General features: G+C 43.7%; 1 protein-coding gene across 3 annotated transcripts; it reads left to right on the top strand.

Annotated features, from left to right (window-relative positions):
• The first annotated feature begins 16,463 nt into the window (after nucleotides 1-16,463).
• Nucleotides 16,464-70,761, top strand: SEC16B (SEC16 homolog B, endoplasmic reticulum export factor). 3 transcript variants are annotated; one of them, XM_068541302.1, is made up of 26 exons: nucleotides 16,464-16,546; nucleotides 34,189-34,542; nucleotides 35,843-35,955; nucleotides 37,042-37,162; nucleotides 37,922-38,030; nucleotides 39,243-39,387; nucleotides 40,044-40,195; nucleotides 40,590-40,651; nucleotides 42,069-42,204; nucleotides 42,695-42,925; nucleotides 48,347-48,444; nucleotides 50,363-50,444; nucleotides 54,424-54,541; nucleotides 55,762-55,873; nucleotides 57,484-57,589; nucleotides 59,288-59,428; nucleotides 60,595-60,717; nucleotides 61,531-61,603; nucleotides 63,167-63,466; nucleotides 64,300-64,367; nucleotides 66,679-66,831; nucleotides 67,008-67,106; nucleotides 67,508-67,586; nucleotides 67,727-67,806; nucleotides 68,887-68,985; nucleotides 69,635-70,761. In XM_068541302.1, the coding sequence occupies exons 2-26, from the start codon at nucleotides 34,247-34,249 to the stop codon at nucleotides 69,701-69,703; spliced, it is 3,165 nt and encodes a 1,054-aa protein (XP_068397403.1). In that variant the 5' UTR covers nucleotides 16,464-16,546; nucleotides 34,189-34,246; the 3' UTR covers nucleotides 69,704-70,761. The 3 variants fall into 3 exon arrangements, with proteins under 3 accessions (XP_068397403.1, XP_068397402.1, XP_068397401.1); XM_068541301.1 differs by having other exon boundaries at nucleotides 67,478-67,586; XM_068541300.1 differs by having other exon boundaries at nucleotides 67,475-67,586.
• The last annotated feature ends 752 nt before the right edge of the window (nucleotides 70,762-71,513 follow it).

The following is a 71,513-nucleotide window of genomic DNA, read 5'->3' as shown; positions in this document are numbered from 1 at the left end:
AAGGCTAGTGGGGCTGGAGCTTAAGAAATGAAGGCGAGTGTTGTGAGATGAGGCTGGAGGTGGGACCACGTTAGACAGGGCTGGTTGGCCAGTTCTGGGTGTTTTGCCTTTACCCTATGAGCAATGGGATGCCATTGAAGTGTTCTAAGCAGGGGTGGGGTAAGGATGGCACGACCAGAATGGCATAGTCTATAGTGAGGAGGAAGGACTGGAGAGGGAGACCAGTTAGGAGTCCGTGAAAGTCCAAATGAGAGATGACAGTCTTGGGCTCAGGTGGTGATTATGGGGAAGGAGAGAAATGGACAGCACGAGAGCAGTGTGGGAGGTAAAAGTGAAAGGACTTGGTGTTAGATTGGATATAGCAGTGGGGGTAAGGGGAGGGAGAGAGAAACGTCAAGACTCGTAGGTTCCTGGATAGGTATTTGAGAGGAGGAACATCAAAAGAGAACATATTGAGACATCCAAGAGATGTCAAGTATGCAGTTTTACACCTTTCTGGTGCCAGAGTGGAGGTGTGGCCTAGAGATATAGATTTGGGAGTCATTTGCGTGGAGGTGAAAATGATGCCTGTGTTGTGGCTGAGATTGCCCCTGGAGAGCGTGTAGAGAGAATAGGGAAGAGGGTTTAGATTAACCTTAAACATCTTTCCTTTCAATCGAACTATAGAATATTTTGTGACTGTGCTGTGGCCACTGAAATAGACTTAGAGAGAGGTAGTTTGGTGCTTCAATGTAAATCACAAACAAGTGTTTATAAGGAAGGCTATATTGCACAGTGGATAAAACACCATTCTCTTGATGGAAGCCCAGTGACTGGGGCTCTAATTCCAGCTGTATGACTGTGGGTTAGACTCATCTTTTTACTTTTCTCATGTGAAAAATGAGGATAATAATACATTTTTTCTACTGTGCATGGTTCATGTGAGGGTCAAGTGAGATAATTATGTGAAAGTGCTTTGCAAATTGTCATTTTCATAATAGATTACAAGGTTGCCTAGTAGCGGTGTGTCCAAATTCATTTCAGACTTGAAGCAAAAATGTATATTTTTTCATTCAGCCTATGCTGGGCTGACTTGGAGCAAAAGAATTGCTTGATTTTTAAAAGTGTCTCTCAAATATTTCTACATTTGATTTTAGCTGAAGCCATTTGTGCTCTTTTGTGAAGAATAATGGACAAAGTGATGAGGGCCCGATGATCTGATACACCTCAAAGACATACAGAGCCAACCAAGGTCTAGAGAAGGACACCTAAATTGAGCCAGAGGGTCAAGAGAGTCCTTTATGGGGGATGATAGAAGAATTAGGGCTTTTCATTCTGGAAAGACCCAGGCTGAGAGGGGAATATAATTGGAATTTATAAAATAATGAAAATCATAGGATAAAAATATGAACTTATGAAATCCCAGAGCACAAGAACTAGGGACAATTTTATCATTTTAAAGAAATAGTTTTAGGGCAAAGTAAAAATAGCACTTCTTTCCACAGAAATAGTGAGTATATGTAACTTACTACTCTAAAATTTGGTTAGGACCAAGCCAACTATTATAAGAGAAAGGCATATTGTTGGAGGGTAGAATCATAGGAGAGTACAAAATGAAATTAAAACTATTTCGGCAAATCTCCCTAATCTTGGAGGATGACATCATAGAGACTGCCCATTAAGCTTTCCTATCCCTATCTGGCACCTTTATCCAAATCAGGATATGCCAGAGAGGACAGAGGACAGAATTGAGCTCAGAGGGCCTGGCTGCAAGTTCTACCTCTCTGACCTTAGGGACCCACTTCTTTTTTATGTACCTCAGTTTCCTCAACTGTAAAAAAAAGAAAAGAAAAAAAAAGTCATATCAGCATTAAAACCCACCTAACTATTGTGAGAGATTCAAATGAAGGCCTGTTCTGGAAGTGCTTTATAATTGATAAGCAGATATTATCTATATGAACTTAAGAATTTCCACATTTACTGTAACATCTCCAGTTCTATGTCCTCCAGGTGGGTTGACCTTCATCTTGCCCTTCCTGATCCTGGCTGGCCTCCTTGGGAGCAGTATTTCCCAACTCAGAGTGAAGGAAAGGACTGAGGGCAGGGAACAATCCCTCATCCTCTCGGGAGGTGGAGAGAGTTCAGATACCTCTTCTCTCATGCCCTTTTCCTCCCTGGGAAGATGGAGAAATAAAAGCTAAGTAGAAATTTGCAGCATCTCTCTTCTCCTTCATATGTTTTGGGTGGTAAGATGTCACCTAAAAAACTAGTGTGCTGGTCTCTGGGTAACTGTGAGGGTTCTTGTGGATCTTGGGAAAACTAAAAAAGGCCAATATAGGGCCGGATGAGAAAAACCATGGGGAATGGTTTCCTATGGTTTCTCATAGGTTTAGGATTTAAGGGAGAGAAAAAAATAGGACTGAAATTTCCTTTCAAGATGGCCATTGCAGTTCACTGTGGCAGGAAAGCTGATGGAGATCTGGAGGGAGAGAGTGTGTCTTGCCTGGAGGGGCCTCTGAATTGTGTGTGTGAACCTTGGGAATCTGACTTAGGCAAAGCAGCTAAGGCAACAGCCGGAAGACACAACCGATAACCAATACCTTATTTGCTCCACAGCAAACATGGACTGCTTCACTGGCCTTCCAAGCACTCCACCATCCACCCTTCCCTGACATCATTTCCCATGGGGTATTGTGGAAGGGAATGGCCCATGAGCTAGGCAGCCCTGGATTTGAATTTTGACTTCACCACTAATTAGCTCAGTGGGCTCAGTCTCCAATCCATAAAATGGTGATAATAGAAACCCCCCTTATCTTTAAGTTGCAGTGAGGAGCAAGTGAGATTTGTGAAGCACTTACCATAGTGCCTGGCACATTATAGGCCCTAAATAAATGTCAACTTTTGTCACGACCCACCAGTACCCTGGACTCTAAGGAAACTGATCTCTGGACTACAGCTCTGTGAAAGCAGGGACCAGGATGCGCTTTGCTCACCATTGCGTCTGTGGCGCACACACAGTGCCTGAAGAAACAAATCTCTTCACCCCAAGAACCTGTCACTCCCTTTCAGTGCAAATTGTGTCCATTCTGAGCTTGGCTGAAGTCTCGTTTGTTCAGTGAAACCAGCTTGTATTGATCTTGCCCTTCTAGGAACTCTCCTGGCACACAATTCAGCCCTAAGGTTGCCAGGGATTTGCACAGTTGTCTTGTTGCATTGTGTATGGTAGTCTTATCCTTCAGTGATGTTCAACATTTAGGGAACATTTTCTTTTTCTCTAAATTTATTTTATTTATTTATTTTTTATACAGCAGGTTCTTATTAGTTATCTATTTTATACATATTAGTGTATACATGTCAATCCCAATCTCCCAATTTATCCCACCCTCCCCTTTCCCCCCTTGGTGTCCATATGTTTGTTCTCTACATCTGTGTCTCTATTTCTGCCTTGGTTCATCTGTACCATTTTTCTAGATTCCACATATATGCGTTAATATACGATATTCGTTTTTCTCTTTCTGACTTATTTCACTCTGTATGACAGTCTCTAGGTCCATCCACATCTCTACAAATGACCCTATTTCGTTCCTTTTTATGGCTGAGAAATATTCCATTGTATATGTGTACCACATCTTCTTTATCCATTCGTCTGTCGATGGGCATTTAGGTTGCTTCCATGACCTGGCTATTGTAAATAGTGCTGCAATGAACATTGGGGTGCATGTGTCTTTTTGAATTATGGTTTTCTCTGGGTATATGCCCAGTAGTGGGATTGCTGGGTCATATGCTAATTCTATTTTTAGTTTTTTAAAGAACCTCCATACTGTTCTCCATAGTGGCTTTATCCATTTACATTCCCACCAACAGTGCAAGAGGGTTCCCTTTTCTCCACACCCTCTCCAGCATTTGCTGTTTGTAGATTTTTTGATGATGCCCATTCTAACTGGTGTGAGGTGATACCTCATTGTAGTTTTGATTTGCATTTCTCTAATAATTAGTGATGTTGAGCAGCTTTTCATGTGCCTCTTGGCCGTCTGTATGTCTTCTTTGGAGAAATGTCTATTTAAGTCTTCTGCCCATTTTTTGATTGGGTTTTTTTTTTTTTTAATATTGAGCTGCATGAGCTGTTTACATATTTTGGAGATTACCCCTTGGTGCATTGATTCATTTGCAAATATTTTCTCCCATTCTGAGGGTTGTCCTTTTGTCTTGTTTATAGTTTCCTTTGCTGTGCAAAAGCTTTGAAGTTTCATTAGGTCCCATTTGTTTATTTTTGTTTTTATTTCCATTACTCTAGGAGGTGAGTTAAAAAAGATCTTGCTGTGATTTATGTCAAAGAGTGTTCTTCCTATGTCTTCCTCTAAGAGTTTTATAGTGTCTGGTCTTACATTTAGGTCTTTAATCCATTTTGAGTTTATTTTTGTGTATGGTGTTAGGGAGTGTTCTAATTTCATTCTTTTACATGTAGCTGTCCAGTTTTCCCAGCACCACTTGTTGAAGAGACTGTCTTTTCTCCATTGTATATCCTTTCCTCCTTTGTCATAGATTAGTTGACCATAGATGCGTGGGTTTATCTCTGGGCTGTCTATCCTGTTCCATTGATCTGTATTTCTGTTCTTTTGCCAGTATCATATTGTCTTGATTACTGTAGCTTTGTAGTATAGTCAGAAGTCAGGGAGTCTGGTTCCTCTAGCTCCGTTTTTTTCCCTCAAGACTGCTTTGGCTATTCGGGGTCTTTTGTGTGTCCATACAAATTTTAAGATTTTTTGTTCTAGTTCTGTAAAAAATGCCATTGGTAATTTGATAGGGATTGCATTGAATCTGTAGATTGCTTTGGGTAGTGTAGTCATTTTCACAATATTGATTCTTCCAATCCAAGAACATGGTATATCTCTCCATCTGTTTCTGGCATCTTTGATTTCTTTCATCAGTGTCTTATAGTTTTGAGTACAGGTCTTTTACCTCCTTAGGTAGGTTTATTCCTAGGTATTTTATTCTTTTTGTTGCAATGGTGAATGGGATTGTTTCCTTTATTTCTCTTTCTGATCTTTCATTGTTACTGTGTAGGAATGCAGCAGATTTCTGTGCATTAATTTTGTATCCTGCAACTTTACCAAATTCATTGATTACCTCTAATAGTTTTCTGGTGGCATCTTTAGGATTCTCTATGTATAGTATCATGTCATCTGCAAACAATGACAGTTTTACTTCTTTTCCAATTTGTATTCGTTTTATTTCTTTTTCTTCTCTGATTGCCGTGGGTAGGACTTCCAAAACTATGTTGAATAATAGTGGCGAGAGTGGACATCCTTGTCTTGTTCCTGATCTTAGAGCAAATGCTTTCAGTTTCTCACCATTGAGAATGATGTTTTCTGTGGGTTTGATGTATATGGCCTTTATTATGTTGAGGTAGGTTCCCTCTATGCCCACTTTCTGGAGAGTTTTTATCATAAATGGGTGTTGAATTTTGTCAAAAGCTTTTTTTGCATCTATTGAGATGATCATATGATTTTTATTCTTCAATTTGTTAATATGGTGTATCACATTGATTGATTTGTATATTGAAGAATCCTTGCATCCCTGAGATAAATCCCACTTGATCATGGTGTATGATCCTTTTAATGTGTTGTTGGATACTGTTTGCTAGTATTTTGTTGAGGATTTTTGCATCTATATTCATCAGTGATATTGGTCTGTAATTTTCTTTTTTTGTAGTATGTTTGTCTGGTTTTGGCATCAGGGTGATGGTGGCCTTGTAAAATGAATTTTGGAGTGTTCCTTCCTCTGCAGTTTTTTGGAAGAGTCTGAGAAAGATGGGTGTTAGCTTTCTCTAAATGTTTGATAGAATTCACCTGTGAAGCCATCTGGTCCTGGACTTTTGTTTGTTGGAAGATTTTTAATCACAGTTTCAATTTCACTACTTGTGATTGGTCTGTTCATATTTTCTATTTTTTCCTGGTTCAGTCTTGGAAGGTTATACCTTTCTAAGAATTTGTCCATTTCTTCCAGGTTGTCCATTTTATTGGCATAGAGTTGCTTGTAGTAGTCTCTTATGATGCTTTGTATTTCTGCGGGGTCTGTTGTAACTTCTCCTTTTTCATTTCTAATTTTATTGATTTGAGTCCTGTCCCTCTTTTTCTTGATGAGTCTGGCTAAAGGTTTATCAATTTTGTTTATCTTCTCAATGAACCAGCTTTTAGTTTTATTGCTCTTTGCTACTGTTTTCTTTGTTTCTATTTCATTTATTTCTGCTCTGAACATATGAGTTCTTTCCATCTACTCACTTAAGGTTTTTTTTTTCCTTCTTCCTCTAGTTGCTTTAGGTGTAAGGTTAGATTGTTTATTTGAGATTTTTCTTGTTTCTTGAGGTAGGGCTGTATGGCTATAAACTTCCCTCTTAGAACTGCTTTTGCTGCATCCCTTAGGTTTTGGATCATCTTTTTTTCGTTGTCATTTTTCTCTAGGTATTTTTTGATTTCCTCTTTGATTTCTTCAGTGATCTCTTGGTTATTTAGTAACGTATTGTTTAGCCGCCATGTGTTTGTGTTTTTTACGTTTTTTTCCTGTAATTGATTTCGAATCTCATAGCGTTGTGGTTGGAAAAGATGCTTGATATGATTTCAATTTTCTTAAATTTACCGAGGCTTGATTTGTGACCCAAGATGTGATCTATCCTGGAGAATGTTCCATGTGCACTTGAGAAGAAAGTGTAATCTGCTGTTTTTGGATAGATGTCCTATAAATATCAATTAAATCTATCTGGTCTATTGTGTCATTTAAAGCTTCTGTTTCCTTATTAATTTCTGTCTGGATGATCTGTCCATTGGTGTAAGTGAGGTCTTAAAATCCTCCACTATTATTGTGTTACTGTCAGTTCCCTCTTTTATAGCTGTTAGCATTTGCCTTATGTATTGAGGTGCTCCTATGTTGGCTGCATATGTATTTATAATTATTATATCTTCTTCTTGGATTGATCCCTTGATCATTATGCAGTGTCCTTCCTTGTCTCTTGGAACATTCTTTATTTTAAAATCTATTTTATCTGATATGAGTATTGCTACTCCAGCTTTCTTTTGATTTCCATTTGCATGGAATATCTTTTTTCCATCCCCTCACTTTCAGTCTGTATGTGTCGCTAGGTCTGAAGTGGGTCTCTTGTAGACAGCATATATATGGGTCTTGCTTTTATATCCATTCAGCGAGCCTGTGTCTTTTGGTTGGAGCGTTTAATCCATTCACCTTTAAGATAATTATCCATATGTATGTTCCTATGACCATTTTCTTAATTGTTTTGGGTTTGTTTTGTAGGTCCTTTTCTTCTCTTGTGTTTCCCACTTAGAGAAGTTCCTTTAGCATTTGTTGTAGAGCTGGTTTGGTGGTGCTGAATTCTCTTAGCTTTTGCTTGTCTGTAAAGCTTTTGATTTCTCGGTCAAATCTGAATGAGATCCTTGCCGGGTAGAGTAATCTTGGTTGTAGGTTCTTTCCTTCCATCACTTTAATATGTCATGCCACTCCTTTCTGGCTTGTAGCGTTTCTGCTGAGACATCAGCTGTTAACCTTATGGGAGTTCCCTTGTGTGTTATTTGTTGTTTTTCCCTTGTTGCTTTTAATAATTTTTCTTTTTCTTTAATTTTTGTCAATTTGATTACTATGTATCTCAGCATGTTTCTCCTTGGGTTTATCCTGCCTGGGACTCTCTGCACTTCCTTGGACTTGATTGGCTATTTCCTTTCCCATGTTAGGGAAATTTTCGACTATAATCTCTTCAAATATTTTCTCAGGTCCTTTCTCTCTCTCTTCTCCTTCTAGGATCCGTATAATACGAATGTTATTGCATTTAATGTTGTCCCAGAGGTCTCTTAGGCTGTCTTCATTTCTTTTCATTATTTTTTCTTTAGTCTGTTCCGTGGAGTGAATTCCACCAGTCTGTCTTCAAGGTCACTTATCTGTTATTCTGCCTCAGTTATTCTGCTATTGATGCCTTCTAGTGTATTTTTCATTTCCGTTATTTTATTGTTCATCTCTGTTTGTTTGTTCTTTAATTCTTCTAGGTGTTTGTTCTTTATTTCTTCTAGGTCTTCGTTAAACATTTTTTGCATCTTCTCGATCTTTGCTCCATTCCTTTTCTGAGGTCCTGGATCATCTTCACTATCATTATTCTGAATTCTTTTTCTGGATCGTTGCTTATCTCCACTTCATTTAGTTGTTTTTCCTGGGTTTTATCTTGTTCCTTCATCTGGTACATAGTCCTCTGCCTTTTCATTTTTTCTCTCTGTGAATGTTGTTTTCATTCCACAGGCTGCAGGATTGTAGTTCTTCCTGCTTCTAACATTTAGGGAACATTTGCTATGACTGGGGCCCTGGGTTAGTGGCCCAACCAGGGAGTAAACTCCTTAGACTCAGGACCTACCTCTGATACTTTTTCCCCTGCATGGGACCCCAAGGCTGGAAAGTGCCCATCTTGTCACAGTCCTGAGGGAACCCGTCTGTTCTTAGGTGCTGCCTTTGACACATGACACAGTGGGATGCTTTGCAGAAACATCTCACTCTGAGGTCCTGGGAGAAATAGTTTGTGGCATTTAGAGCTTCCTCATTCCTGGTATCTTTGAGTTGATGGGACAGCTGTGCACAGGTGGTTATATTATTGCTGTTTTTTTCTCAAAAAAACACAAAGCAGCACTCAGAATACCTTTCTTATAAGAACAGCATTCATATGTTAATTGGTGCCACTTTCATGTTACTTAGGGCAATGGCTTAAAAGATCCCCCTTCTTTTCTTCTTGTTCTGAAATTGCAAAAGGCAGTGGTAGATGCTGGGAACAAACCTACTGAATTTCTTTCTCCCTTTCTTCTCTGAAGAATGGATCAAGGGCAGTGTGTTTTTAAAGGGAAGGCTGGTGTGGGGAAGTGCACATGCACCCACACCTGCGTGTCTCCTTCCATCAGTTTCTGCTCCAGTCTCAGGTCCACGTTCTGATGTAGATTCCAGGCAACCCTTCTCAGTTCTGATGGAGCTAGGAAGTGCTGTCACCCACCAGGGACCCTCCCTGCAGCTTCCAAGTCAGGGTCAATAACCTAGCTGTTCCTATTGAATAGTTCCCTTTTGACTTGAGCTTGTAACATTTCTTAAATGTTTTTCATTTTTATCCTCTCCTTTTCTTTAAAGGTTATATTTTTAAGTTAAAAATAAGCACAGGGAGACCTTGTGATCCTCTTCTCACTGACCCAGATATTTTAAGAGCTGGAGGACTGACAGCAACATCTCATCTGGGGATACAGGCTGGCTCTCAGGAGCCAACTATCTAAATGTAATAATAAAATATTAATCCAATTTCCCACACATAAAACCCTCTCCTTGTTTTGCCTTATCTATCCAAACCCTATTCATTCTTCAGTGCATTGTAGAAAAAGCTATGGAGTTGAGGATAAAAGACTTGGGTTCAACTCCTGACTTGGAAACTTACAAGCTGTTTGACCTTAGGTGAGTCACTTTATGTCAGTGAACCTTGGTTTCTTCGCCTGTGAAACAGAGATACTGATAATCTCATGGAGTGAGGATTGGGGGTTTAGGGTCCATCCTGGTGACTGGGGTACACAGAACAGACTCCAAAGAAATACTTATCGAACTCCAGAAAGCCCCATTTGATTAATCCTGGAATCATTACTCTCTTCTATTTTTGGATTTCTGTATCATTGAGTCTATCTACACCATACAATTTAGCAATTAACTATACATTGTCTTTAATATGTGGCTCTAGTTTCTTCACATCCCCAACTGATAGATAAGTTCTTTTCAGGGCAGTGCTGTGCATTTTATTTTTCTTGTGTCAATGCTACAATAACAGGCACTTAATCCTTGATAATTGATTGATGGAGTACCTTACTTTTTCAACTAAATTTGAGTTCTTCGCACAACACTGGTTATTTTCTTTGGCTTTATGTCTCCTTCACTGCTTGCTGCTAATGGTGAGGTAGCAGGAAATCTTTGAGGTTTTCATTATCTTGTCACTTTGTAGCTTCTCATCAAATATATGTTCTATGTATATGCAAAGATACTGCTGATCTGCCATGAACACAAAGTTTATTTGAACTGTTTATCCGCTATGAGGATGGGTTTTCCCTGAATCAGCTTTGTTTTCTCACTCAGGCAGGGTTGAGGACAGTCCACTGAGCATATGTGCTTGGTGAGGTTGCCCTTTCCCCTGCCTGGACACTGAGGTCTATAAAGTAGGCCTACTGCTGGCCCTCTTATGCAATGATAGGTGAGCAGCGGATTTAATAGAGACACAAAGAGCCTTTGTTCTTTGGATAAGAACACTCTCCTTGGCTGTCACATCACCTTCGTGAATTGCCTGTTGTGGGTTGAATTGTGTCCCTCTCCTCCCCACAAAGGATATGTTGAAATCCTAGACCTCAGTAGCTGCGAATGTGACCTTATTTGGAAATAGAGTCTACGTAGATGTAATCAAGTTAAGATTGGTCATACTGGATTAGGGTGGGCCCTAATCCAATGACTGGTAGCCTTATAAGTAGAGAGAGACTTGGACACACACAGAGGGAAGACAGCCATATAAAGATGGAGTCAGGGGCCCTGGTGACGCAGTGGTTAAAGAATCTGCCTGCCAATGCAGGGGACATGGGTTCAAGCCCTGGTCCGGGAAGATCCCACATGCCACGGAGCAACTAAGCCCGTGTGCCACAACTACTGAAGCCCTCACTCCTAGATCCTGTTCTCTGCAACAAGAGAAGTCACCATAATGAGAAGCCCGTGCACTGCAACGAAGAGTAGCCTCCGCTTGCCGCAACTAGAGAAAGCTGGAGCACAGCAACAAAGACCCAATACAGCCAAATAAACAAACAAACAAACAACTAAACAAATTATTTAATTAAAAAAAAAAAGATGGAGTCAGAAATTGGAGTGAGGCAGCTATAAGCCAAGGAATGCCACAGATAGCTGGGCATTGTCAGAAGCTAGGAAGAGGCAAAAAGGATTTTCCCCTACAGGTTTCATAGGGAGCATGGTCCTGCCGACACCTTGATTGCAGACTTCCAGCTTCCAGAACTATGAGAAAATAAATTCTTGTTGTATTAAGCCACCAAGTTTGTGGTAATTTGTTACAGCAGCCCTAGGAAATGAATACACTGCCTAAGAGTCTAAATAAAATGCAAAAGAGAGGCTCTAATTAGAATCAAATACCCATCTTCCCCTGGAAGGCCTTGGTACTAATCCATCAGGCCTCCCCTTGTCATTATTTCAATGCAAGACTCCTGGGTCCCCTTTCCCACACAGCTTTGTACATCTCCTTATTTGACTTTATCTCCCACCGTCCTGACTCCCAAACCCTCCCCTATGTCCTCAACCTCTTCTCTGAATGTCCCCCTCATCTTTTTGCTTGAATATCTGGCTCACTTCTGGGGACATGGGGACACCCCTCAAGTGTCCCAGGGCCTAATGATGGGGTAGGTGTCTGCTTTGCTTCTCATGGCCACTCCCAGACCAGCTCCCTCCAGTATCTCTGGCCTTTTCACGCCTCCAATAGGTCACTCTTGTTCCTGCCTCAAGACGTGCAATTACAGTTCACTTTGTTTCCACTCTTTCTCCAGATGATGCCTAGAGCATGCCTCACTGAATTCATCTCACCTTCTCAGGGAAGTATATTTCCTGACTCCTCTACCTAAAGTAGCCTCCCATCTCAGCCCTGACACTCTCTATCCTCCGACTCTTTCTTATTTTCTTTAGGGCAATGACTGCCATCTGTTTATTACATGATGGATTGATTTCTGCTTGCTTGTCTATCTCCCTTCCCAGCATGTAGGCTTCATGTTGGCCATTCCTTTCTGGTCTGCCTAGTTCACGACTAGATCCCCAACACCAGGTACAGAGCCTGGCACACAATAAGCTCTCAGTGAATGAATAAATGAACAAATGAATGAATGAACAAAAAAGGGATCTATGTTGTCTTTTTGTTGTTGTTGTTTGTTTTTTTAATTTTTAAAAATTTTTATTGAGTATAGTTGATTTACAATGTTGTGTTAGTTTCAGGTGTATGGCAAAGTGAATCAGTTATACATATACATATATCCACTCTTTTCTTAGATTCTTTTCCCATGTAGGCTGTTACAGAGTATTGAGTAGAGTTCCCTGTGCTATACAGCAGGTCTTATTAGTTATCTATTTTATATATAGTAGTGTGTATATGTCAATCCCAATCTCCCAATTTATCCCTCCCTACCCCCTTATCCCCTGGCAACCATAAGTTTGTTTTCTACATCTGTGTGTTGTCTGTTTTTGAACTGCTGACTTGAGAGGCAATATAAACAGTGATGAAATATTCATAGCCCTGGATTCAAAGTCTGGGTTATCCTTGCTAGCTGTGGGACTTTGAGCAAATTACTCATTGTCTGCAAGTTTCAGTTTTCTCATTTATAAAGAAAGGGGAGGATCTTCTGGGTTGGTGAACACACAAAGATATGGGGAGAGTGGCATGCTGGGAGAGGATTTGGAAGCTCCTGCTGCCTTCCCACATACCTTGTCCTGTGCGTCTCTCCCATCTGGCTGTTCCTGAATTCACACCCCAAAATAATTCAAGATAGATCATGGACCTAAATGTGAAAGCTGAAACTATAAAGCTTCTAGAAGAAAGACTGGAGCATATATTCATAACCTTGGGGCAGGCAAAGATTTCTTTCATGAGATCCCCAAAGCACTAACTTTAAAAGAAAAAAGAATTGATAAATTGGACTTTATCAAAATTAAAATTTTCTGCTTATTAAAAGGCAGTTAAGAGTGGGGAGAGATAAATTAGGAGTTTGGAGTTTTATGTATATATATATATGTGTATGTATATATATATATGTGTATGTGTATATATATATATATATGTGTATGTATATGTGTGTGTATATATATATATGTATATATATATATATATATATATATATATCTGAGTCACTTTGCTGAACACCAGAAACTAACACAACATTGTAAATCAACTATACTTCAATAATAAAAAAATTTAACAAAAATCGTTAAAAAAAAAAAAAAAGACAGTTAAGAAATGAAAAGGCAAGCCACAGACTGGGAGAAAATATTCCCAATAGATATCTCTGACAAAGGACTCGGATCCAGAATTAAAACTCCTACAAATCATAATAAAAAGAAAAATAAAGCTTAACATGGGCAAAAGAAGAAAAAAAAAGAAAAAAAGAAGAGCGGTAACAAGAGCTACTCCATAAGGCTGCTGTGTGGATTACATAAAATTAATATAAGTGCTTTTTTCTGTAACAGTTCAATTTCTCTTTTTAAACCCCATTTTACAGATAAGAAAACTGAGGCCCAGAGAGATTCAATTACTTACCTGACATCAATGGGGCTAGAGAGTGGCAGAGCCAGGACCTCAGCCTGACAGTGTGGCTTCAGAGCCCACACACATAACCATTGTGGTATACTTCCTCTGCTCAAAAACCTTTTGTGTAATCTCTCCTGGGCAGTTCAAGATGTTTTCCCGTCTCTTGACTTAGTCTTGTGGTGGGTAAACATGAGATTTTTGGTCTGTTATTATAAGTAATTTAGTTTAAGGGATGGAGCTTAAAATTCTTTCAAGAAGCAACATTTGTGCTTGTTGTTTCCTGCTGTGGTTTTGGTTTAGCAAAGTCTGAGTTAATTTCTTGAATCTGCTGATGATACTGCAAAGTATGTGCCTATGCGACCCAAAAGGTATGTACTTGGGAGCATAGCAGTCATTGCATTTTCTCCTTTTTATTTAATTGTTTAGTTACATATAGACAGGTCTATAACTTTCTCAATTTACCTGAGATGTCTGAGCCAAGGAAATTGCAGGTTTATGAAAATCTGGATGTATGCTTTTTGCACATTTTCCTAATGTGTCTCTTTTTAAGTGAGGGAAATGTGTGGAAAATGAGACCGCTAGATGGTCTTCGGATCAGGGTCACAAGTCCCATGTAAACTAAGGCCCAGTATGGTCAATAATAGCCTGAGCAGTAGAAGTGTTCTCGAATAAGAAACCTTGTATTTTGAATATTCTTTCCTATCTTTTTTTGCATTGATTCCTTTTCTCACCACCCTTGAAATTACCTTCAGTTTATCTTCCTCTCCTGATTTCTCGTAGCTGACATCACACATTTGGCATTTATTTACATTCTGCTTTTTATGGATTTCTATTTGTATTCTTCATTTCATCTAGTTGAGTGATTATTAACAAGGTAATGGAGACTAGACTAATCATAAGACAAGATGGTAAATGCAGGTCATATTTAAATATTCTTTGCATAAATCTAAGGAGGTGCTCTTTGCATATAAAGCAAGAATATGATAATTATAAGTGCCTTCTCTAGTTATGACAAGTCAGGTTAGGTAGGATCTATTCTTAATACTTACAGCACAATGTTGTGAGATGATCTCTGAGAGCCAGAGCCCTAAGTTCTACTGTGTGACCTTGGGCAAGTTATTTAACCTCTCTGAATCTCTAATTATTTCTATCTAAAATGATGGGTTGAATTCAAGATCCTTTTAGGATAAAAATTTTTTGCCTTTACTTTGAATTATTTTTGTAGTTTAAAGAAAAAGAACAACATTTATTTTTAAAAAGTTATTTCTAAAACAGTTCTATAATTTAGAAATTTTATCTAAATCAGTTCTTCTTCTCATTTAAGTTTAAAATTGAAAGCTTCACCCATTCCAGAGTAATGAATATATACATATGATATATGCCTTCTGGTTCATACAAATATCTACTTAATTCACAGTCTTTATGGTGATGGAACATCTTGAATTTTCTATGATTGCTCCAATTTAAAAAAACTCTGTGGTGTTTCCATATAAATAATTTTACATCCAAGTACATTCATATACCTCACTTCATTTTAATTCAGAAATTGTGGCCAGTGAATACATAGTGACCTTGCCCATATTTTAATTATGTAAAATGTGTTGGTTATTTGGTCATTGATCAATAAGAGCTTATTTCCCAATTTCTGGCTCTGTTGCTGAAAGCAGGATTGACTGGTTAATTCCAACGCCCTTTTCCTCATTTGGCATTTTCCCAAGTGATTCCTGAGTCACCTCTAGAGGCATAATCTGAGGCAGTATGGATTACAGCCCCGTCGCAACTTCTCTGTGTGTGCAGGTGCCATGGGGCCCTCCCTCTGCACCACACATCACGGGAAAGTGCAAAGCTGTGACCCACCTCTGCCATCCATCTCAAAGGAGAGGAGAGCTGTGTGAGGTCTGGGCTAGAAGAGTGTTTTACATTTCGCTTTGGCATGGCTTGTCTGTTCCAGATAAGCACAAGAACATCTTCAGAATTCTGGAGTGTATTTGGAACACAAAGGAAAAAACCCAAATCTGTTTAAGATTCAGCAGAAGGCCTCAGAAGCATAAGAGCTCAGGCAAGTTACCACTTGTCAATACTTTTTACATAATAGAAATGGCTTTATTGTTTGTTCTGATTAAATAAATAAAACTTTTTCTTTGAAAAAGATTGAAATACACATAAAATTACAGAGAATAAAATAAAAATCATGTGGAAGCCCACCACCATAAGATATCTAATTAACACTTTTGTAAACTTACACATACTTCTCTTTAAGCATACACGCCATTCACATGCAGATAATATTATAGGAATGGGATGTAATAAATGCTGTTTATTGTGAAGCCTTTAAAAAAGTTACTTCCATCCCTAGTAATTGCCCTTGTACATCCTCCCCCTCAAACAAAGGAAGTATTATTAACTGCCAGGTACATATCTTTTGTATACTTTTATCTGTATAGATACATAGTCATATATAACCACAAATAATCATATATATATGCATATATAATAGCATATGGGTTAATATTATACCTTTTCACTCAATAATATGTCATAGAAACCCCCAACAGAATAATATTAATAATAATTAATATTATTATTAATAATAATATTATACCTTTTTTGTCTCATTAATGTTCCATAGACACCCCTTCAAGTTAACTAATATAGCTCTAATTCATTATTTGTCATTAGATATCTGAATATTCCACAACATAAATGTCTCATAATCTATTGAAAAATATTCCTGTTCATGAGAATTCACTTTCAGTTTTCTGCCACTCCAAGCTCATAATTTTTTAATGAACTAAAATCTGTAATGCTGACTACAAGTCTCTAAATTTTACGTTTTCACTTTCTAATCCTGATTTTTTTTTTGGTCAGTTATCAACTTGCTGTCATGATTGTTTAGAAAGTCAACATAATATTTAGGTTCCTTTTGGAATTGTCATTTAGATACATGAAGGGGTATGTGCCTTCTTTCTGTAATTCTGTAATAAAAGAGGTAGTGAGCTCTTTTACTGAGACCTTCTTAATATGGTGGTCAGATCATGTTTCCAGCCTCAGGATCTACACACAAATCATTCCGTTGGGAAACTGTTGCTGAAGCAGAAAGGTTCTGGGCAGCTGACGTGGCATCACGCTTTACAGTGTCTGCCAGTTGTGAGTAACAGCGGGCTGTCATGTTGGGATATAGCCGAAGCAGCAGCAGCAACTCCTGATTTAGGGGCAAAAGATGTAAGTACTTATTTTCACCATTAACCAATTAACCTAAACCAAACTCAAACTGAAGAGGGAATACAATTCCCACTAGAGACCCTTCTACCAGATTCATTTGAGAAACATTTTGTCTTAACCAGAGTAGAAAGTTTCAAGCCAGCACATGGTTTTCAGCAAAACGAAGAAACTCACAGGGTCTTGCTTGAAAAAAAAAAACAAAACTTCAACTGTGGCTAATGCCACTTTCAAGTCCTAACTCCTTGAAGTACCTGCATACTCTGCCAGGGGCTGTCCCCTGTGGGATAGAGTGCATTGCTAATGTGCAAAAGGACATGTGATTTCAACTTATATAAAAATTTTAGGCAGGTTTGGTTATGGGAAGATGATAGGAGGCTTAGCAGTTACAGTGTTTTGGGGGAGAGGAGAGAGCCTGTTAAATATTTTAAGGTGGATTCAAGCTGGTTAAAGCTGACTTAGAGGCAATGGTGGAAACTTCTGTTCTCGAGGTATATAGATGACTAGGGGCATGGTGCCTGCCAACCCAGTGACAAATGAAGCCCTGGCACGGATCCTTAGGTTGAGCTGCTGTTCCCAAGGCTCCCACCCTGGAAATCATGTCTTCAGTGTCTGGTATTTTCAGAGTTTCTAAACCATGTGTTTAGGGGTCAGTGATTTTTTTTTTTTTTCTTTCTGTTGAGACCATTTACTCTGATGCTCAGTTCTTCATAAAACCTCACAAAGACCAACAGTGGTCCACCCTGAGTGTGGTTAACTTACTAACAGATTTTTTTTTTAATTTATTTATTTTATTTTTGGCTGCGTTGGGTCTTTGTTGCTGCAGGCGGGCTTTCTCTAGTTGCGGCGAGCGGGGGCTACTCTTCATTGCGGTGGCTTCTCTTGTTGCGGAGCACGGGCTCCAGAGCGCAGGCTCAGTAGTTGTGGCACACGGGCTTAGTTGCTCTGCGGCATGTGGGATCTTCCCGGACCAGGGATCGAACCCATGTGCCCTGCATTGGCAGGCGGATTCTTAACCGCTGCGCCACCAGGGAAGCCCCTAACAGATATTTTTGATTGTTACCTCTATGCTGGGGACACCTAAGTGAACAAGATGGAAGGGGTCCCTGGCCCAGTGGAGTTTGCTGCCCAGCAGGAAAAACAGATGTTATGAGAGGAAGGATGAACAGCGGATGGGGAGTCAGGAGACCTGGATTCGGGTCCTGGCATTGATCCCATTAACCATATGGCACTCTGGGCTTCAGTTTATGTGCTATAAAATGAATGGGTGGGAAGGATAACCCCATCAGTAATTGATTCCTCATCTAGTGTGAGTTTCTCCCTTGCTGAACAGCTTTTTACATAGCACTGAATTTGCTCCACATCCAATTTGGGAAAGGGTGTTTTATTTATGAAATAGATCTCACATGTCACCCACCAGGCTCTATCAAATGGTGATTTTTCTGTAACAGAAACTTGAAGGATCCTTCTTGGACGGGCCCACATATGATATGATATTAATAGGAGGAAATATTGTATCTGAGAAAGATGTCTTAAAGGTAGCAATTCCACACAGACTCACCTTAAATATCTATTTTCAAATGGTTACCGATTGGAACAGGTACTTTTCCAACTGCTGCTGATTTTTGAGGAGCAAAGACACAAGAGCCTGACACTAAGGAAAATGAAATTTCTTAAAATAAGTGTGACCCACAGGCTACAGCTTGAAAGAAATTAAACTGAGTCAAAAATAAGCCAGACTGTGGTTTCCAATAGAATAGAAAATACAAAAAAAAAAAAAGAAAAGAAAAATAATAGAAAACACCCACCACTGGGGACTGTGTGATACATCCTCAGCTTCCTGAAACCCAGCAAAATCAGCTCAGTCAATTTTAGCTTTGGAAATTGTGGGTGTCTCATTAACATGTTTTAATAGAATGAAGGATAAAGTCAGTTTCTTTAGCATAATTAGTATGTATATTTTTTCTATCAGCCTTGCCTAGCCTAGCTCACAAAATTATCCACATGGGCATTCATACATTCCTTGTTGCCTCCTTCCCTTCTCAATGGCAGAAGTGTACTTTTTGACCCCTGAGTAATCTCTTCTCTTGGGCTATGAGCTCCATCCCCCTTGGCCTTCTCCATTTTTCGTGTGTGTGTGCATTAAAAAATTTTTTTTAAAAATTTGTTTATTTTTCTGGCCACACCACAGGGCATGGCATGCGGGATCTTAGTTCCCCTGACCAGGGATCAAACTCGTGCCCCCTGCAGTGGAAGTGTGGAGTCTTAACCACTGGACCACCAGGGAAGTCCCCGCCCACCACATCCATCACTCGTTTCTCTTATTCTCCCATCTCTTTAGTTTCTCCTCTACACTGTCTTTCCACCATAGGTAAAAACATGTTCGAGTGTCTCCCATTTTATACCAACCAACCAACCAACCAACCAGCCAATGAACAACCACTCATGGTCCCTCCCTACTGTCAAGTTCTTATGTAACTTGATCTCTTACTGTTTTTGTTCTCTTTACTCTTCCTCTGTCTTGACCCCTTGTCTTTCTTGATGCTGTTATGACTCTGCCTTCTTAGTCTTCATGAACTTCTCATTCTCTGCATTTTATCCTTAATTATTATTATTTTTAAAAAATTTTGAAGCCTGTGCTTTCCCTTGCCAATCTCATTCATATCCATGATTTTAATTATGACTTGTGTGCTGATAACATGTAAATCAGAGCACATACAAATCTTCAGGAAAGAAGCAATGTATAAACAAAGGAACACCACCCACCACGTGTGTGTCCCTGCAGACTTTTTTCAGGAGCTCCTGACTCATATTCACTGCCTGAGACACCCTTAAGTATATTGTCCTGCAGACAGCAGTTCAACTTGCTATGGTCCAACCAGAACTTACCTTTCCTCAGAAAATCTGCTTCTTCCAGTAAAATGCACTTCAATCTTGATCAGGGACATCGCCATCTACCATCACAAGGCCAGAGCTGCGTAAATACAGTGAACCTCTAGATCCCATTTATTCTGCTTCCTTGTTTTCTCTTGAATCTGATACCTACCTCCTGCTCACTTTTCCCCTTCCACCAGTGCTTTAGTTTGGTTTGCATTCACTTTAAAAAGGAGGATGATGGTGACCGCCTCTTAAGGCTCACCCTGCCCACAGTCTGGCACTCCCCAAGCTGTTCTCTACATTGTGACTTGTCTGGTTTTCTAAAATTCCAACTTGATGATGTCACTTCTGCTTTGGGTCTTTTAGAAGCCCCTTGAAATCTTCAGCAAAAATCCAAGGCCTTCACCATTCAGCCCCAGTTTGGCCATCTGGCCTCCTTTCTCCCGCTCCCCTGAAAGGGCATTATCTTCCAGACTGATTGAATATGGTGGGTCATCAGAGCTTGTCCAGCTGGGCCTCCCCTCCATGCCTTTGAACTTACTGATTGCTCTTCTGGAACCACCCCCATGCCTCAGTTCACTTGACTAAGTCCTAATTATCTAACAAGGTTTAATGAGCGTTTTCCCCCCTAGGAGGACTTGCTTGAGTTGGCTGCCCTTCTGTGATCATATAATAATCTATGTAACATTTATCACTTTTAACTAAAGTGATTAATTTATTTGCCTTTCCAGTTGATGGTGAAAACCTAAAAAACAGAACTGTGTCCTTCATTTCTGTGTCCCTAATGTCTACAACAGCATGAGGCACATAGTAGTTATTCAAGAAACTATTACTGGGTGAATGAATGGGGGACTGATGGCTGCCTGCAGCTCCAGGTTGATATTCTATCACCTCAGTCAACCCAATGGGAAGCACACTTCGTTCCCAGTAGTTCAAGCATAAGTTCTGGGAACATGCTTCTTGGACATGTCCCTGGACATCTGCTAACTGCCAAATTAATCACTTTGGCCAGGGAGCTGCAGGACTCTCACTGTCAGGTATGAATTTTGCGTCCATTCATAGAACAAGGGATGGGGTCAGTCGCATACATGCTGTATAAACTGAGAGGGGGCAGGGAAGCTCATCAAAGGGAAACTAATGATTTATTACCAGAAGCTGGAGGATAGGATGCAGGGCAGGCAGAAATAGCACATGTTTGCCACACTTTGTGCAAACTGTCTGGGTACTGGGGACAGCTGGGGCTACACTCTGCTCTACTTCCTGGCGGAGGCAGCTAGGACAGTCTCTTCAGTCTCAGCCCTCATCACTTCTGTCTTTATCCATTCAAGCTGCTATGACGTGGTACCATAGACTGGCTGACTTATAAACAACAGAAATTTGTTTCTCACAGTTTTGGAGACTGGCAAGTCTAAGATCAAGGTGCTGGCAGACTGGGTGTCTGGTGAGAGCCTGCTTCCTGGTTCATCTTCTCACTGTGTCCTCACATGGAAGGAGGGGCACGGGATTTCTCTGGGGTCTCTTTTATAAGGGCACTAATCCCATTCATGAGGATTCTGCCCTCATGACCTAATCACCCCCCAAAGTCTCCACAAATACCATCAGATTGGGGATTAGGTTTCAACATGCAAATTTTGGGGGGACACAAATATTCAGTCTATAGTAACTTTTTTTGCATTCTAGCCTCTAGCTACACTGAATATAAAACCCACGGATGATGTGCTGAGTGCACAGGCCCTCCTTCACCTCTGAGCCCTTATCATATCCATCCTCTTGCTGGGATCACCTTCTCTCTTGCTCTCCCTTCCCTCCTTCCAGGCTAATGAACTCACATCCTTCAGGTCTCCTTTGAGACATCTTTCTTTGCTGGAAAGCCTTCTCTGACTAGGTTTGGCACCTCTGCTGTGTGTTTCATCTGTTTCTTACTGCCATCCTCTCTTAGCATGATCACTGGTGTTGCCTGTTACCTTGTCTGCAGTAAACTCCGAGAGGATAAGGAACAATCTCACCTTGGTCATTTCCTGTGGCCTGCACTTAACACCTATGACAATGCTTGGCGCATAGTAGGCACTCAATAAATACATGATGAGTGAAGTACTCAGTTTCTCACCCATTTCTTGGTTATTAAATAGGAACCAAGATTCTTTTGGTTTCCTTCTACGTAGTCCTGGGGCTTAGCAGCTTTTTTTTTTTTTTTTTTTTTTCTTCAAAGAAGAGTGAGTCTTGTAGTATTTCTTTCTTTTTTAAAAAAATATTTATTTAATTAATTAATTTATTTCTATTTGGTTGCGCCGGGTCTTAGTTGTGGCAGGAGGGCTCCTTAGTTGCGGCAGGAGGGCTCCTTAGTTGCGGCATGCATGTGGGATCTAGTTCCCTGACCAGGGATCAAACCCGGTCCCCCTGCATTGGGAGCATGGAGTCTTAACCACTGCACCACCAGGGAAGTCCCCTTAGCAGCTTTTTTAGGGAGACTGTGGAGAGCCAGCTCATACAGGAGAAAATATTCTTATTACAATGATTAATAAATTAATATTTGTCTAAAATATTATTTATTGAATGAAGGAAATAATTAAAAAAAATTCTCCCAGGGGCAAGGCTATATACCCCTGTCAGATTCATTCAGTGACCTCATCCATCCAATGAACGACATTTGGACCAGCACTAAGACATGGTGTCATAGTGTCACGATGTCGTGGAGCATAGAAAGTATCACATCTTTAGTGAAAAAGGAAGTATTCTTAGGAAGCTTGTACAGAAATGTCACAGAAGCAATGTTGGGAAAGGCAGTAAGTATTTACTCAGCATGCAGAGACTCTATAACGTTCATTTATGGGCTGCTCCCAGAAAATAATGAACTTTGGCCATCTCCCTTGTGATGACTGCAGACATTTATGCTTAGAAAAGAAACTTCTCCATCAGCTTGTCGTGCCCTTCAGTGTCCTCCAGAAACTGAAGTCTGAGCTTCGTTTTTTGACATCATAAGTGGCTCCTATGGAAATTGCCCTGATGTGCTAAATTCAGCATTAGAACAGCACTCCTGGGGATCTTGGCTATATCTGCAGTCACTTATTCCAGGCTGAGAGAACAAGAATGTGAGTGCCACTAAAATACGTGTATGCACTCACGCTGTGCACACACGGGCTATTTCTGTACATGGAATATCGGGCAGAGGAGTAGAACCAGCAAAGTGATATGCGCCTTTACTGACTGACAAATGGGACAAGGAGGAAATATAGAAATTAAGCTTTGAGTTTCTGTTTTTATGAATATATATATTCCTATGTATATGTCAAGTTGAATTAACCTATTTACAGTGACTAATAGCTTTGAAGATTATGGAATAGATTTTTAAATAATTGCATTTTTGTATTAAATATATCACATGGCTATTACTAACCAGTATGTTTTTCTGGACAAAGCTTTGACTAGAAGTCCTGTAATTGATTTTCCTCCACTTGGTGACTGATACTGACACTGCCTGAGTTTAGTGAAATCCCTTACCCTTTCTGGTCTCACTTTCATTGCCCTCTAAATGGACAAACTCTGTCGATACCACTGGGTAATGTAGATAAAGAGCCAAGGATGCCCACCACTGGGGAAGACAAGCTATGAATGCAGTGGATTATGATGATGAGAGAGAGGGCAGGAGAAAAATTAAAAACAATAACCTAAGATTAGATTCTAAGTCAATAATAAAGAATAGCTAAGATAAAAGTTAAATATGAACAGCTATGATAAAAGAACATAAGAACATATACCCTGAACAGCCCAGAAGGGAACTCTCCTGCTATGTTCTTTTACACAACAACACTGGCGACAAGCACGTGGTGAACACTTCCTATGTGCAGGCGCTGTGCCACGTGCTTTTCCTAGCTCATGCATTCATCTAGAATCAAATATTCACTGTGCACCTCCTACATGCCATGAACAGTACTTTGTCTCATTTATCCCACAACAACCTTCTGAAGATATCCATTATTATACAATCACTTAACAAATAAGAACACTTAGCCTGAGAGGTTAAGTAACCTGCTTGAAGTCTCACAGCTAGTCAGGGGAGGCTCTGGGACTCAAAGCCAATTTGGACTGCAAAACCTGAGCTCTTAACCCTTATACTGTACCACACTCATGAGCTTTGCCTACAGTTTAGATTGTTACCCGTTTAACAGCAGGTAAGGAACCCAGAAGAGGAAGAGGCAAAGAGATTTATTGCAAACCTCTATTTAACAGGCACTTTGGTGTTTTTCCATGTAACATTTCATTTCATCCACATCACAGCCCTGTGACATACTTTTTAGACTTCATTTGAAAGAGGAGGAGACTGGGGCTCATAGAGACTGAATGATGGTTTTCCAAAGGCACATGGCTGGGAACTGGCGGTGCTAAAACTAAATCCAGGTTTCAATTCCTATTTCCTTTCCCCTGGGCCTTTGCTACTCTTCAAAATGATTGAGGAAAGGAAATTGTACAAGGAAACATAAGCAGGATTGGGACCATGTAACCTGGAGAGGAGAAGGAGGCTGAGTGGCATGACATTTCCCCCTATTCAAAGAGTTTAAATGAGTCTGAGTCATGCATGTGTGTTACCATCAAGGAAGAGTATCTTGACTCTAAAATATTGGGGTGTGTTTCTATTAGGAGTCTGAGAATGTACCTTAACTGGAGAACAAACGCTTCCTGTCCCAGGTAAACTGGGAGAGTCACTGGCCTCCTGGGTACCCTGTAGAATCTTATATAATAGAGGATTTTTATCCAGCAGTGGAGAGCTTGGAGTGCTACAGGTCTGTAAATCAAAGAGCTGTATGCCTTGGCCTGAGTTTCCCTGGCTTAGACACTGCTTCACCTGCAGGGATGGATTCCTTCCAGAGATTTTTTCCAGCTCATCAGTTACATGTCTGAATGTCTGCTCTTGTTCGGAATGTGTCTCTCAAACATTTCCATCAAATGGCAGGGAGTGATTCCTGGGGGTGCAGGGGATGTATATGTGAATGTGTGTGTGTGTGTGTGTGTGTGTGTGTGTGGTGTGTGTGTGTACCTGTCCCGTTGCAAATACAAACATTTTTTGAAGTTTCTCATTGTTGTAAAAATTAATACAAATTTGAATTTTATTCCATAATATTCAATAGTACAATATTTGTGTTTGTTAAAAATTAAAATAATATTTTAAATAGCTTATAAAATAAAATTAGTGCTGATCCTGTGGCATCCTGCACTGTCCCTGGGGCTACAAGTAGTCCAGAGTGAGAAGCATAGGACTGCATTTTCGTGAAGTTTCTAATTCTGATGTTTTTACGTTAACCCATTCTTTTTTGTCGTATGTAGTTATGAGACATAGATTCTCAATTTTCCCTTGATCTCATGGTTCAGTGGGGACACTGGGTTAAATGTGAAGGAGGAGTTGTGGATTTCAGAGCAGTAATGGATAATCAATTAATTCCTGACTGATGACTTGTACAGAACACTTCCTAAGCACTTTATAGCATTTTCAGGGAAATGGTAACAGTTAACATTTATTGAGCATTTACTATATGTCAGGTAGTTTGTAGTTTTTTAACCTAATTTTACTCTTAAACAATAACTCTCTGAGAAAAATTCTATTATTGTCATCCCCATTTTATAGAGGAAGAAAAGGAGATACAGAATAACTTGCTCAACTTCTTGCAGCCAGCAGATAGTGGGGCTGAGTTTCACACTCTGGTAGCCTTATTCTGCTTACCTCCTATTGGCTTTGGGGGCTCGGAGGACACTCCCAGCATTTATAGCCTTTTATTTCGTTTAGCAGGTGCATGAGTCACCTTTGCCTGATGGAGCTTGATGTGGGGTTAAAAGTCACAGCAGCATCCAACTGCCACCGCACTCATCCTGGTTCAGGGGGCATCAATAAAATGGGAGGGGCAAAGAGCAGAGAAAGTGAGGCCCCCTCTGCCAGCCCAGGGCTGATAAGGAAGAATGGAGGCTTTTGTCTTCATGAGTGGTACCCTCCTTCTCTAGCGCCTGGCAGCAGAGGCGGAATCAGGGGGCGCAGGTGTGCAGGCAGCCACAGGGGTGGCATTTAAAGGACCCCTTTTGTCAGGGCTCACATAACAGAGTTCCTTGGTCCTGTAGGAAACCAATAAAGTAACCAAACCTTCACTTCTAGGACTGTGGTGAGAGCAACAGTCCCAGAATTGGCATGAGTAGCTTGTGATGCCTGTGCCGGGCTAGTTGTCTCTGGCCCTTAGACCATGTTTTCCTGGCACTCGTCCTTCCTGATAATGGAACTGCTGACAGGCACATGCTGCTCTGCCTCTCGCCTGCCACCCAGCTTACCGGAAGGAAGGGGCGGAGCCTTGGTGGCCAATCCCTGGCCAAGGCCATGAGCTCCAGATCTCCAAGGCTGGCTTCAGGGTCTGGCTTTGCTGGAGTCAAGAGGCTGCTCAGCACTAAACCTTCCCCAGGTCTCCTTCCTGGAGTCAGAGCTATGAGATGCTGGCTGACTAAAAAGCATCTCAGTGTATCAGATATTTTTGGAAAGGCGGGTATAGGCATTATCCTGTCAGTCCCACTTTAACTAAGGTTTTTTATTTTGCATTGTGATTGAATGTTTTTCTTTCACTGTCCTATTGGAGAGGGCCTCTTAAGTATTTCTAGGGACCTCAGTTTAACAAGGTATGCAGAGAATTTGTGTTTCTGTCTCATTTATGACCCACATGGCATACCTTTAACCACTCTGTGGTCAGTCCTCTTAACTCGCTGCCTCAACATTCCCTTTTACTTTCTCTAGGAACTCCCTGTTAGAGTTTAATTCTATACTCAGGCTGTGGAAACTACTGGATACGATCTGCAGTAAGGCTGTTGCTGCTATAAATTTCAGATGTCCATTCATTTATAAATAAAATCTTTATTGCGCTCTTATCACACACTGGGCACCGTGCTAGGCACTGTGGTCATAGCCTGGACCAAACACAGATGCTCGATGTCCCCATGGAGTTTCAAATCTGTCTAAGGGTCCAATAACAGCTGCGCTTCCTGCCTACTTGTTCCTCTGAGGACATGTTCCTGGTTAAAGCCCACTCCCAGTTTCCACACGGACCAATCGAAACATTCATCACATTTCTCAGGTCTCCCTCTAAATGCTCACCCTGATCTCTAGCAGTCTACTCCACAGAGAGGTCTCAGTATCCAGTCCCTTTTTGTACAAACTTGCCTCCATCCATGCCCATCTTCACCCCCTTTATCTCTTTCTCAGAGGAAGAGATGCCCTTCCTCTTAGCTAGGCTTAACTTTTGCTCCTATACTCTGGGTCCCATGTGATCAGCCTGTTTTGAGATTTATTCCTTCAGTAATTGTATTTGCTTTCTGTATCTCCAATCTCCGTATGAATCAGCATATAACTCTCTTTCATCTTGTCCACCCTAAACTAATTCTTCAATCCCAAGTGCCTCATAGTAGTCCCGGCTATCGTCCCCTTTTCTTCACATCCAGGCTTCTTGAAAGAGTAATTCTACTTGCTTTCTCCTTTTCCTTACTTTCCATTCGCAGTATAAGTGATTTCTGCATCTAATTCCTCACTCCCTTGACCATAGTTCTACTGAGATCGTTCATGTTATGATCATCAAACCTCCTCGGTGGTAAACCCAGTGTGTGGAGAACACTTTCACTGTTGCCTCTCTCAGTATTTCTCCTATTGTCAGTAGTGTTGACCACACGCCCATTTCTGAAGCCATCACCTCTCCCCTGCCTTCTGGGCCACCATCCTCTCCTGGCTTTCTGCCCACCTCCTGGCACTTCACTGTGGTCTTTCACAGGCCCCTCTTCCTGTGTCCAGCTCTTCAATGTTGCTATTCCTCAGAACTTCTTCCTAGGACTTCTCTTGTAACTTCAAGCTTTTCCTAGGCAATACTACCCATACCTGTGGCTTCAGTCACCACGTCTCTCTCCTTAGACCCCTTCCTTAAGCTCTACACTCTTAAAACTGACTTCTCACTGACCACACTTACCTCTGTCCACAGGCCCCTCACAATTAGCATGTTCAGAGCTGAAGTTGTCATCTTCTCCCACCAAACTGGCCCCTCTTCCAAGATGATTATCCCCGAAAGGAGCAGTGTGGTCCTGTCTTTATAGCCTGAAAACTTGAGATTGTCCTTGACTTTTCCTTCTCCTTCATTTTCTACATTCAACAGAGTGTCAATTCATGTTGATTCTACTTTATATTCATATATCTGTTCCTTCTCTTCCAGCCTCATTGCAGTTGCTCTAGTTGAGGTATTCATTGGTCTTGCCTGTTTGTGGGGTAACCTTGAACAGCACATCTCCCTGTTTCTAGTTCTGCACATGCCCCTGTGCTTCCTCCTATTTGAAAAAGTAGTGATTATACCCATTAGAATAATGATTGCATTGCATATTGATTGCATATTTGAATTTCTACTGCTCCACCAGACTGAAAGCTAGGGCAAGGATTATATGCCATTTATCTCAGTATCCCCAGTGCAAGTGACAATGCTGGGCATATAATGGGTGTTCAAAAAACATTTGCTTAGTGAATGAATGACTTCCAGAGTCGTCTTTCCAGAAGAGCAGACTGAGCACAATCGACCAATCTTGGATGCTTTGGGGAGTCACTGCTCCATTTTAGCAACATGAGTGTGTAATTAGTTACTGATATGACAACACCACATTTGGATATAGTATTTTTTTTTTTTTGCTATTTTTCATCCTTTAATTGGCAAATATTAAAAAGAATATCCAGTGTGGATAAGAATGTTCAGAAAGTTCTTCTCACGTAGAGAATAGACTTGAGGACATGGGGAGGGGGAAGGGTAAGCTGGGATGAAGTGAGAGAGTGGCATGGACATATATACTCTACCAAATGTAAAATCGATAGCTAGTAGGAAGCAGCCACATAGCACAGGGAGATCAGCTTGGTGCTTTGTGACCACCTAGAGGGGTGGGAAAAGGAGGGTGGGAGGGAGACTCAAGAGAGAGGGGATATGGGGATTTATGGATACATATAGCTGATTCACTTTGTTATACAGCAGAAACTAATACAACATTGTAAAACAATTATACCCCAATAAAGATGTTAAAAAAAAAACTTAAAAAAGAAAAGAAAGGTCTTCTCATGCATTGCTGGTGTGGGTGTAAATTGCTATAATATTTTTAGAAAGAAATTTATAAAAATTAACAAAAATATAACCTCTGACCTAGGAATCTTGCCTTGGATATAGTATTAATCAAAAATAATGCTAGTTGATTTTGTCTTTTAAAATAATGTAAGTTTATTGTAGAAAAGTTAGAAAATATGTACAAACAAGAAGAGAAAAATAAAATCACCCTCAATCCCATTACCCAGACAAATAATTACTGTTCATCTGTTGACATAGGGCCTCTCAGTTTGTTTCCTAAATTTTTACTTTTAGTAAAGAAATGGGGTCAAGCCTGGGGGATGTCTTAGCTGCTGAGCTCTCCCTTGCAAGGGTCAACAGTCATTAAATCATAGTGCTCACGAATTCGTGGCAAACCTGACCTAGATCTAGGTGAGTGTTCACATCTATCAGCACTATTCTGGTGGGAAGAGATTAGCAACATCATTAGCAGTGATGATGCTTTCGTTAGATAGATGTCAAACTAGGGTAGTTATTCCTGATTGAAGCAAGATCCTCTTAGTGGTCTGACATTTGGAAAGGGTGGCAGGGACTGGGAAAGGTAATTCACAACAATTAGCAACTGGCCAGGGCTCCAATTCCAGTGGATAGTTGGAATGCAGAGTAGGAATCAGGCAAGAGGACAGGACACTTGGGGAAGAGATAATGTGAAGACTATAACTGTTCCAGCATGTGGGAGCCTGTGGGATCATGCCAGGGCACTGCAGCCAGGACTTGAGGTGACAAGACCAACTTTAGCCCAACTCCTGTTGGGGATGAGCTTCTAATGTATTCTCAAACTGAGTGAATTTTCTTAGGAACCAGGAAGACTTGAGTTGCCAGGTTGAAAGACTTAGTAACTGTTGATATATGGGGCTGGGGAAGGCAGGGACTGATAAATCCCAAACCTTTTGGAGTGGTGAGATCCCACACGATCTATTTCATTCCATGACCCATATAACTGTGGTATGCCATATGTCTATATAAAATAATTAAAACTAATTAAAATTAATTTTGGTTGGTGAGTGTTTGAAGAGTTTCATAATAACACTTGAGATAATTAGGGATGCTTTGGGATGTCACAAAGGAGCATTTGGAATAACTGAGCTAGATGTTTAAACCAGAGATGTGCAATGAAGGCTTGTAAAAGAATGACAATTCTGTGGTTGAAAGAACACTGGAATAGGAGTTAGGAGTTGTAATCATTATGCCGATAAACTGATTATCTAAAAACAACAACAACCTGGCTTTGTAGCACTTGCCAATTTCTGTTGTGTAGATACTCTCACTGTGGTGGATTTCAAATTATCAGTGGTTTAACTACTGGCTCACACAATTCCTGAATATTTTGTAATCAGCTCTTGTAAGCCTGATGCAAGGCAGGTCCAGTACATCAGTATAATCTTAACTGAGCTTCTAGTTAGCTTTGCAACGTTGGGTAAATCACTTCATCTCTCTGGATCTTAGTTTTATTACCAACGAAGTGAAGTTGCTAAAATAACCTGTAAGGTATCTTCCAAAGTCAACATTTCAGTAATGTAGCTGGTGTTATAGGGCAGGACTAATGTCATGTTATAAGCCAAAAGAGTTACACCAGATTTTTCTGAATGTTATTGTGAGATATTGGGACAGATAATTTGATATCTGAGTCTGTGTCATAATCAACCATGTTCTGATTCCTGCTGTCAATGTGTGTGTCCTTCTCCAGTACCTCTTCCCAGGAGGATTAAAAATGGCAGTGCAGCCATTAGTGAGCCAAACCTCACCAGTGGGGTAAGAAACCATGACCCAGAGTCAGAGAATTCTACACTCAGTTGTCAGGTCCTAGGAGTCAGTTGTAGGGCCGTGACAAAATCTTATAGCTTCGGTACCTTACCCTATCTGACCATGAGACCAACTGTGGCGGTCTTCCCTGGACTAATAAAAACATGAGAAGTTAATTTGCTCGAAGCTTTTTAGAACCAAGGGCTGTGTCCTTCATGTCTATGTGTGTCAAATCCTGATACATAATAAGGACTCAGTGTTTGTTGAAAGAAAGAATAAACGATTTGAGCCTTTTTAGAGCAAATTCTGAGTTTTATTTATACTTTTCCCCAGCTTTATTTAGATATAATTGACATATAACATATAAGTTTAAGGTGTACAGCATGATGATTTGCTGACTTTTAAAATATTAATTCAAAAGTGGACATGAGCTACTCTGTACTTACCTAAAGAAATGTATTTTTCAAACAAAGAAATTATTTTCTTGTAACAGAAAACTTCTCAGTGCCTTCAGTTCAATATTAGGCACTTAAATTTGCCTTCCATCTAGATAACACAATTGATGCACAACCAGAATCCAATGAAGAGAAACACGAATGAGAAAAACCCAAACTGGGCATTTACTACCCACCAGTGAGTACTCTGCCTGCCTCAACCAGTAGAATTAGCTCATCTCTTTTGAAAGGAAAAGATAATACTTATTTAAAGAGCATACATAATTATATATCATGTGCCACTTTGCCAACATTTACAGGCATACCTTGTTTTATATCACTTCACTTTACTGTGTTTTTTACAAACTGAAGGTTTGTGGCAACCCTGCGTCAAACAAGTCTGTCGGTGCCGTTTTTCCAATAACGCTTGCTTTGTGTCTCTCCGTCACATTTTGGTAATTATTGCAATATTTAAAACTTTTTCATTATTATTACATTTGTTTTGGTGATCTGTGATCAGTGATCTTTGATGTTATTATTGTAATTGTTTTGGCTTTTTTTTTTTGCAATAAAGTATTTTAAAATTAAGGTACATTCTTTTTTAGACATAATGCTATTGCACACTTCAATAGACTACAGTACAGTGTAAACGTAACTTTTATACGCCCTGGGAAACCAACACATTCGTGTGACTCGCTTTGTTGCAGTGGTCCGGAACCGAACTGGCAATATCTCTGAGGTCTGCCTGTACTCCTCATGATGACGCTCATAAGCTAAGTACTGTTATTCCCCTTTTAGAGGAGAAGCTGAGAGGTTGAGCGATAGAGCCACTCGTGGCCGAGCCAGGAGTTCACAACCCATAGGCGATGCTCTTCTCTCCAGGTCAGGCTGCCTCAGGGCTTTCTGCACTTCCTCTCCCTCGGGTCTCTGCTCCTTGTTTGCTGTGGGGGTCTGGATGCTTTGTCACATGTCACATGTGAGTGAACCTGGCTCAGCCCACGACCAGGCAAACAGAAGCAGCAGCCTCTGACAGGGTTGTGAGCAAATACTCCAAGCCGGGTCTGGCCGACTGGGGGAGCTGCGCTGTACTTTGCCCTCGTGGATCGGCTCCATGGAGACCGTGGCAAAGGTAGCTGACAGGCTGTAGATCTGAGGGTTAGGTAGGTCTTGGTAGATGTGGCACCTGGACTTTGACAGCATCCAGGAGGAGAGCAGACACTCCTGGAGCTGCGCTGAGGGAAGGTGGTGGAGAGCCGTCAGAGCAGGTGTGTGGGAATGCTAGCGCCCTTGCTTGCTTTGTCTTGGCTGTACTTGCTGTGCTGTCAAATTAGGAAAGGCAATACTGACCTTAGCGGGACCAGGGAAGGTCATTTATGTGATGTGTGAGTATGACTTGTCACTGTAGACGTAATGCCTTCATTTGGAGAATCTTAGGTGCTTTTCATTTGGGGTCCTTAATTGTAACCTGAGGTCTAACGTGCTGGAGTTGATATCTTGGCAACAAAAATCAATTGTAGTTGACTTTGGCAAAGGGACTGGGTATTGCGCCTTTGCAGTCGGAGAAGGGCTGTCTAGTGAAAATATCTGGGGACAAGGTGGAAGAAGCTTTCTTCTTGTTGAAATTCCTTGTGTCCAAATGCTATCAAGTTCCGTGGGCCTTCAGGAAAGACCTGTTTAGCCTTTCACTGTGTCCGGGGCATTTGGCCTCTGCTGGGATTTGCTGGAAAAGGCTCTCATTGCACCTGACTTTTTCAAGAAAGTGGGCTGACACGGGAAGGAAGGTGCAAGTTTTCCTGAGCTGGATTGCTCTTGAGGTGGAAGGCACTTCTGTGCCTTGTTCTTCTGGTATGTTCTGCTTACAGCTCTCGGCTCATAGCTGTGGACCCTGGCTCCGCAGCGTTCGAGCAGTGTGACATCTTGATTTCAACACACACCCTTTGACCTTTTGTTCTGATATTCATTTTTATATTGGGCTGGGAGTTTCAGGAGTGGGAGCAAGTTGACTGGATCCGATCAGAACTTTTCAATGTAAAATAGTTCCCAAGGGGGAAGAAACATGGGGTGTGACTGAGCTGTGTATTCTGACATGAGAGACTCCTGAGCAGCAGTAAGGTGTGATGTGTGCTTTTTCTTTGGGGGCAGCTGGACGCAGGTGCTGCTCTGTGATACAAGCAGAGAAGCTTGGAAGGTATCTTGTCCTCTGGAGCTATTTCCCATTTTGAAGCATAAGTGGAGAAAATCAGTTTGATGCTGGGGAGACTTCCAGGTTTTAAAATCTCCAGCCAGGAAGATTACTGAGACACGGCTCTCTAGTTTGTCAGGGAAGCAATCCCAAACTTGCGTCTCATTGCCTCCCCTGGAGCAGGGGCAGGAATGGCCAGATTATAGGGCCTAGTTCTTCTAAGACTTCAAGGATTCAGAAGAGATGTCTCTTGAGGTCACTTTAAGCTCCTTTTTATTTAGGAAATGTCTTCAGCTGCTCACACTACCCTAATCTTTATCTCTGATAACAGTAACTGTTATTTATTGAACAATTACTGTATACCAGCTAGAGGGCCAAGTTCGGCACTTTATGTAAGGATCTCTGACTCTGACAGTGAATCTGTCAGCTCATTATGGTCCTCATTTTATGGGTAAGGAAATTAAGGCTTGAAAAATTTAACTAGCTAATAGGTGGCAGAGTTAGGATTTGAACTGTGGTCTAGCTCTGTCTAAGGCCCACTCTATTTCTACGACAGAATAGGGCCTCCATAGTAAATGTTGAATAAACATTTACTGGTGGAATATGTGAGCACACATGTATTTTTTAAATTTTATTTTATTTTTATTTTATTTTTGGCTGTGTTGGGTCATTGTTGCTGCGCGCGGGCTTTCTCTAGTTGTGGCGAGCGGGGGCTACTCTTCGTTGTGGTGCTTGGGCTTCTCATTATGGTGGCTTCTCTTGTTGCAGAGTACAGTCTCTAGGTGCACGGGCTTCAGTAGTTGCAGCACGCGGGCTCAGTAGCTGTGGTGCGTGGGCTTAGTTGCTCCATGGCATGTGGGATCTTCCCAGACCAGGGATCGAACACATGTCCCCTGCCTTGGCAGACAGATTCTTAACCACTGCGCCACCAGGGAAGTCCAGCACACATGTATTTAACTGGGATACTTTGATAGTGTTTTGGAGCTTCATCTATTACTGTTCTCTCTCCCATGCCTCCCACATCTATTGTTGCTCCAAATATACTTTTTAATTTTTATAGCAACATCAGTATAGTTGTCTAGCCTGTTATTTATTTCACATATCTCCTTGAGATTTTTTCAGATATCTCTGTATCAGTGCCTGTGTGGTTTGTTTTAGATAGAAGCTTTTGAGGACCATAGGTGCTTCTTTCACAAAACCTAATTAACCTTCATGTTTGGATATAGGCCTAAAATGATGATAATTTTTTTCCTTCTGTTTTGTCTGTAGGAAGATAAAATAACTACACAACTGACTCAAAACACGAGAGAAATTCAGAAGGTCAGGGATGGAGCCTTGGGTTCCCCAGTGGCCGCCTCAGCCAGCAGGGAGGCCCCCAGCACCATCAAGGGATCCAGACCGAGGGCTTCAGAGAGATAGATACTATCGGCCTATTCGTCACTCTTGGCACAATGGAGAGAGGGTCCATCAAAGACAAGACATGGGCAGGAGCCCCCAACCACAGCGGGACCCTGGGGCAGACCACCAGCAGCCTCATTATGCGTCCAGGCCTGGGGAATGGCATCAGCCTGTGTCCAGGGTTGACTGTTATAAAGGTGGTTATCCCAGTCAGTTGTATTCAAGGTATGGGTTTAGAGCTTGGAATTGACCTAGCTCTCCTAAATGCTTCCAAACAGATTGCTCTTTTCCTTGTTCCTTTTCCTTTTATTTCTCCTCTTTTTCTTCTTTTTCCTTCTCCACCCTACTACACTGACTTAGCTACACCCTTTCCTCTCCCAAATTGGATTTTGGTGACTGAAAATATAATATTTTCCTTTCTTTATCCCCTAGAGGAGCTTCTTAAAGAAGCTATCACAATGTGATTGGGTGATGGGGGAAGAGAGTAGAAAGAATGAAGAAATTCAAGACAGCAGATGAGACCCTCTTACTCTGGGATCACAAAAGGCAATGTTTGTAGACTCTGGAAAAGCTTTTCCTATGGATCTCTATAAAAAGTTCCTTATCCTCTTTGGAAGACTCTGACCCAGGGTTAGCACTGACCCACCAGCACCAAGAAGAGCCCTAGTGCCTAGAACATCACCTAGAGTGTGATGGGTACAGAAAAACAAAATGTATTGAGTGAATGAATGGGAACTTAAAAAAAATCAGAGAAAGCAGATACAAGCTTGTAGGCTCCAAATTCAGAATGAAGAGGTCTCAGTGAGGTAATTCTAGGAGAATCTGGAGTTCCTCCTCCTGGACTTCATATTTTATGGAATGTTGCAAGCCATCTATTTTCTACTTTAACTTTTTCAGGTGGGGTGATGTTTTCCTGCCTCCAGATTTAGGGTTGAAATTATGACAATTATTGTAAAGAATTCTGCCCCTATGAAATAGTAAAGAATTATTAATTGATAAAGATACTAACAACATGATGTTCCTTTGTTGAATTCTCGAAGGAAGGTATGTTAAGGACAGAGGCAATAAAAGCAATCAGATTTAAGATGGTCCAACTTGACTTTTTCATCTCATTGCCATCTATAATATGCATGGGAATTACAGTGGTATATGGGGCACTTACACAGTCTTCTTGGGAAGGGGTTTCCTAAGGTGATGTCAGAGCAGGGTTTTCTCAGATAATATTTTGTGTTGTTGTTTGTGTGTGTGTTGGAGGAGTAAGAGGGATCATGGGGAGGGAGAATGAGACACTTGGCTATGGTTTTGCTATAAAAATTGCAGTGTTGTTCTGACACAACGGTCCTACTCCTGCTCTGATTCTGGATTTTTTGGTTATGGCATCCAGAATGAACTGTGGCTTTAGAGCAGATTCTAGACGGGGGTCACAATTCTGTCCTCTGAAGTTGTTTTTTTGTCAAGTCCTCCGTTGGTTTTTCTCTTTACCATGTTCATCCTTGAATGACTGGCCGCCTTTGTGATTCTTTAGGCTGGGCATTGAGGATCTATATCAAAGCTATCACTCTCCAGCCCTAAGGGAAGAATATGCTTATGGAAGTTATTACTACCGTGGACACCCGCAGCAGCTGCGGGAAGAAAGAGGTACGGAATAATCTCCAAGAAGCCTTTGGGATGGTGCAGCTGGTCGGATAGGGCAGAGGGCAAAGGGGCCGTGCTCGGAGGCTCACCCTGGGCCTCCTGCTCGGCTGAGGTAGAGCCCCAGCCTCACCTGCTTCTTTCTTGGCCAGATGAGGCCACAGCAATGACACTACTGCTAAATGTCTTGAGAAGAAGAGATAGAAAAGAGTCATTTTTCTTTGTACGTGTAGATGATGGCACTGAAACTATTACTACATTACTAGTATTGTGGATAGTTTGTACTTCATCTATATTTTTCTTCTAAGATTATAGCCTCTGACCAAGTAACAGTGAAGTCAGTTCTTAACAGTGAAGTCATCAAGTGTGTGGCTGGGCTGTAATGAGTCTGACCATCATTTACCCTGAGGGAGGCAGATATGTACAAAAAAGAACTTAAACCTTACACCAATAGTAAGGCTTTAGGTATGTACTAAAGGCATCTTCTGACCTGCTAGCAAAGAGAAATCTGTTTCAGTGTTGAAAACACAAACATCTGTGTGCACACATAGGATCCCCGCTGTTGTACCATTGTATAGAGCCGTGCTAATTGGTTCAGAGAGATGCATCTTATGGACTTTCACTGTTAGCTTTTACTTATCAACTTTACTCAATTTGGCAAATACGGTCAGCCCTTCGAATCTGCGGGTCTGCCTCCAACTGATGATTGAAAATATTCGAAGAAAAGAAAATTCCAAAAAGCAAAACTTGAATTTGCTGCTTGGAGGCAACTATTTGCATAAGCACCTACATTGTATTTACAACTATTTACATAGCATTTACATTGTATTAGGCATTATAATTCATCTAGAGATGATTTAAAGTATATGGAGGGTGTGCATAGGCTATATGCAAACACTACACCATTTTATATAAGGGACTTGAACTTCCCCAGGTCCTGAAACCAATCCCCCCCATGGATACAGAGGGATGATTGTATGTTTTTATACCTGCTGTGCTCCAGTAACTCAGCTTCATGGCTTGCTAGTGTCTTTCTGAACTTTTAGGAATAGGAAGTGACCTGTCTTTATTTTGTTTTTTCTGAGGGTGCAGTGCCAAGGCAAGGGAGTCCTTATAACTGGCATGAAGATTATCGAGATCAAAAGTACCTGAATGAACACCAACATGAAAACCAGAATAGTCCGTTTGGAACAAATAGTGAGACCCAGCTCCAGTAAGTGTGAAAGGAGAGGCCGGTTCAACATGATTCAGCCAAACGCAGGCTATGTTAGGCAAACCTTATGTCATCCGGTGCTGGTCCCTCATCTTCAGAAGCCCGTCTGCTTTTGTTCTGGCCACCGGGGTGTGAGAGTAGCCTGGATTGGCTGGGACCAGCTGTTCACATGGACACTAGGGGGAGGGATTCTTAATTCTGAGAGGTGGTTCCCAAAACCTGTGAGATTACTTGAGGTCCGTCTTAGAGGAGGGCCTTAATTCTATGTTGGCCTCGGAACAGATGTGGCCTTGCAGAAGTTCTCCTGATTGGGTCCTGCCTGGGGCTGGGGTGCTTCTCCTCTGCCCCCTCCTGTGCCCTGAGAATGGGCTCTCCTGTGGGATAAGGTGAGCAGGGAACAGCATTTTGTTCAAGCCCCTGTCTGGTGCCCTTAGACCTGGTGCCTTAACCCTGCCTGGAACTCACCAACCCAGCTGCTCTGATTTAACTTATTCCAGGACGTCAGGCTACAGAGACCGAGCCTCCTCTGCAGGGTTTGGGGCCACTTCTAGTGACTGTACTATGAACCACAGGAGCTCCTGTTTTTCTGGTCTAATAGACTGAGGCGGAGAAATGGAGGAGAAGGCTTTTCCCTGCGACACACGGGCCACCCCGACACCTGCTCACGCTTTGCAGCAGAACAGCCTCCAGCAGAGAGAAGCTCAGCCTTGCTGGCCTGCCCTGGACCCCCTCTCACCTGCTCCTGTCATTTTGCCGCAGATCTAAGCATTGGAACCCTTATAAAGACAATCCTGCTTCTAACTCTGGACAGGAGAGACCTGGGGACTTACTTCTGGAGAGTCCGCTAACTGGGGCCCAGAAAAACAAGGTAACCTGAAGTGACATGGGGCTGGTGGTCTGTGACAGTGCATCACACCTGCCCTCGTCAGTAGGGGCAGAGCAGGGCCCCGGGGGGCGGGGTCCCCAGTGGCCAGCAGTCTGAGGGGGTCCCATTCCTCCCCAATTGGCAGAGCCTCTACACCCACCTCTTCCTTTCCCTGCTCCCTGTTTCAGTCTTCTGGATCTGGGGCCCTGATCTGGCCCTTTTGCATTCTTTTGCCAAGTTGGCTGGATTAGGAAATGTCACCCAAGTCACTCCAAGGTAGGAAAGAGAAGAGGCTGTCACCGGTACCCCGGTGGATTAGCAATTCGGTTTACCCAGGAAGTGGGAAGTTGCTAGAATCTTTTAATTCAGATCTGAAAAGTGGAATTTTTCTTGACTCTTCCATCTCTTTTTTCTAAAATCTTACTGTGTGTACCAGCTGGGTTACAAAATGGAGCTCTTGAATTTTTTTTACAATAAACTTTAAATTTTGGAATAATTTTAGATTTATGGAAAAGTTACAAACATACTACAGAGACAAGCTCTTCATTTTTGACAGTCTTGTATTAATTTTGTATCCCTGATGAGATTTGTATGATTTGTGGGGACAGTTTCTTCTGTACACCTGATGCTTCACAGGGTGGGGCACCTATTATGACTAAGACTAACAACAACACAATAACAGCAGCCATACACACATACAGCACTTTACAGTGTGGACAACGAGCTTTTGTATCCATTGTTTGCATCCATTGTTTTACAGTCCTCAGGATGTAAGTTCCGTGAATTTCTTGTACACCTGTATCCTTAGGGAAAGCATAGCACCTGGAGCATAGTAAGTGCTCATTAAACAGTTGGTGAATGACTGCAAGAGTAAGTGCTTGAACTATATAGGGTAGGTATGATGATCTACATTGCAGATAAAGGTCCTGAGCTCAGAGAGTCTAAGTCACTTGTTCAAGGTCACAGCACTTGGTATTGACAAAGCTGGGATTGAATTCAGCCTCCCTGACCCCAGGACCTGCACGCTTCCCACTAGGTCACAGTGAATCCTTTAGCAAACACCTGTCAATTGAATTATCCCTTCTTTTCCTTTCAGCACATCCACATTCATTATATTTATTTGCATTTTGTTGCTTTGAAGAAACACTTGGGAGGACCGTCTCTCTGAAAGTGCTTCTGATTCTTCCCATGTGTTTTGTTGTTTTTAATTTCCAGCCATCACTGACCGAGGAGTCCAACCTTCTCCAGCAGCACGAGTCTGGTCTCACCTCCAGCAGCTATGAGCTCAGTCAGTACATGGCAGATGCCTCTGAGCTGTACGACCCCATGGCTGCAGCGGCTTGGCGTCCAATTCAGGCTGGTGGGTACTGAAGTGATCAAAGGAGTTGGCTGAGTCTGTTGAGAAGAGGGCTGGGTGGCACATGTCTTGGAAAGTCACCTTTGCCCTGTATTTCCAAGAGCAGACCATTTGTCTGCCTCATTTGTGTAGGGAGGTCTCCTGAGCAGAGTGGCCAACTTTGGCTCCATTTCCCCCCTTTTCTCTGGTACTGGAGATTGCATCATAGCTGATTCTTGGAAGGGAACACTGCCCCTAGCCATCATCAGGCTGGGAGAGGAGGCACTCAGAGGTACTGTTAGGTAATAGGTGAAGAAAGTAAAGACCAGAGTTCAGTTTGGGAAAGCGAAGGCAGGTCACAAAGGTCTGGATGTAGGAGGCTTGCCCTGAGTACTGGGGCTATGAGAGCCAGAGTTCCCAGCGTGTCACCATTGTGGGAGTCTGGCCCTGGTACATTATCATTTGGACCAAACCAACAACTCCTTGCATTATATTCTGACATATTCTCAGAGGTTCAGATCTCACTCGGAGCATGGGCTTCTTCTAGTTATGCAGCCCATCCAGAATCTTATCTTGGTCCCAGGTGGAATTTGGAAAGAAGTGTGTCTGTGGAGTATTTCTGAAGTAAAGCAAAGCAGTGGCAGTAATGCTAACAGTGTCCATCTGTGTCTGTTGGTCAGAGGACATCTCGGCAGCTGGTCCCAAGACACCCATGAAGTTCTACATCCCTCACGTGCCTGTGAGTTTTGGGCCAGGAGGTCAGCTGGTGTGTGTGGGTCCCAGATCTCCCAGTGATGGACAGACGGCCCTTGTTGAACTGCACAGCGTGGAGGTAAACAAGATTCTGTGTCCTCGTAATGTCAGCACTCTGCTCCCTGCTTCCCTTTGCCTGAGCCCTGGGCATCTCCAGGAATAAGGTGCTCTTGGAGGGGACTGGGCCAGGCACCCTGTGGATTGGTGTGTGTGTGTGCACACGTGTGTGTGTGTATGAAGAAATGGCTGGGGCTCTTCTGTGAGAGAAGTAATGCTAGACTTCTGTTTTTCCTGAGATGCTACTGGGTCATATTCAGCAACTAGAGAGCTCATTTTTGTCCTCTGCTTTCTCCATGAGGCACTGAGCCACATCCTAGGATCACGGCTCTGGGTTCTGATGTTGGACTTGACTGAGCAATGGGGCACTGGGGGGACATAGTCTTGAAGACCAAACTTGATTTTTTTTGTTCCAGGTTATTCTTAATGATTCTGAGGAACAAGAAAAGATGAGGACTTTCTCAGGACCCCTGATTAGGTAAATTACCATAAGAGCTGCAAAATAAGGCTTTTGAAACCTATAAAATCTTCCTGCCCAGATCAGCATTTTGGGGATTTGTTCTTGACTTCCTTGAAAGAAAATGTCTCTCCCCGTTGGAGTGGAATCTCCGTGCTACAAGTTGGAGCCAAATGTGGCCTGAGCCATTTTGACAAGCAATTTGAGTGTTGAAAGGCAGAAAGAAAAATTAACTTAAAGGTTTAAAAATCTGAAATCAGTTCTATTTTACAAAGCCTACATGGTAAGGGGTTTTAGCGTTCTGTGTACTTAATAGTACTTAAACTGGTAGAAGAGTGGAACACAGCCTGGGAAATCATAGGCAAGTGGGTCATATGGAAAAATTTTTTCTGGGGAGATAAGTAACATGGCCAGCATTTGAGTTACTGGACAGTGTGCAAGTCTGCCCTCTGCAGGATTGAGCTAGAACTGCTTTTACATTGCTAGTCATGTTACCGATAAATATTCAGGATGCTCTTTGTCGTCGAGAGAGGAGGCCTGGCTGGTGTCAGAGGTGAGATAATGCACACCAAAGCCCTTAAAATATCATCACTACTGTGTAAATGTGTTCTTATCCTGAAGCTTCCCCCTCCAAGAAAATCCCCATAGTATTTTGACAGTTCCTTCAAGTAAAAATGAGTGTTGTCTCCATTTCTTACACACAGGTATACAGATGTGGAGTAGAGCACCGAGCTGGGTATTTGGACACTAGGGTACTGGTCCCAGTTTGATTGATTTCATTGAATGATCTCAAGTAAATAATAATTCCTGTTTATTGAGCACTTATATACACTACACAATTGGCTAATTCCTTTTTGTACGGAGGTAGACTTTTAAAAAAATTTTTAGTTTGAAATATAGTTGATTTACAATGTTGTGTTAGTTTCAGGTGTACAGCAAAGTAATTCATATAGATATATATATACATATGTATATATATCTATTCTTTTTCCGATTCTTTTCCATTATAGGTTATTACAAGATGCTGAGTTGGAGGTAGACTTGTTAAAGATTCCTATTTTAGCGAAAAGAGCCGAGGCTCAGAGGAGATAAGAAACTTGTGTAAGCTGAGAAGTGGCCGGCTAGATTTCAATGCAGGGTTGTCTGAGCCCAGAGTCTGTGCTCTTCCTTGCTACCAAACAGTCATTTCAGGTCTCTGGGCCTCAGTTTCCTCCTCTGTAAAATGGAGAGGGTGGATGAGAGAATCTCTGAGGTCCCTTCCTGTTCTATAAGGAAACAACTATGCTGTAGCTGTAGACTCACTAACCCCGTCCTGGGTTGTCAGGCTTCTACCCCATCTCCAGCCCCAGCAGCACCCTCACACTGTAGGAGGGGACTGTGGTCCTACCCGGGGGATGAGTCTTTCCCTCACTCTTTGCTCCCTGAAATCTCTCCATAGGGAAGATGTACACAAGGTGGACATCGTGACGTTTTGCCAGCAGAAAGCAGCGCAGAGTCGCAAATCTGAGACACCGGGGAGCAGAGACTCGGCTCTACTGTGGCAACTGTTGGTTCTCCTTTGTCGGCAGAACGGGGTCAGTACCACCGCGTTGGCGGGTGGGCAGGTGCAGGCTGGGCTGGAATTTAAGTCTTCCTGGGAGAGAGAAGATTCGGCTTGTGGCATGATTGATTATAAAAGGTAACATTAAAGAAGCAACAAATGGCCTCAAGGGGAAAAACTGCTCAGATGTCAATGCCAGTTTGCTAATGCTAACCTTTCCCCTGCCCTTCTCCACTAGCCTGGGGTTTATCGCCCAGTTCTTGGGTTACTGCGCTAAGCAGATGATACACCTAGGAGAGTGTGCATATTTCTGGTCATCTTTGTGGCTCCTGACAGGCAGGAAACAAGCATGAGAGGGAAGCTGGAGTTTGAAATACAACAATCTAAGAAGGGGCTGTCTTGTGTTTGCATGTCAGCCTCCTCCTGAAGAGGGCAGGTGCTCTGGTGCCTTCCTTCTTCAGCCTGGGCTGCCAGCATGAGGATGAATAGGATTCTCTCCCAGGATGGCCCTCTTTCCCTTGCAGTCCGTGGTGGGGTCTGACATCGCGGAGCTGCTGATGCAGGACTGCAAGAAGCTGGAGAAGTACAAGCGGCAGCCGCCTGTGGCCAACCTCATCAACCTGACGGATGAGGACCGGCCAGTACTGAGCTTGGGGACCCGGAACCTGCTCACTGGGGAGATTCCCCCCAGCGTGGAGACGCCTGCGCAGATCGTGGAGAAATTCACTAAGTTGCTCTACTACGGAAGGAAAAAGGCAAGTGCTGTGCCCGCTTCTGCTTAAAAAAGTAACCAGCATCCCCACCACTCACCCCTCCCAATTGTATGAGTGACATATACTCATTTTATAGCACTTAAGTTCAGAAAGGTACAAAGAAAAAGAAGAACACCCACAATCCTATCACTAAAAGATAATGCCTGTTAACATTTTGATATATTTACTTCTAGTATTTTCAATGCGTATATATTAAAAATCAAATTAAATTACATATACAATTACTTCTTTCTTTTCCCCTTAAGAGTATATGGTGAAATACTCTCATGGCATTAAAATGTACCATTTAAAAAATGGACTATATTCTATTATATGAATGTATCACATTTTATTTAACCAATTCACTGTTGTTGAATATACAGGCTATGTACAGATTTGTCACCCATTATAAATTATACCATTCGAACATCTTGTTGTATAAACCTTTGGCTGATTTTTTAAGATACATTCCTAGAAGTAGAACTACTCAGTTAAAGGCTATGCACCTTTTTTTTTTTTTAATTTTATTTACTTTTGGCTGCGTTGGGTCTTCGTTGCTGCGCGCGGGCTTTCTCTAGTTGTGGCAAGTGGGGGCTACTCTTTGTTGTGGTGCGCGGGCTTCTCATTGTGGTGGCTTCTCTTGTTGTGGAGCACGGGCTCTAGGCGCATGGGCTTCAGTAGTTGTGGCTCTAGGCATACAGGCTTCAGTAGTTGTGGCTTGCAGGCTCTAGAGCACGGGCTCGGTAGTTGTGGCACACGGGCTTAGTTGCTCCGTGGCATGTGGGATCTTCCCGGACCAGGGCTCGAACTCATGTCCCCCGCATTGGCAGGCGGGTTCTTAACCACTGTGCCACCAGGGAAGTCCCAAGGCTATGCACTTTTAAAAGGTCCCTCACATATACACTAAATCAGTTTCCAGAAAGTTTGTTTACAAATGATATCCCCATCAGTTATATCTAAAATATACCTATCAATACTGAATACTTTAATTCCACTGATGAAGTGATGCCTTGTTTATTTTTTGATATGTAAATTAGAATTTATTTATTAAAATTTTTAAATTGAGGTATATTTGACAAAATTGTAAGATATTTAAAGTGCACAATGTGATGGTTTGATATACATATATATTGTGAAAGGATTCCTCCCATTTAGATAATTAACACATCAATCACCTCACATTTCCCTATTATTTTATGCCTTGTTCAATTTTGTTCAAGTTGAACTTACATTTTACAAAAGTCTTAAATATTTGAATACATGATTGAAATCAATTTGAATCAATCTAATTAAAAAAATCAAAAGATGAAAGGGATATAATGGGAGAAATGATGCTGTCCCCCACCCCCTCCCAGCCATGCAATTTCTCTCATTGAAATATCCAGAGATATTTTCTGCATATATAATTATCTTCTCCTTTTTTCCCTTATAGCATACTATGTACCATTTCTTTACCTTCCTTTTTTCATTTAGCAAAATACTTTAGGAAACACTCTATGTTGGGGTTGGCAAATTTTTTCTGTAAAGGGACAGACAGTAAATATTTTAGGCTTTGCAGGCCATGGGGTCTCTACTCAACTGTGCTGTTGTCCCCTGAAAGCAGCCACAGACAATCTGTAAATAAATGCGTGTGGCTGTGTTTCAATAAAACTTCATTTATCGACCTAGAAATTTGAAATATATATCACTTTCACGTGATGAAACATTATTCTTCTTTTGATTTTTTCCAATAATTTAAAAATGTAAAATCTATTCTCAGCTTGTGGGCTGTACCAAAACAGGCAGTGGGCTGAATTTGGTCTTCAGGCCACGTTTTGCTGACTCTTGTTCCTTATAGTATATAAATACCTTCCTCATTATTTCTTATGGCTGCATAGGTTTCTACAGATAAATTATAATTGATTCAAGTAAACCTCTATAGATTGACATTTAGATTATTTCTAGTCTTTTGCTGTTACAAATAATGCTGCAATGAATAACGTTGTCATTTTGCCCTGTGGAGAGAATATACATAAGGAAAGTTTGTGGAAGTGGAAGCGTTGGGTCAAAGGGTATATGGTTTGTAATTTTGATAGATATCGACAAATTGCTCTTTTAGAGGTTGTAGCGATTACTCTACCAGCAATGTATGAGAGTGCCTATCTCCCCACACTGTCACCAGCCCTGTGTGTTTCCAAACTTTAGGATATGTGCCAATCTGAGAGGTGAAAAAATGTATAGTAGTTATTTGCATTTCTCATTATAAATGAAGTTGAATATCCTTTAATCTGTGATTACTTTTTGTCATGGATTTTCCACATTTTCCTGTTGGATTTTTGATCCCCCCTTATTGATTTGTAGGAGCACTTTACTTTTTTAGGATTTTCTGTCCAAAATCACTTTTTTGGGGTCATATTTAGAAAGGTTTTTCCTGCTTCAAAATTGATTTATGAAAATAAAGTTGAAGTACTTTTGTGACTTCACCTTTACATTTAAATCTTTAATTGTGTGTATGTATTTGTATGTGATGTTATCTTTTAAATGAGTGCGAGATATACTCAGTGAAAATTAATGGGATCAACTTATAGCGTCTATATGTATGTATATGTGTGTGTGTGTGTGTGTGTGTGTGTGTGTGTGTATTCATTATATAGTAGGGACTTGTTATTTCACCAGTGATTCATTTATTCAGTAAACATTTATTAAGCAGCCACTACTTCTAAGGCATTGAACCCAGTTGGGGGATACAGAAATAAATCAGTGATAATCTCTTTCCTTAAGAATGATAAATAATGACCATAACAACAGCAATAAAGCGAATATTTGAAAAATACTTTCTATGTGCCAGATACTCACTTAAACCTTACATGCATTATCTCATTTATCTTTGTAGTAGGTCCAATTCTTGTTTTATGTATTTACCAAGGAGGAAAGTTAGTAAATAATAAAACCAGGGTTTAGATTTAGGCAGCCTGGTGCCTGAGCTTGGGCTTGTAATCACCACCACATCACCTGTCATACATTGACCCAAAGGTAAGCGGTGGGTAGGTAGAGCACTATGGGAGTCAGGGTGATCTATGAGGAGCTGGACACCACAATATCTTTAAAACCTGTATTAACACTCGACTGGCGTCTTATTTCTGGCATTGTGTGAGATTGACATCCTTGGTATAAGTTCTCAGTTTCCTCACTTATTCTTTTTTTTTTCTTTTTAATAGTAATCTTTTACTTATTTATTTATTTTTATATTTATTTTTGGCTGTGTTGGGTCTTCGTTTCTGTGCGAGGGCTTTCTCTAGCTGCGGCAAGCGGGGGCCGCTCTTCATCGCGGTGCGCGGGCCTCTTCACTATTGCGGCCTCTCTGGCTGCGGAGCACAGTCTCCAGACGCGCAGGCTCAGTAGTTGTGGCTCACGGGCCTAGTTGCTCCGCGGCATGTGGGATCTTCCCAGACCAGGGCTCGAACCCGTGTCCCCTGCATTAGCAGGCAGACCAGGGAAGCCCCTCTTCACTTATTCTTAAATTATATTTTTGGAGATGCAGATTTTTGAGTAAACTAGTAATTCTCAACCAATCATTAGTAACTCCTTTTAAAAATACTATTATGAAATAGTTTAACATACATAAAGAGCATTATTTTTTAAAGATTTCACCTGTTTTTCTTTTTTTAAAAATTTAAGTATAGTTGATTTACAATGTTACGTTAATTTCTGCTGTACAGCAAAGTGATTCAGTTATACATATATATACGTTCTTTTTCTAAATATTCTTTTCCATTATGGTTTATCACAGAATATTGAATATAGTCCCCTGTGCTATACAGTAGGACCTCGTTGTTTCAAAAAGAGCAATCTTAATGTCATTTTTACTTCTACTGGATATGAAGCTGAATTTCTTAACTGTGATTGTTTAAATTTATTCTCTCTTCAAAGAAGATAACATGGGAGCTGTTGGGATAATCAAATAAATTTTCATTTGGAGGTGGAAATACCTCATTAGTGACCTCCTGTTCAAAAATCACATTATTTGGGGGGCACTAAGGAAATTATTAATACCAGGTCAACCTCACATATAAACTAAGCTCTTACTAAATAGTTTTGAAAATTAAATGAAGAGGTGAATATGTGTGTGTATGTTTTAAAATTTGCAGCTTCAAACCCGTGTCACCAAGTTAATCGTGTCATTAATTTGACGTATGAAGTTCATAGTTAACAAGCACTTGATAGTAAGTGGTTAGTTACAGTATTAGGTGGGGGTAGTTAACTATTATGTATACTGGCTTAAACATAACAGCAGCCTCGGGATTTCCCTGGCGGTCCAGTGGTTAAGACTCCACGCTTCCAAAGCAGGGGGCATGGGTTTGATCCTGGTCAGGGAACTAAGATCCTGCATGCTGCGTGGTGCAGCCTAAAACAAACCAACAAACCAACAAACCCCTCCCCCCCCCGAAACCATAATAGCAGCCTCTTTCTTTTCATGCGAGAGTACTGGGCAGGTGAACAGAAGATGGGGCAGCCCTCCTCCCTGTACTCACCCAGGGACTCAGCTGTAGGAGTCTCCACCATCTTCAATGCAGAGTCTCTAAAGTTTCCGGGAGTCATCTTCATTCCAGCCCGATGGGGAAGAGGCCATGGAGGGTTGAGCACAGGGAGGGGTTCTATGGGCCAGACCTGGAAGCGTCACACATTGCTTCCCTTCCCATCTCAGTGCCACACCTCAGTGCCAACGAGGTGGGAAATGCAGTCCGGCTCTTGGCCTAGGAAGGGGAACTTGGATTTGGGTGAGGAACTAGCAGTCTCTGCCACAGTTGTTAATAAAGAAATGGTTCCTCGAGAGGGGGTATCGGTATGTGTATGGCTTATTCATTTGGTTGTGCAGTGGAGGCTAACACAACATTGTAAAGCAACCATACTCCAATAAAAACTAATTAAAAGATAGAAAGAAAGGAAGGAAGGAAGGAAGGAAGGAAGGAAGGAAGGAAGGAAGGAAGGAAAGAAAGAAAGGAAAGGAAGGAAGGAAGGAAGGAAGGAAGGAAGGAAGGAAGGAAGAAAGGAAGAAAGAAAGAAAAAGAACCAATGGTGGGGGTGAGATGCTTCTCTCATTTTTTGGTGCTTAGGTTCATAAACGTATTGTGTGACTTTGGCTAAAGAGATAAAGCTGACTGGAAACTATGTCTGACGGGGAGCTAATGCAATCACATAAGGGGTTTGATAAGGTGAAGGCTGGAGAAAGGGGCAGCTTAGAGAGAAGTACCTGCCAGTTAAAGCCATTTCTCTACCGTTCCTTTCTCACATTCGCAGGGGAGGCTCTGGGTGTCTTCCTGGAAGCCCGCCCTCTGCTGCTCGGGCGTGGGTGGGTGGGGGGGCAGTCCCCAAGCACAGTTGTTTGCTGTTGCTCTTAGAGGCAGGTGAGCAAGGTGGTACTGAAGGTGATGTCTGTGTTTTCAGGAGGCCTTGGAGTGGGCCATGAAGAACCATTTGTGGGGTCACGCTTTGTTCCTCGCCAGCAAGATGGACCCAAGGACCTACAGCTGGGTCATGAGTGGGTGAGTTGGGGACGTGCCAAGAAGACCAACGGAGTAGAGTGGCTCCCCTCCAAAGGTGGAGGTGAGGGTGGGGAGAAATGCAAGATGCACTGAAAGGCCCCTCCCTCCAAGCATCTTTCCAATTCTAAGTTGGACGTAGCATTTCTCTTCTCCAGATCCTAATAAGCTAGACACAGACACATTCTTTCTAGCTGGTAAGTTGAATAAAACATTTTACTAATGTTTCCCAGGGTCAAAGTTTCCAAAAATTAAGTAGGTTTCTACATTGCAGTAGCCTTCTCCCTTTGGGAGGGTCTGCTCTGGAGAGTTCCATCGGTGAGGGGGTAGATCACTTAAGGGAAACTGACAGAGCCTTAGGACTGAGAGTTAGTAATTTACTGCTTAGTCCTGCAGCGTGGGTGTGGGTGCTGGGAAGTAGGGAGGGATACAGGGTAGCAGGGCTGTGAGCTGTGGTAGAAAGGGGTTTATAGGACTGGGGATGAGATCCAGCAGTCTTCATCTACTGGGAGATGTCAAGACCGAAGGCATCCCTTCAGGTTACACTGGGCCACCAGGACCCGGGTGCCGGGGGGACCGGAAATAATACCCAAACCAGGACGGAATAGGAATGGAGGTGTGAGTACATAGCCAGGAGTTTAGAACAAGGGCAATGAAACAGCTAAAGAGACTCAGAACCAAGTGGAGGTGGAGGTGTATGGGGCGCTGTAAGGGGTCAGCCCTTCAGGCTGCAGTTAGCGTCCATGGATTGTCGGGGACAGATGTGTGGCAGGGGTGGGCTGGGGTGGGGGCCCTCCTATAAGGAGCAGCCTTGGGTTAGACAGAGAAAAGGATGGTACCTCAAAATTTATCTTCTCACATTGGTTAAAGCCGTGGAGCTACCTTCTCTGCTTATCTTATATTTCAATTGCCCATACGTCCCGTTGGGCAGAGAGTTGGATGAGAAGATGGACACTCACACTTTAAGTTCAGTCTGTGGGGCTAACGTCTGTCACTACCTGGGAGCCCATTCTTCACCATGGCTTCCATGAAATCTCTTTATTACTCTGACCCTCGGTTTTCCCAGGGACTAGTGACACCACCACATACTTCATTATGTTCAGAGACCAGAATGGTGAGGAGCACTGAACTTCTATTAGGAGAAGCTCTCTGAGCTCCGGAGGAAAGGTGCTGTTAAAAAAAAGATGGTGTTCCGAGGAATGAGTTTCCTTTGGGTTTTGGAAACGAACGTCCCACAGCTCCACACTGTAGCATACATCTCGGCTACAGATTTTTGCCTTGGGCCATTGATATTTGATGGGGCCCAGTGAATCATGAAAAATCTCTCTCACTGAGTCTGCTTAAATCTCAAATCAGCCATAGAGCTTATTATGTCCTTGTTAAGCAGATCCCATGGTTTGTCATCAGCATGATCATTTCTGGTCCCTGCTCTACGCCTCTTTGGTTACTGAAAATGACTATGTAGTGCTTGTGAGCAAAAGCACTAGAGACCCAGGCTAGCGATGAGCCGGCAAAACAGCACTGAGAGCTGTGGGCTTGGGGAGGAGGGCTGCTGTGGGGCAGTGGGCGTGGAGGGTGCCTGGGGAGGAGGTGCCCACCGTTGGGCTCTCAGGGGTCTTTGAAGTATTTGTGGCTCACCTCCGTGATGGACGAAGGCCTACAAAATAGTTACTCAAGAGTTAGGGTGTCAGTGCTAAAATGCAGAAGATCTTCCCCAGTAATGAGATCTATTTGGCGTGTGTGGTGGGATGGCGATCCGAAAGTGGGATGGAGCAGAGGCACAACTGAAAAGAGAAACTCAAGCTCCAAAAGAAGCTGCTGCAATCAAAAACAAGTAGATGAGGCCTTGTGCCTCACAGGCAATGGGTTAGAGGCTCTCTTGGCTGGGTTCCCACTGACGGGCGGTCTCCTCTCTCTGCAGCTTCACCAGCACGCTGGCGCTCAACGACCCACTGCAGACCCTCTTCCAGCTCATGTCGGGGAGGATCCCACAGGCAGCCACGGTACCCTCTGTGACAGGACCCCTTCAACACCCCAGCACCCTAAGGGCTTAGGGGGTAGGGACTGCTCAGGAACGAGGTGATGACTTTAGAGATGAAAAATAAGTAATTACTGTTGGTTAATCACCTCCCACATGCCTGGCCCTGTGCTAAGCGCTGTGATGCATGTTTCATTTAACGCACGGAGGTAGGAATGATTATCCCTGTTTTGCAGACGTGACGACTGAGTTGCAAAGGTGTAAAATGACCAAGATCGCAGAGCTAGGAGTAGTGGAGTCAGGATGGGCCCAGGTCTGTCTGATTCCAAAGACTGTGCCCTTTCCACAATCCACGGCTACCCATTGTGTGGCAAATAGCGAGAGAACCCGAGGCTGCTCTCCACACTTCCCACAACCAGGCTTTCTTTCCTTCCCACCACTGCACGTGACCCTTCAAAGCTGGACATGTTAGATTCTACGTCATCAGTGTGGGACGTGGCTCGGGAGAACCCTGAGGCCAGCTTGATAGTTTTCCCATTATAAGAGCATTGATCTTTTTGTCCCAAGGTATTCCTTCCCTATCCTTGAAGTCCAATAACTTTACTAAGATATATCTTGTTGTTGACTGTCTGTGTCAGTTATTCGGGGATACAGCACGCTCTTTTAATATGTGCATCCATATCTTACAGTTCCAGAGAAATTTCTTGAATTATATCCTTCAGTATTTATTTTGTTCTCTTATTTTGGTTTTCTTTTCAGGAACATCCTCTATACATAAAATATGTATAGTTCATATATATATATATATATATATATATATATATATATGTGAACTGTATACATATACACATGTGAATTATACATATAATTTTCTCTTTAATTAAAAAAAATTTTTTTTTGTTTCAATTCTTTCTTTCTTATTTTTTGCTGTGTGTCCATCCTGTGTGTCCCTTATTGTGTTTTCATCAGTGTCTCTTGGCTTCTGTGCTTTTTCCATTTTTGTCTTTATTTCTTTGATTTTTCTCCCACTTCCCTCCTGAGCTCTGCAGGTCACATTTACCTCCCCCTGTTCTCCACCATCTCTTTCCTCTGCTCCTGTAACTTAGCTTTAGACCCTTGCTTCATAGAACAAATTGTTTCATTATTTTACTTAAATTCATGATGAAATGTTTGGTGACAATTCTTTGTTTTGTGGAAACATTTTTCTGGTGAATGTTCTTTCTACCTTCCCCCCTCCTTTTATCTTGATGGTATATTTGTAGAGATTCTATACTTGTTCCTTCATAGGCTTCAGGTCTTCCCTGGATGAGTTATTTATGGGAGGTTTGAGCTGGGGAGGTGCCAGGACCATATTCCAGGCCAGCTGGCATTTCCGCATGACCTGGTGTTTTCTGTGAGCATCTTTGCTTCTCCCCAGCCAGTGGAGATGGCTGTGGGATCCCCTCCCTCTGGTGTTCTCTCTCTCTGCCTCCTAAACCCACCTCTGTTCAATCTCCATTACTTTTGGAAGCCTTTTCTTGTGTTTAGAGGCTTGGATTTTTGCTGACACCTAGTTTCAATGAAAATGTACTTCATGCTTTTGCTTTTTTTTTCTTATTGCTGTGGACAATTTCAAGAAAAGAAAAGAGAAATGATGACTTTCATGCCCCCTCGTCAAACCAGCTGGCTATACTGGAACATGGGGTGCACCTCACAATTCTGCTGAGGGCCTGTGCTCTGCAATGAAATTGCACCGTGTCACAAAGCACTAAATGCAGGAAATGATGTAATCAGCATACAGTCCATTGGGTCTCATTGCACTGGTAGAATTTGCTAAATGTTCCCTACTCTTGGGTGAGAAAACCGAGGAGCCAGAGGTGATATGCCAATGCAGTATTTGACCCTAGTGTTTGAGAGTTTCCTAGCATCGTAGCATCCAGTAAAAGGCTAGACTTTGGTACTTATAATAAGAGGAGTAGTGGAGAAAGCATGGCAGCTGGAAAACACAGACGTGGGCTTCTGTCACAGGCTTAACCTAGACTCTGCTCCTCACTGTTGTGTGAACTGGGCCCTGCTACTTAATCTCAGAGCCTCAGCTTTTCATCTTTGTGGGCATTTTGATGCCTAACAGAGCTACTGTAAAAAATTAAAGGGGAGAGAATATCTGAACATATCAACCACCATGCTTGGCCCATTGAAGTTAGTTAATAAGCGTTCTCTCTCTCTCTTCTCCCTCCATAGACCTGCTTTACAGTGATTTTTTTCCAAATCACCTGGGGGAGGAGACAGAAGAATTACTTCTAAGATTTTGTTCTTTTAGCAAGGGCTTTTCTTTTGCTAGTCCCTTTAGTTTCAGCAAGAAAGAGCCTGGCTCACATGTGAAAATGGGGATAATAATAGTACCTAATGCAAGTGATTGTTCTTAGGAGAAATGCTTAGCACAGGCTGTGGCCCAGGGTCAGAGTGCAGTAAGTGAGAACTGCTGTTATTATTGTGATTTAGTGTCATCATCGTCCTCATTCACACTGCATTGCCCAGATAAACAGAGTCACTATAAAATGGAGTTGGATAAAGCATCTTTTGTTCTGTGGGATAATTACAAATACAATACCAAATAATTGTGAATTGTTTTGACCTCCAGATCTAAGCTATTACTGTCAATCTCCTGCTCTATCTATTCAGTATAACAAATTGGAGGGGAGACTAGTCTGCAGATCACCTCTTTCCTTTGCTGTGCTTCTCTGTGTGTGTGTGTGTGTGTGTGTGTATTACATGTAATTTATAAGGTGCAAACCAAGTGTAAGGCACTATGCTATGGGCTTCATCTAACTATATTATTATCAACAGTAATCCTGGGATGAAGTGAGAGTAGCATTGACATATATACACTACCAAATGTAAAATGGATGGCTAGTGGGAAGCAGCCGCATAGCACAGGGAGATCAGCTCTGTGCTTTGTGACCACCTAGAGGGGTGGGATAGGGAGGGTGGGAGGGAGGCTCAAGAGGGAGGGGATATGGGGATATATGTATATGTATAGCTGATTCACTTTGTTATACAGCAGAAAGTAACACAACATTGTAAAGCAATTACACTCCAATAAAGATGTAAAAAAAAAAAAATCCTGTCAGTTAGACATCATGATCTCCATTTAAGAGATGAAGAAACAAAGGTTCAAAGACATAAAGAAACTTGCTCAAGAGGCAGGACCCCAGGTGAATCCAGGGCCCGTGTTATTTCTGTGACGTGTTGTTTCTTTATTGATATTTCCTGTCCTGAAATTCCCCTTTATTCAGGAGAAGGGCGGCCCGTCATTCGTGAGGGGCTTCTGCCCGCTCCCACTTCTCTGATTATACTCTACCGCCCCCTCGTGGAGCTCTGCTGCCTCTGCATTGTCACCAGAGGGAGGGGACATAGTGCTGGCTGGGCCACTTGGCCTGGTTTTCTCACTCCTCAAGAGGCGATAGGAATTAGAGTTCACAGGGTTGTTGTGAAGATTAAAGAAGGTGATGTGTGAGAGAGGGCGTTGGCTTTGTAAAACCAGAAAACATTAGCCAATTGGTAACAAGGTATCAAGGAGCCCAGTGTTCCCCTGTCTTCTAATTGGCTAATATGGACTCTTCTCATGAACCAAGGGTATTTGATCCTCCTTCTCCCACTGAAACAGCAGTTGTTGTTGTTGTTGTTGTTGTTGTTTTGATTTTGTCCCTAGCTATTGGGGTTAGGGGCACCAGGAGGAAATCTGAAAATTAGTGACCAAGAGTGTCATTCTATTTATCTATCTCCCAACATCCCTGTGTGTGTATGTATGTATGTATATGTGTCTGCCTGCCTGCCTATTCATCCTTCTAAGAGTTTTGCTTTTTCAAAAAGAGAACGCAAAATCAATGAGTGGCCACATTGCCGGCAGCATAATGGGCGTTCCCGGAAAACCAGGAAATAGACAACAACCTTCCTTACTTACCTATGTTCTGGTCAGGGCTACATTACTCAGTCAATTTTCAATTTTTTCTGCTGCTTTTCAGTGTTGTGGGGACGAGCAGTGGGGAGACTGGAGGCCGCACTTGGCTGTGATTCTGTCGAATCAAGGTGGGGACCCGGAGCTGTATCAGCGCACGATTGTCACCATGGGGGACACCCTGGGTAAGCAGAGACCAGCGCCATCCCCTCCTCTCCTCTATTTCCAGGGCAGCTTTAACCACCCTGTGCTTAGATTCTCAGGTTCTGTGTTGGGCCCGAGTCTGTGCCTCAGGCTTTCCTTTGACCCAGGAGCCTCAGTGTTTTGGGGACAGAAACTCCAGGGAGAGGGGTGTCCTTCTTGCCTTTCTGTTTCCCAGTTTTCCGCTGTGAGCCAGTGCAGGCCAGGCCCCTGAGACTCTGGGGTCTGCCACTGCAGGAGGCTCCCCTGAGTAGGTGATTCCTATGCCTGGGTCAGATTCCCGTGCAGATGGAGTTAACACATGGGGGCATCTCGCCTACTGTTGCTGTTACTCCCGCAGTGACCCAGCTCAACCAGATAGGAAATTCTATTTTTGCCTGAACTACCCTGGGTAATCGTATAATCTTTATTTCTATCATCTCTCTGTGAATGTGGCCTCATAAACACTTAGGGGCTGTTGAATGTTCCAGATCAGTGGTTCTCAGATTTGGTCAAGGGCCAGAACGTCTAGAAATCATCGCTTTGTGGCACTTCGTGAAATACTGCTCTGCTAAACTTAAAATAGCTACGCGTAAGATTGTGCCCAGTCAAATGGCAGGTTGTTCAGCACCTGGGTAGAAAGAGAACTAACTTTTGCCCAACCTTCTTGGGTGCCGGGCCCCGTGCTAGTTACTTTACCTATTTGAATTAATTCAATGTTGAGGTAATGGAAAATGTATGGGAGAACATTTTAAAACTGGGAACAATTTGGTAATGAATGTAATTTTTATGATCACTGGGAAAGGTCTTCTATTGTTTGACTTTAGCAGGGGAGGCATTAGTGCCCCAAGAAGCCTAGTTTAAAAACTGCTACTCCCAACGGCCAGCTTCTCTGCTCAGGTGTAGGCATTTCTACCCATTTCGCCCTCTCCAGAAGGACTAAAATGCTTAGAAACGTCCTCATCGAAAATCCATTAGGGGGAACGTGAAATAGTGCCTTATTCTGGCTGAAGAGAAGTGAAATAATGTCGGAGGCCAAAAATGCGGTAGGAGAGGGAGTGGGGTTTGGGGTCTGTGACTCGTAGTGTGCAAAGCTCGTTCCTTTATCCCCATGAGGCTCTCCGCTCCGACCTCCAAGCCCCTCTCCAGCCCTCTCCCATCCCCCCCAGATGGTGTGTCCTCACGTGGGCGTGTTCCGTGACCGGGGCTTGTTCTCCTCCTGCAGCTGGGAAGGGGCTGGTGGAAGCAGCTCACTTCTGCTACCTCATGGCTCACGTGCCCTTCGGCTCCTACACCGTGAAGACAGACCACCTGGCCTTGCTGGGCAGTAGCCACAGGTATGCGATCTTCTGGGGGAAAGGGAGTGGGAAGGACATCTTCCAGGGGATTGGTTTAGCCCTTGCTGGGCTTCATGGCTCCATTTTCCATTGTCTTGTGTGAATTTCGGCCACTGCTGGTCCCCTCCTCTGGAATGGTTTTCTGCACAGGTAGGCTCTGGGGGAGGAGATGCCGGGTGGGTGCCGCATCACACCGCCGGGGGGCCTCAGGTCCAGGCCCTGCTCCGGGGAAGCTGTGAACTGGTGCCTGTGGGTTGCATTGTACCCCTATGGCCACTCGGTGGCTCCCTGGCTCCGTGATCAGAGACTGACTAGAAAATGCTTAGCGGGAGCGCGCGGCGGCTTGAGCCTCTGCGTTAGGCAGCTCTGGACCTGTTCTCAGAGCCTGCCTTGTGCAAAACCCGAAAGTGGAAGACGTTTGCTTAGCCACCACACCCTACCCTGACTTGGTGCACAAGCTACTCAGAGTCGCGCCTGTCACTTATTCCCTGCTGGCCGTAGCATTAGGCTTTTCACACAGAAGGACCTTAATAAGCCTCTAGACAATGAATAAATGGACAAAACGACCAGCTTGCTCTCTAGCTGTCCTCCACATTCTAGATCTCTCTTTCTCTTTCCCTGTAATAGTTACGATTTCCTAAGTTCTTACATTGTGCCAGCTGTTTTATTTGCACTATTCCTTTAATCATTACACATTTACCCTGTGAAGAAGGTACGCTTTTAATCTTCACTTTATAGAGGAGGGAAAGCAAGGCACAGAGAGGTTAAGTAACTTGTCTAAGATGGTACAGCTAGTGTGGGGTCAGGTTGGACTTGGAATCCAGACTGTCAGGCTTTTCTTTGTAGAAACGCAGCCTCTCATAGTCTGTCTGTCAAGGTCACGGTCTCTGATAGCACCTAGTTGGCTTGTCAAAGAGGCCCGTCTGGGCCAAATGAGACACTAAGTGAAACGGTTTAATGTGTCTCCCTCCTATGTTTATGTTGTACGAGGATGTTTCTGGAGATACAGTCCTGACCCTAGGCATAGCCCCCGTGATTATGATTTCAAACCCCACAGCAGCTGTTTTGGGACCTGTGGGGACTCTGAGGGCCCCTCAGATCACGTTCACCCAGCCTGCTTCCTCACTGGAATGAACCTCCAGCACAGGGACCGTCTTCTGATTTTTGGCTCCGCAGTGCTACCCTCTCTCTGCCGGGCCTTCTTTCTTCAATGCTTCCGAATGTCACATCACTCCCTCTTTTCTGCTCTTCCGCTCAGGCTGTGGTGGCCTCTCACAGACTCCCGCTCTGGGTTCTCAGGGCACTAAGGCTGGCTCTCAGCGTGCTTACGGGGAGGACCCAGTGCCCCACTGAGCTGGGTGTGAGAGCAGCTTGCCTTACGTGACCCTCCAGCAAAGATGGCAGCGATCTCCCCCTCCCCCCAGTCTCTCCCCCCTCCTTCCCCCAGAGCCTCTGGAGGTGCAGATTCTCTTTCCTCTCTTGGAGCTGCCCCAGGGATCAGCCCAGGACAGAAACTCTACCATGAATGGATGCAGCTGGTGTTTGGCCATCTACTAGGATTTAAATCTGTCCCCACCTCAATCTCTTTTATTCTTATTCCCTGGTTTTAGTCAAGAGTTTTTGAAATTTGCAACAACTGAGGCTATCCAGAGGACGGAAATCTTCGAGTACTGTCAGATGCTGGGCCGCCCCAAATCCTTCATCCCTTCTTTCCAGGTAACTGAACCCTCACGAGGCCACCACCTTAGCTGCGTCACATGGCTGTGGGCCACTGGGTTTTCCGCCTTGCTATCTGGCATGTAGTGGCTGGGCTAAGTCATCCACTGGACTTTTCCTCATTAGCTGGAATGTGGGAAGGGTTAGGATGTCATTCTAGGTCCCCTAAAGGTGTGCATTTTAAGATAGGAAAGCAAAACACTGCAGCAGCCTCTGTGCTGGGGGCTCCTGCCTCACTCCTGGCAATGAGAATCGTGCCAGCAGCCCTGGGGCTCCCCTCCTGTCTGCAGCTTCTTCTGCTCTTCTACCTCCAAATGGCTCCACCTTCTCCTCAGCCCCATGGTCATCCTGCTGGGAGTGGGAGCAGGAAGGCCCAGCTGGGGGCTGCTCACCCTTCTCCCTCTCCTCTGACCTGCCGCTCCCATCTCTTTTGGATGACTCTGTTTTTAACTCTGGAAATTCCTCCCTGCTCTGTCCTTGGCCCCCGTCCTTCTTTCCACCCCCAGGGCTGCAGCTGTGCAGGCGGTGTCCACGCAGGTTCTAACCTCTCTTCTCAACCTCTCTACTGGATGCCCTGTTGTCCCCTTAAATCCATAATGACTCCTTCCGTGCCTGTATTGAGAGTGTACTTGGTGGCAACAACACATACACACGTGCACACCGCCACCACCAAACACAAAACACAAAACAAAGGCTTGGAAATGAATGAATTACTGCCTATAGGGCAGTGACCCAGTTAGTATCTTCTTTAAGAGTTTTACCAAAGACCCACCTTCTCCAGCAGAGCCCTGCCTGACCAGCTCCTTTGGGTCCATGCAGGTCTTCAGTCTTTTTCTTTCTGTTCTGTAGTCATCCCACCTCTCAGCTGTCTTTGGGCTGATAGCAGTGAGATTAGCTGTTTTTAGGGAATGAGTTCTACACGCCTGGCACTGTGTTATGATGCTTTGACTGTATGATTTCTAATCCTGTGAGGTGGGCATGATTACCCTCCTTTTACAAAACAGGTTCCAAGGAGTTACATGCTATTGGCTCACATCTCTTGGGTACCATTTGTTCTAAGGACTTTACATGGATTATCTCACTGAATCTTTACAACAGCCAAGGGGTAGATCATATTATCATCCCCATATTATAGTGAGGAAACCAAGGCGCAGAGAGGAGGTGGGGTAACTAGCTCAATGTTCCACACCCAGCGTGGAGTTGGGATTTGAACTTGGGTCTGTCTGATTTCCAGCCCTCAGGCTCCATTTAGTTCTGTCACTCATGCTTCTCTGAACCCTTACCTGTCTCTGTTTGTACACTCCCTTGGGCTTGAAGTCCCTTGCACCTGAGTCATTTTTTCTTCTTTTGTCCATCCCCCTGGTGCCTGGTCCTGTGCCCCACATACACCAGGCTTCCCAGAGATGTGGGCTGCCTGATAAGAAGAGTCCAGTGCATTTCCACGGTGACCAGAGCCTAGGGAGATTCAGCTGATGTGCCTTCCAGCCCTTTCTCTATGAGGACGGAACTGCAGGCTGGATTTGGAATTGTGCCCATACACAGATAGAATGCCCCAAATGGCACAAGGCCCTCTTTAATATTTAGATCCAGAGTTAGAGGAAGTTGGCAGTCAGCTGACTTCCAAGAAGTCTTATCTCCACTTCTCTCTTTCTGTCCCTGCCTGGATGGGCTCATCACTGGCCCTGCTCTTCTTCACAGGTGTATAAGCTCCTTTATGCTTCCCGTCTGGCAGATTACGGCCTTGCGTCCCAGGCCTTGCATTACTGCGAAGCCATTGGCACAGCCCTCCTGAGCCAGGGAGAGAACAGTCACCCTGTGCTATTAGTGGAACTCATCAAGGTGAGCTTCTCAAAGGGTTCTCTGCAGGTGTGTTATCTTCAGTGTTCAGAGAAAGCTATTGTAAAGCGGCTCAGACACCCCATTTCATCTTCTTTGAACATGCTGTAAAATTGGAGCCCGTGGCTGTCTTTGACCACGTATGCATGTCCAGATGTGATAAGCAGAGGCCTGACACTGCACAAAGAAGGATGCTATGGGCGGGGATGGCGGCAGGGAGGGACGCAGTGAAATTGGGGGACAGGAAACCAGTCATGTGCTATGCAGGAAATTCATTCTTGCATCTGCTTTTTTGGTACAGTAAAACTGCCTGTTACGGTGAACTGTTCTAATGATAAAGGCTGGGCTTAGAAAATATATTTTAGTGGTTAAAACAGGAAATGATCCTTATTAAAATGCTTTTAAATGCATGGAATATTTTATCACATGTGAGATACATTCAAAAAGAGAAAACAAAAACATATCAACTTTTAGTTCCTGAGAAAGAAAACAATCAGGCAAATCGTTGTTCCAATTAATTGAAGAAAAATCCATTAGCTGAGAGTAAAAAGGCAGCCTACCGTCAATTTTTTCTTTGCTTTAGATGAGGCTCAATGTTGGATTCTGTAATCAATAAAATCTGTGGTACTGAGCCCCTTTGATGGTAAATTTCTGCCAATAGGATGATGGTTGTAGGGAGCTCAGGACCCAGAATGGAGGAGTAGGAAAGTCTGGGAACTTAATGATGGAATAGTCTTACGATACAGGCAGTCGCTCGACCAGCAGCACAGACGTCTCCTTGTAGGGAGCTTGTTAGAAATGCAGAATCTCAGGTCCCACAGATTTCTGGGATCAGGACTAGCATTTTAGCAAGGTCCCAGGTGGTTCCTACCAGGCCTGAAGTTTGAGAAGCGCTTCTCCTGAGGACAGCTTTGCAGAGACATAAAGCAGAGTGACAGTTTCTCCTCATAGTTTATTTAGTGTCTAGCAACAAGATGGGTTAACCGTTTGTTTATGTTGCAATTTGGGGAAGATATCTGCTGAATTTGCTGTTTGGCAATTCTTTGTAATCTGGTTTACCAGTCAAGGCTCCCTTCTTTTTTCTTACTGCCTCTCCCCATGGCCTGTCCATTTCACTTACTTCTCTCTCTCTCCTTTTCCCTCTCTTACCGTCTGGAAACCTGGAACAGCTTGCAGAGAGACTGAAGCTGTCAGATCCTCTGATTTTAGAACACCACCGCCGTCACCGAGGAGACAGGGACCTGGAGCCAGACTGGCTGGTACATCTTCGGGGGCACCACAAGGAGCTGCAGGTAAGTGGAGGGGGTGCAGGTCAGTGGGGTGGGCCTCTGTTTCCCTCTTGGCTGCCCTAGACCCAGAGTAGGCAGGCACTGACCTCAGCAAGCCCCCGACCCCATGGAGGGCTCTGGGGTCCCCTGTCACCCATGAGGCACAGCCTGACTGGGGAAGGGGTGGCACTCAGCTTCCCCGCTGCTGCCTCGCGCCGGTTGGAAACATTTTCCTGTGTTTGGTGTGAGACAGTGGGGCCCTCTTCCAAAGCACCCAGCCACCCTTCTCTGTGGTCCCAGAAAATACATTTTCTGACCATCAAAGCTTCCATCTCTCTGTGAGGAACAATGGCTCACAGTGGCCCTTGTCACTTTCATGTAATGTAGGGCAATTGCTTAAAAGACTTCCGGGCCTCTCCTTTTGTTGTTCTGACAATTGCAGAAGCGGCTGGTAGTAACTGTAACAGTAATTGGAACAGGGCCTCCTCCATGCTGTTTCTCCCTCTGTCGCTGGGAAAGGGCAGGGGGATTTTTTTAGGCACACACGGCCCTTGCTTCCTACATGTGCTGTGGGCTCTGGGGCCCACGGTTTCGTTCCCTCCTCTTGCCCCTTCCTCTGGGAGAGGATGCTGCCCTGGTCCCTGCCTGCTCTGGGCAGAGCTGGGAGGTAGGAAGGGCTGAGGCTGCCCCTCCCCCTCCCCGTCCAGCCACGGCATTCACCTGCAACTCCCTTACCTTATCACTCCCAAAGTTTCTTTTTGACTTAATTTTAAACCATGGTTCACTGTTTTTGTTTTTCTTTGTGTTGCTTAAGAGGTGTTTACTTTATCTTAACAGCAAAAGGCAGCAGGAGACATTGGGGATCCTCGCTCTGCTCACTTGGATATTTTGGGAGCCAGAAAAACAACAGGTACCCAAACCAATGAACTGAATGTGTAATAGCTGACTCTCAGGATCTGATTATACGAGATAACCTAAAAGACTCTCCCCCTTCCCTTCCTGGAGTGCCTTCCTTGCCTGTGTCAATCTGACCCAGTGGTCTGGGCCTCCCCTCTCCACACAGCTCCACTGACCAGAGGCATCCCTGACACGATTTTTTTCCTTTTTTTAATTAATTAATTGATTTATTTTTGGCTGTGTTGGGTCTTTGTTGCTGCGCGCGGGCTTAAGTAGTTGTGGTACGTGGGCTCAGTAGTTGTGGCATGCAGGCTCAGTAGTAGTGGCACACGGGCTTAGTTGCTCCACGGCATGTGGGATCTTCCTGGACCAGCGCTTGAACCCGTGTCCCCTGCATTGGCAGGCGGATTCTTAACCACTGCGCCACCAGGGAAGTCCCCACCCCTGACACTTCTGTTTCTGCATTATTAGAGTTTTTGCTTCACATTCAGGTTTTAATCTTGTTATGTTGTGTTGTTATCTAATTGCTTCACTTGTGTCAGTACTGTCTCCCTAGCTGAATACATTCCTTGAGGCCAGAGGTGGTGGGTTATCTGTATTTCACGTTAGCAGTGGGGACATAGGAAGTGCCTGTGGTGTTTGAGCATCAATCGCCACACGCGTGAAATAGGTTTCAGAGTGTTTTCAGCAGATCCCTCCTTTCCCTTCAGGATGCCTCTGAGTATTGGGTTGGGCAGACGTTGTTACCCCAGTTAATTCTGTGCCCTTTCCCCAAACAGCACTCCCTGGTGGGGTCAGGACGGGGCCTCATCTTTTTCCTTCCGGCTGTGTCCCAGCCTTTTTTGCTTCCTTCAGGGATAAGCAAGGGGGCAGCAAGGAAGGGCAGGCCTTGGTTTCTGTTTCCCAGCTTTGCTGCTGCGTCCCAGAATCTGTGAGGGTGAAGGGCTGCAAGAGAGCAGGCTGGGTGTTTCTGAGTGGCCACTTCCGCTGGGAAGCAGCTGTGTCTCCTGTCACCCAATGGAGCAGGTGGGTCAGATGACCACACCAGTTCCATAACCTTGGGGCAGCCATTGTCCCCGTCCACACCTTGGTCTGTCTCTTCAGCAACACAGCAGAGCCAGAATGAATACCACCAAGGTCCCTTCCTGGACCAAGGTTCTGCTTCTTTAAAAGCAAAGCCATCATTTCTGTAGTCTGACTTGGGTTTTAACTGGCAACATTCTAAGTTTCAAGTACCCAAGTCCCTTAGGAGATCCTTAGAAGAGAAAGTTTATCCAAATGCAAGAAATTGTGGAGTTAAATGAGATGGTAATTTCTTCCCTCCCAACCCACTGGTTTAAGGCTCAGAGATCATACAAGGTAGTGAGGGAAATAGTTTTGTAAACTCTGAGTCATAAGCGGTGAGAGGTGTTACAATTACTGCTGTGTTGTACTTGTCATCACATCGATGGCAGCCACACCAAGCGGCCTGTCCTTGTCACTGCTTTCCAAAGAGCAGGATTGTTCCTGGTATGATTAGTCCACACAAATGCCACATTACAGGTCTCACTTCCTCCTCTTTGCCCTATGTCCTTAGATGACACTTTCTACCAGGATCTTTCTGGATATCAAGGCAACTCAGAAGCCCTTGGGGACTGCTCAGCCCTGTGGCCAACACTGGAGCCGATGGGCCCGGCCCATCCCAGCCCACAGCAGCCCCTTCCCCTCCAGCCCAGCTCCTACCCAGCAGGAGGAGGTTCTGGGCAGACAGGGGTCCCGGTGCCTCTTTACTCAGTTCCTGAGACCTATCTGCCAGGGACCGGTGGCAGCATGGCAGTGACAGGGACTCCTGGAGGAAGGGCCTGGGAGGAAGCCCAGCAGATGCACCCGCCCCCTGGTAAGACCTGCCAGCGAGGCAGCGAACCTTGGGTGACGAGTGTCTAGGGGAGCAAGCAGAAGAGGGAGGTGCAGGGACAAGTGCAGGGTGTGGGGTGGGAGCTGGTAAAGCCCTGAGTGGTGGGTGTGAACATGACTGAGGGCCTGGTACTTCACGTTCTTCTGAGGGGGACAGCTCTCTCCCATTCCAGCCCATGTCTCTACTGGGACAAGCATAGCACAGCCAACTGCAGCCACTCTTGCCATCCTCTTGGATTCTGTAGTTTCTAGGATCTCGGCTGGAGAAGGCAAGAAAATGCCACCTGTGCCTGGAGCTGTAGTTTAGGCCAAGTCCTCTTTCTGAAGTCATCAGTGTCAGGGACCGCGGGCAGAGGCTCGTGCTTCTGTCTTCTCCCCTCAGGCCTTGGACAACAGGGGCTGAGTATGGGTGAGCATTGCTGAGTGATGCCAGGGAAGTGCGGGAAACCACGCAGAAGGATCAGATCTTAGACCTTCTAAGACAAGGTCCTGTCCAAGATGGGAGACTCACATGGAGGGGAAGGTCAGGGAGGATCCCTGCGATCCAGCTTGATGTGGCCCTGATTTCCGCGGTTCCTGAGGAATGACCCTGGTTCGGGGTGAAGGTTGGGTGAGCAGCATGTCCTGGGGTGGCTGGAATTCAGAGGCTTGTGCAAATGGACTTTGCATTTACTGTGATGCACTTGGGGCTATGAGCTCAGAGCTCCAGCTGCTTTGCAATTAGGAAAGCCAACTGTGTCCCCCATTACCCTTCTTCAGGATAGATGGGAAAGGCCCCACTTCACATCACGATTTCTGTTGTGTTTTGTGCCATAGGAGAGAACACAGTGTCTCCAGAAACCTTCCAGCATCCTGATGGGCAGAAGGTTGTTTCCAAACCGCAGGTGAGAGGACAGAGCCCAGCAGATGCGGTGCCCACTCTGAGCTGCAGGTTTCCTTCAGTTGACACGGTTTCTCAGCCAATCACAGATGCCTTCCTGTGCCTTGCACCAGCCCTCTCTTCCATGTTTCACCATGTTTCTTTCTACACCAGATCCTGAGAGGTGGAGAGGAGGCTTGTTCTGGTTCATGTTCAGTCCTGCCAACCTGTATCCATGGGGGCAGGGCCGGCAGGGCTGAGTGTAGCTTTGGACTCACACATCCGCTGCCTTTGATGCCCTCTTCTTACTGTTGCACCGAACACTTGCTGTGCTCTGCCCCACCATGGAAGACTCTTGATATTTCTTCCTTTCTTTTAATTTTTACCTTGCTTTATTTCCAAGAAGGACCTACCAAAGCTGAATCTCTTCTGCCCAGGTGTGCCGTCAGGTCTTGGAGGGAACCACGTCTAAGTAATCATCCAGCCAGCTGTTGGATGAATGAATCCCTTCCCTCCAACAGCAGGCATTGCTGGTCCCAAACCTAAGACGTTGTCTACCTTTGCCTGGCGAGGCGAACTTCCTCAAGTTGTAACCGGGCTGCAAGGCTTCCGACTTTTATGCTTTACTTTTTTTTTTTTTTTTTTCTAACTGAAAAATTAGTACGTTATTGTTATAGAAAACTTGAAAAATGAAGAAAAAGTGTCATATAAAGAGTCAAACAGACATCACTCAGAAGCCCATAGTCAAATATTTTCATTATTTCCTTCTAAAAGTTTTTCTATATATGGGTTTCTCCTGCTATCCGAACATAGAGCCTTTCCATGAAACCTTTCGTAAGTCTAAATGGCATGAAGGGAAGAAGCAGTTACCTCAGTACACATCTTGCTAACAATGCACAAAATAAATCGAAAGGAAGCACAGGTGCTCACAGACACAGGTCAAAGCTATGGCATCTTGATGCGGAGATGCTGAGCGTAGTTTCCGGGAAGGAGCTTGGCAGGCCACTCTCACTGCTTGGTGTATGCTCTGCCTCTATAACGGCTCCTACAAAACAAACGCTGAACGCTTTTTTCACTTTTTGCCTTTTTTTTGTAAAAGCGAAAATCCTCTTTGGACTTTTTTTTGGTTAGGGAAAACAGGTACTAATGTAGGTCTTTGGTAAAAGCCAAGTGGCATAATGCAAACTTTCAAAAAGTGGGGGAGACCTGTCTATGTATATATGTGTGTATATAAATGTGTATACATACACACATGTGTTTTTAAATGGTTAAGAACATATATAGGTGAAACTTTATTTTCTATTTAATACTATAAAATTGAGATTTTCCATGTCATTCCTAAATAGGATTTTTAATATTGGTGTGATAAAATCCATTGTATGGAAATACCATCACTCATGCATTTATTCATTCACAAATACTGAGTTCCTACAACATACCTGGCACTGTTACAGGGGTTGGGGGTACACAGGGAAGCAGACAAAGCCTGCCCTCATGGGGCTTCTGTTCCGTGGAGGTGACTGCAAATAAACCACTGTGTGCATGAGGGATGTTACTTTACATGGAGTGGAAGGGAAGGCACCTCTGAGGTCAGCATGGAGGGTGGACGGAGGCCAGGTGAGTATTCAGGGAACAAGTGTTCCAGGCAGAGGGAATAGGGAGAGCAAAGGGCCTATAATGGGACTGACTTGGTGCAATCGAGGAAGAGCATGGAATCACTGTACCTAGAAAGTGGGGAGCAACAGGGGAGAGGGCTAAGAAGCAAGACCAGAGAGGCAGAGAGGGACTGGGTTATGGAGGGCCTGGTAGGCCCTGGAAGGAGCTCAGATTTTAATTCATCTTCCTCCCATTGTTAAACACTTCAAGTGTGTCTCCTTTCTTTCCTACTCTTTCTCGCTACTCCTCCCTTCTCTTCCCCTCATATGTAAAACACAATGATGGGCATTCTAGTATATAAGCCCTTGTCTATTCCTCAAATTTATTCAAATAGGAGAAATTCCTAGAAGGAGAGTCAGACTGCTTAAGTTTAAATCCTTGCTCTGCCGTTTACTAGCTATGTGACCTTAGGTTGCTTAACCTTTCTTTTTTAATAAATGTATTTATTTCTGCTGAGTTGGGTTTTCGTTGCTGCGCTCGGGCTTTCTCTGGTTGCGGCGAGCGGGGGCTACTCTTCGTTGCGGTGCGCGGGCTTCTCATTGCGGTGGCTTCTCTTGTTGCGGATCACGGGCTCTCCCCACTGCTTTACTGAGCAGGTCAGGTGAGGGAGTACGTGCAAATGTGCCTTTGCAACCTGTCAAGTGCTATAAAAATGTTACTTCTGTTTTCTTTAATCCCAGGTGCCACTGATTTCCAGAGCACGAAATATTTCTGAGAGTTCCACTGTATCAGTCAAGGAGGATGAGGAGGAGTCCTCCGATGAGGCAGATAAGAAGTCTTCCGAAAACACCGCCCAGAGAGAAAAGCTCGGAGACGCCAAGGAGAGTACAAAGGTAGAGGGATTCTTCTCTTCCCAGAGGGTGGAGCAGAGCTGGGAATCTGGACTTCGGTGGTGTCCCTGCCCCTCCTGTCTCACCACCATCACAGGTGGGGGGGGGCGGCTGGCTAATCTCATATTCAGAGGGAGAAGCGACCCTGCAGGCCACAGAACTCGCCTTCCTCCCTCCAGAGCTCGGGGTTTGGCTGGCTCAGCTGGTTTCGCCCGAAGCCCGCCAGAGACGCGCCCCCCCCTGGAGACAAAGACGCATCTGACAGTCCTGACTCTGAGGTAACCTCGGCAGGGAGGGCGTGGAAGCTCCCCCTTCTAGGGGCCCTAGGAGGGTCTGGAGCTGGCATCTCTACCCTGGTCCGGGTGAAACAGGTTTAGTGATGGAAGATTGTGGGAAACAAATTGGTCCAGTGAGGGGAAAGGCAGATGATGAAAGGCCTTAAAAGTCAGGATGAAGAATTTTAACTTTCGAGGGCCAGGAGTAATTTGGATCATTGAGCAGAGGAGCGGCCTAAAGAAAGTGGAACTTGGGGGAGAGAAAGCCAGCATCTGGTTGAGGCAGGAGGCCGCCATGTGGGCCCTGCAGGAATACAAGCAGGCAGCATCGGTTTGTTAACCGTCAGGGCTACCTTCCTTTCTGCACTAAGCAGGAAGACCCCCGAGCATCTTCTCCTCCCCAGCCCAGCCCGGGCCTCTCGCCGACGCCGCCCCCAGCTCCCCAGCCTCTGCCGGATGCCGGCGCCTCCTCCAGGGACACAGGTACCGCCAACCTCATGTCCTCTGGGCTGCCTGTGGTCCTCTCTGCGCTCCCCGGGGGGGGTGGGGTGGGGGTTGCCTTCTGGGCGTGGGGACTCCTCTGTCCCGAGCAGCGGGAACACCCCTGACTCATTGCTTCCTAGGCGGGAGTGAAGCCCGAGGATCAGCGTCTGGGGCCGGGAGAGCCGAGGGCACGGGGAGTGGAGGCTTGTCGGGACCTGAGGTGAGCCGCCCACCAGGCGCCTGTGTGCGGACTGAACATGAAAATGTGGGCTGGAGGTGTCGCCCTGTGAGGGCCTGACTCGTGGAGGATATGGAGAAAGCTTCTGTATTAGTTTGCTAGGGCTGCCAGAACGAGGTATCAGAGACTGTGCCATTTAAACACCAGAAACTTATTTCCTCCCGGTTCTGGAAGCTGGAGATCTGAGATGAAGGTGTCGGCAGCGTGGGTTTCTCCCTCAGCTTCTCTCCTTGGCTTGTAGCTGGCCATCTTCTCCCTGAGTCTTTACATGGTCTTACCTCAGTGTGTGTCTATGTCCAAATTTTCTCTTCTTATAAGAACACCAATCATAATGGGTTAGGGCCACTCTAATGACTTCATGTTACCTTAATCACCTTTTTAAAGACCCTGTCTCCAAATACATTCTGAGGTGCTGGGGTTAGGACTTCAACATATGAAGTTTGGGGGGAACAGGAGTTAGCCCATAACTGCTTCTTTAGGTGATGTCTAGAGAACGGCCTTGGGACTTCCCTGGCAGTCCAGTGGTTAAGACTGTGTGGTTCCACTGCAGGGGTCGTGGGTTCAATCCCTGGTTGGGGAACTAAGATCCTGCATGCCGTGCGGCATGTGCAAAAAAAAGAGAACGACCTCTTTCCCTGTCCCAGTAGGAGCCAGAGTTCACCAGTATCCTTGGCAAGGGCTGTGATAAACTCTTGATGAATTGTCCACACCAGTATGGATTTCATGCCGATTGCTAGGAAAACATTTTTATTTCTTGTGGCCTGGTTACAGCACTCTTGTAGTATTTTAGATCTTTCAAAGAATAGGAGGTTACTTTTTATGATGCTATTAATACATTTATTATGGCCTTTTCTTTTCATGCAGCAGCACCCGAGGCTCTGCAATGCCACCCTAGACCCAGGGGTTGGCTGTGCCCACTTGAACCACATTTGTTTGCTCAAGATTCCCTGAGCTCTATCACGTCTGCATCTCTTGACCAAAGTTGATGCTCAGGGAAGCCCTTGATGTTCTGGAATCTGGGAAGTGGTGACTAAGAGGATTTTCCATTATTTTCCATCACAGGATGTTTCCTCTGGGCTCTACTTCAACCCTGGTGTTCTGCTTCCCCCACCCCCCTTGAAAGGGGCTGTCCCTCTCTACAACCCATCCCAGATCCCCCAGGTAAGGAGGCCCTGAGGGAGAGGGGGTTAGGAGCATGGGTTCTGGATTAAGGAGACCCAGATTTATAACTTACTTATAACAACTTACTGTGCCTGAGTTCTTGAGCAATGACTAACCTCTCTAAGTCTCAGTTTCTGCATCTGTAAAATGGGGTTAGTAGTAGCTACCTCAGCGGATAGTTGTGAGGATTAAACCGGAGCATGTATGTGAAGGGCCTGGCACTCAGAAAATGCTCAGTCAATGTCACTATTATTAATATTGCACTTGACCTTTCGTAAGTCTTGAGACTCAGGAGAGACAATTGGTGTTGGTGTCAATGGTGTGGTTGCACCAGGGCTGTGTCCTGGGGGTGAGGGGATCATTGGAAAGTTTGATTGAAGCTAAACTCCCTGCTTCTGCATGATCTGGGGCAGACCGCTTGTTCTGATGTATTACTGGCCTCCCTTCTATATAAAATTGAATTTCTTTCTCCTTATTTAAGAGGTGAAGGTGTTGGGTGAAAACGAATAATGAGAACACCACCATGGGAAGCCAAATACAGCAGAAGGGTTTCTAGACCCTCAGGATGCCCAAGCTCAATCCAGCCAGTCAGCCCTGGTCGGAGTCATGCTTGGGGCTATAATCTAGTGCCATGCTTGTTCTTTTCCAGCTCTCCATGGCTACCAGCCTGAACCAGCCAAATCGCCTAGCTCAGCGCCGCTATCCAACCCAGCCATGATGAGAAGGACCAACCATCCCAGGCTGGTCTCCCTGAAGCACAACTTTTATGGTGTTCTCATTTCTTAATCTCCCAGCCCCTTTGCCACATCGGGGCCCCCAAGAGGGTTGTGCTAGCCTGTTGCCTCCATGGGGCATAGAGAACGCAAGGGGACAGGGTCTCCCAGGACATAGCTCAGTTCAATCTCTTAAGATTAGCTTCAGAATGATGGTGCAAATGACTTCATCAGATGGAAAAGCTGGGCATAACAGCAGACCGGAGGTGAGAAGAATGCTGTGACGGCAGCACTTAGAATGTGGCTTGAGATCCTCGGGAAAGTCAGGGCCTAAGAATCCCACTGCTGGAATCAATGATGACACCACTGGCCTCAGCAGCAGGAAATTATTGGGGGAGACGCACTCAGAGCAATATTCTAGACTAACTTTGACTTCTTCCTCAGCCTTAGTTACAGACCAATTCATGGCTCTAGTTAGCAAAAGAGTTCTGAATCTCGGAAACTTATCATTGTTTCCCGTCATCATTCCCTCTTGGGTGACATTTTGGCAGTTTCCCTCTTGGTTTTAGTTTTGTGCACATTTTTTATGTGGTTCAGATTAATTATATTTCTCTCACTTTCTTAGCTGGTCCTATTTTTCCACATTCTGGCATCTGGCTATCAAGTTAGATTGCCGTAGGCATCATATTGTCATGGTAACTACTGAACCTAATGATGCAGATGGATGGAACATCAGTGTAATAAAGGATGGAAAATGTTCCCTAAAAATTCACTCCTTCCATAAGAGAGGAGGAATGAGTGCCTGAGTTTGTTAATACCTCCCTTCCTCCCTCGGGCCTTTGCAAATTGATGTTCGGAGGGTCAGAGGAGCCAGAGGGAGGAGGGGCACATCTTGGAAATTTCCATTTCTCCTTTCAAACCCCCAATAGGAGTAACTCTTGCTGTTTGTCAGATTTGCTGAAAATTGTTCCTCACAAAGAACATTTTTTGTATGTGTAATTGTACATACAGGTTTTGTACTTTAATGTAATATGGTTCTGATGTTGATAGTGATTAAACCAGATAATTTTATAGCAGATGCTTGTCTCCGGCTGGTTTTTGCAGCGGGAGAGAGCACACTGAGTGGTCTCTTCCCTGAAGTCTTTCTAATAATGGTTTCATTGTGTGATAGGTGCGAACAGCTGGTAAAAGCCCTTTGTTAACGAAGAATCTAGGGAATAGTCCTCTTAACTTCTAAGTCTACCGCTATTTTTTCAGTTAAAAAAATATGGACAAAAGCTCCTCTGATGCAAATTGGTTACTCTGTTAACTAAATATTGCATATTCTCTTCTCTAAAAAGTTTATTCATCTCTCAGATTAAATTGGGAAATGTGTGCACCAGTGTTTTGCATCTAGAAGGCCCTCAGTAAGTGCTGTTCCCTTTTTCCCTAAAAAAGACTGCAGCCCCTTCAGTTTGGTATGCTGACACCCAGTGGCGGTACAATGCCAGTAGTTTGTGAGTTTCATAGGCACCCAATTGTTGAGACTTGAATCCTGGCTCATCCACAGTTCATCTTGTAGTCTTGGACAGGGTTATCTAACTGTCTTGTGCTGCAGTTCCCTCATCTATAAAATGAGGATGATAATTACAATAGTACCTACCATATAGGGACAGTGCAAGAATTAAAGGAGTCAAGCTCTTAAAAAAGTACCTAGTACATGCTAAGCATTTTATGTGTGTGTTTTAAAAAAATTATTAGTATATAATCTAATAAGTAAAATTGCCTTATCTTGTTGCCTATGATATTAAACTGTGGATTTTTCATTCTTTTTTT

This window comes from Eschrichtius robustus, chromosome 3 (genome assembly GCF_028021215.1).
Source record: "Eschrichtius robustus isolate mEscRob2 chromosome 3, mEscRob2.pri, whole genome shotgun sequence".
Taxonomy (NCBI): Eukaryota; Metazoa; Chordata; class Mammalia; order Artiodactyla; family Eschrichtiidae; genus Eschrichtius; species Eschrichtius robustus.
The sequence above is the reverse complement of the archived record's forward strand: the minus strand, read 5'-3'. Positions and strand labels throughout refer to the sequence as shown.

Excerpts from the sequence above, each read along its gene's own strand:
- SEC16B (XM_068541300.1), top strand. The coding sequence starts at position 34,247 with ATGGAGCCTTGGGTTCCCCAGTGGCCGCCTCAGCCAGCAGGGAGGCCC. Across the intron at positions 34,543-35,842 it reads CCCAGTCAGTTGTATTCAAG|GCTGGGCATTGAGGATCTAT; the intron begins GTATGGGTTTAG and ends GTGATTCTTTAG. Across the intron at positions 40,196-40,589 it reads TTGAACTGCACAGCGTGGAG|GTTATTCTTAATGATTCTGA; the intron begins GTAAACAAGATT and ends TTTTTGTTCCAG.